The sequence below is a fragment of the Taudactylus pleione genome, unplaced genomic scaffold, assembly GCF_031769625.1.
Source record: "Taudactylus pleione unplaced genomic scaffold, aTauple2 ptg000073l, whole genome shotgun sequence".
Classification (NCBI taxonomy): domain Eukaryota; kingdom Metazoa; phylum Chordata; class Amphibia; order Anura; family Myobatrachidae; genus Taudactylus; species Taudactylus pleione.
This window is the reverse complement of record NW_028284475.1, coordinates 3,073,639-3,145,727: the sequence shown is the minus strand read 5'-3', so window position 1 is coordinate 3,145,727 and position 72,089 is coordinate 3,073,639. Positions and strand designations below refer to the sequence as shown.

Sequence of the window (72,089 nt, the reverse complement as noted above, 5' to 3'; positions counted from 1 at the left end):
TTTTCATGTGCGGGGTATTGTGTATGTTTTTTTTTCTTGTGGGGGGTATTGTGTATGTTTTATTTTCTTGGGAGGGGTATTGTGTATGGGTTTTTTTCTTGTGAGGGGTATTGTGTATGTTTTTTTTTCTTCTGGTGGGTATTGTGTATGTTTTTTTTCTTGTGGGGGGTATTGTGTTTTTTTTTCTTGTGGGGGGTTGTGTATGTCTTTTTTTGTGGGAGGTATTGTGTATGTTTTGTTTTTGTATTGCATATGTTTTTTTTGTTATGGGGTATTGTGTATTTTTTTTTCTTGTGGGGGGTATTGTGTATGTTTTGTTTTCTTGTGGGGGGTTGTGTATGTTTTGTTTTCTTGTGGGGGGTTGTGCATGTTTTTTTCTTGTGGGAGGTTTTTGTATTTTTTTTTTCTTGTGGGGGGTATTGTGTATGTTTAGTTTTTCTTGTGGGGGGTATTCTGTATGGTTTTTTTCTTGTGGGAGTAATGTGTATGTTTTATTTCTTGTGAGGGGTATTGTGTATGTTTTTTTTTCTTGTGAGGGGTATTGTGTATGTGTTTTTTTCTTGTGAGAGGTATTGTGTATGTTCTTTTTTCTTGTGAGGGGTATTGTGTATGTTTTTTTTTCTTGTGGGGGGTATTGTGTATGTTTTTTTTTCTTATGGGGGTATTGTGTATGTTTTTTTTCTGCTGGGGGGTATTGTGTATGTTTTTTTTCTTGTGGGGGGTATTGTATATGTTTTTTTTGTTGTTGGGGGTATTGTGTATGTTTTGTTTTTCTTGTGGGGGGTATTGTGTATTTTTTTCTTGTAGGGGGTATTGTGTATGTGGGGGGTATTGTGAATGTTTTTTTTCTTATGGGAGTAATGTGTATGTTTTTTTTCTTGTGGAGGTATTGTGTATGTTTTTTTATTGTGAGGGGTATTGTGTATGTTTTTGTTCTTCTGAGGGGTATTGTGTATGGATTTTTTTTCTTGTGGGGGGGTATTGTGTATGGATTTTTTTTCTTGTGGGGGGGTATTGTGTATGGATTTTTTTTCTTATGGGGGTATTGTGTTTGGTTTTTTTTCTTGTGGGGGGTATTGTGTATGTTTTTTTTCTTGTGGGGGGTATTGTGTATGTTTTGTTTTTCTAGTGGGGTTTTTGTTTTTTCTTGTGGGGGGTATTGTGTATGTTTAGTTTTTCTTGTGGGGGGTATTGTGTATGTTTTTTTTTTTCTTGTGGGAGTAATGTGTATGTATTTTTTCTTGTGAGGGGTATTGTGTATGTTTTTTTTTCTTGTGAGGGGTATTGTGTATGTGTTTTTTTCTTGTGAGAGGTATTGTGTATGTTCTTTTTTCTTGTGAGGGGTATTGTGTATGTTTTTTTTTCTTGTGGGGGGTATTGTGTATGTTTTTTTTTTCTTATGGGGGTATTGTGTATGTTTTTTTTCTGCTGGGGGGTATTGTGTATGTTTTTTTTCTTGTGGGGGGTATTGTATATGTTTTTTTTGTTGTTGGGGGTATTGTGTATGTTTTGTTTTTCTTGTGGGGGATATTGTGTATTTTTTTCTTGTAGGGGGTATTGTGTATGTGGGGGGTATTGTGAATGTTTTTTTTCTTATGGGAGTAATGTGTATGTTTTTTTTCTTGTGGAGGTATTGTGTATGTTTTTTTATTGTGAGGGGTATTGTGTATGTTTTTGTTCTTCTGAGGGGTATTGTGTATGGATTTTTTTTCTTGTGGGGGGGTATTGTGTATGGATTTTTTTTGTTGTGGGGGGGTATTGTGTATGGATTTTTTTTCTTATGGGGGTATTGTGTATGGTTTTTTTTCTTGTGGGGGGTATTGTGTATGTTTTTTTTCTTGTGGGGGGTATTGTGTATGATTTGTTTTTCTAGTGGGGGTTTTGTTTTTTCTTGTGGGGGGTATTGTGTATGTTTAGTTTTTCTTGTGGGGGGTATTGTGTATGTTTTTTTTTTTCTTGTGGGAGTAATGTGTATGTATTTTTTCTTGTGAGGGGTATTGTGTATGGCTTTTTTTCTGGTGGGGTGTATTGTATATGTTTTTTGTTGTTGTGGGGGTATTGTGTATGCTTTTTATCTTATAGGGGTATTGTGTATGGTTTTTTTTTATTGTGGGGGTATTGTGTATGTATTTTTTCTTGTGGGGGGTATTGTGTATGTATTTTTTCTTGTGGGGGGTATTGTGTATGTATTTTTTCTTGTGGGGGGTATTGTGTATGTATTTTTTCTTTTGGGGTATTGTGTATGTTTTTTTTTCTTATGGGGGTATTGTGTATGTATTTTTTCTCATGGGGTATTGTGTATATTTTTTTCTTGTGGGGGGTATTGTGTATGTTTTTTTTCTTGTGGGGGGTATTGTGTATTTTTTTTTCTTGTGGGGGGTATTTTGTATGTTTTTTTTTCTTGTGGGGGGTATTGCATATGTTTTTTTTTGTTATGGGGTATTGTGTATGTTTTTTTTTGTGGGGGGTTTTGTGTATGTTTTTTGTTTTCTTGTGGGGGGTTGGGCTTGTTTTTTTTCTTGTGGGATGTATTGTATATGTTTTGTTTTTCTTGTGGGGGGTATTGTGTATGTTTTGTTTTTCTTGTGGGGGGTATTGTGTATTTTTTTTTTGTGGGGGGTATTGTGTATGGTTTTTTTTTCTGGTGGGGGCATTGTGCATGTTTTTTTTCTTTTGGGGTATTTTGTATGTTTTTTTTCTTATGGGGTATTTTGTATGTTTTTTTTTCTTATGGGGCGTATTGTGTATGGTTTTTTTTCTGGTGGTTGGTATTGTGTATTTTTTTTTCTTTTGGGGTATTGTGTATGTTTTTTTTTCTTGTGGGGGGTATTGTGTATGTTTAGTTTTTCTTGTGGGAGTAATGTGTATGTTTTTTTAATCTTGTGGGAGTAATGTGTATGTATTTTTTCTTGTGAGGGGTATTGCATATGTTTTTTTTTCTTGTGGGGGGTATTGTGTATGTTTTTTTTCTTGTGGGGGGTATTGTGTATGTTTTTTTTGTAATTCAGCCCCGGCATTGCTACGTGTGCGTGCACCGTAGGCACGTGCGCATGAGAGAGGGGCGCGGCTCTTGTGAATCATAGGGTGTGGCCTCACAGGACCCTCCTCCCCCTGAATGCTGGGCGAGCAGAACACTGGGAGGTGGAGCTGCTTGGCCAGGCTTTCAAGCCACATCGGCCCATCAGGACTTCGGCCTTTTTGGCATCAGAAGTGTCAGGAGACCAGTCTGGACCAGACCATAATTAGATGACAAATGAATTTGTTACATTTGTATATTGGTCATTAAAAATTAAGACTTGTGCTTGACGGTTATATTTAGCTTATGACATTAAGAGAAAAGAATCATATCCATAAGTCTAAAGGTTATACAGTCACGGACGATATTTTACAACTAAGCCCATTTGCCACAATTTTTTGTTTATATGGTTTTATATTATATATATATTTTAGGGATGTGCAGGTTCGGATAGGTTAGAATTTTCCCGCCAAGTTCAGATTATTCCCGCCAAAAATCGGGTCTCAGAAAGAGGCAAAACGTCATCTTTCATGGACAAACATCATCATTCCTGGACTTTTGTTGTGACACGCCCACCGGCAGCTTTGCGAATCCAAACATCTGCGTGCAAAGACACAGCATCTGTTGCAGATCCTTCGCTTATCACAGTCCTGAGTAACCCTAGGGTCACCCAGATAGGCCGCGTGTAATGTCGCCCAGATGCCACTTTCACTGTGTACGGCATCACAGGCTGTGACATACCCAAAAATGGCTGTGACACACCTGCTTTTTATGGCGCCATTTCCCTTTACCTCCCATAAATGCTCCCTACCTGTCAATCACACTGCGAGTAACAAATTGCTGCGTGCGACGACGGCAGGGATGTGTAATCAGGGTAGGCAGAGCCTCCCCTGTCATACTCCTCAGATTTGATATAAAAATGATCAGAATAATACAAAGAAGATATTTATAACTTACAAACATCTTCTTTGTTTAGTAATCATTTTTATTGTTAACACTCACCAGCTTTGTGGAGCTCCTTGGGACTGCAGGGAGACAAGAGATGAGGCAGCAACAGCTCAGCCTTGCTTCTGTATAGTCAGACACTGCTGGCAGAGCTGGGGGCAGGGCCACACCACAGACAGTAAGCTACACAGAATGAGAGCTAATAGAGGCATGCCTCTGAGTATGGGGGGAGTGCCTTGAGCATGTGTCATGTGAGCAGGAAGTGCACTGCAGTGTTTAGATATCAGAGCTCAGTCAGCAGCAGCAAGAGAAGATACAGTGATGCAGGTAGTCATGTGAGCAGGAAGTGCACTGCAGTGTGTAGAGATCAGAGCTCAGCCAGCAGCAGCAAGAGAAGACACAGTGATGCAGGCAGGAGAATCAGTGGACACTGAAGCTTATGGGAGGGGAGAGTTACAGTGAGTAGGGGGTGAGACTGGCTCCCAGCACTCAGACCCATCTCCATGTCACTGGACGATGTACCTTGACACATGTGCGGATAGCCAATAATTGCTAAACTGTGAAAACATAAGAATTGTGACCATATATTTTGAGAACATAATGTACAAAAATAGTAAATTTTTTTCAGTAAATAACAATCCCTCTATAGTCACGGGTTCTATAACTGATTAGATGATACACAGGAAAAGCCATGCACAACAACAGGATGGACACACTGCACATTAAGGGAAAAGGAAGCGACCATCAGGAGTTTTGTGGAATGAGCCAGGCGTTATTAGTGGGAATAATGATATAGTGCTGAGACAAACAACTACAAGTAACTAATTGCACAACTTAACCACAGACCAGATGCAGACACATGGGAGACGCAGACAGGATCAGTTGATTAACGTAAATCAAACAGAATTCTGTATATAAATGATTTTGTTTAATGACGAAGCAATTCCGCAGATGTTCCGAGATTCATTTATGGTATTAGAAATTTTTTAGAACATTTAACACAAGAGACTATGTTCCTATATGTATATACTGTAAATACAAATATTGTATGAGTAATATTAGGACGCAGAAGCATTGGCGGCTGTTTTTCCGTTGGTGGTCACCGACAGGTGGAAAAAAAAAACACAGTGGCCCCCGACAGGGTAAAAAAAAACCACACACAATGGCCCCCGACAGGAAAGTAATAAAACATAATGGGTCCCGACAGGAAAAAAAAAACAACACAATGGGTCCTGACAGGGAAAAAAAAAGCACACACCACATCAAATATAACGAGTTTTATCACTTGTTAATAAATGAAGCCCATAGTGTGTTACAAAGCAGCGATCAGGCAGCTGCCAAACTACCAGCATAACTAACAAGTACAGGTATAAATAGGCACCAATACATTTGAAAAAAAAAAAATGTTTTTTTCTTTTTTTTTTTTTTTTTAGTGGAAATCTTCTAGAATTCATTCCATATCAGGGATCAGAGGATCCCTATATCTATTATTCCAGTCTGCATACAAACTGACGGACGACTGACAGATCACATCATCTAACTATTTATGTTCGTGTGAGGTGTGGCGCCAAGTCCTGCAAATAACATTATGTCAGGCTGTGACAGCTAGGGGTCGAGGGGCTCATTAACCAGCAGGGCGAGAGTTCAGTAATGATGAAAAGCGCAGTCATTTAATAAAAACATCACTTATATATTATATAATATCAGCTTACTAGTAACACCTTTATAATAAAGTCTAATACTAATAGAATTGATGTCAGGTGTAATAAGACTCCATATACTGTATAAGAACTATTTTTGTACTAGTGGCCCGGAGTCATGCATAGAAATATGCTGCACCTTTAAAATGTGTTGGTTGATGTCAGGGGCACTGAGAGGGGGGGGGAGCGGGTACTAATTACCCAGGCCCGGGCTTGCAGGAGGGGCTCGGCACCACTCCCACCCCCTCTTACATCACAGCAGCCCGGCACTGCTAAGAACAGCCACAGCAGTCTCCTATGCCTGTGGGGGGAGCGATCAAGCTGATCGCGCCCCCCCTCTGGTTATTCGCCAGACTGAGGGGGCTCCCTGTGCCCCCCTTGCCAGCTCGAAGCGGCGCTGCAAAACTTTTCTTTTTTAACCTAAAACCTTTTTACCAGGGCACGCACGGCTCTTGGCGGGCCTGGCTGATGTAGTGATTAGCATTACTGCCGCACAGACCTGAGGTCATGAGTTCAAGTCCTGACCAAGGCTCTGTATGCATGTGTTAAGTTCCCTGGTTGATCCGGTTTCCTCCCACACTCCAAAAAAACATACTGTTAGGTTAAAAATTGTAACCTAGTTTAATTGTAACCCAAGCGGCTGTGTAATTCTGTCCATCTCAGATGCAAATGCAGAAAGCGGTGTCAGACACCTCCTCACTGCATTTGCGATTCCAGCACTGCGACCGACGTAGCAGGCTGGGATCACCATGGCGACTGATGGTCACCATGGTTGCTCCAATGGTCAGGCTGCAGGAGCTGAAGCTTTCCGCAGCCTGACCGGGTGCATGGTCACTTAAAAGGCCAGGGATCTGCGTCCACCAACACGGACCCTGGCCTCGTTCCTCCCAGAAACCGTTTCTGGGAACTGTGACCAGACACCCCCCCGCTCCATCCCCCAAACGCCACAGCAATCATGCTGTGACTTGGGGGAGGTCTGCGAGCGTGATGTACAGAACGGGTACAGCGTAGGCTCAGACCCCTGAACATCGGAGATGTACATTAATCATTGAATTAAGGTACATCTCTGTATCAGGCCTTAGGTGACAGGGAATCCTGTGTAAACCTTGCGTGTATAAATGTGCATGTTACATATTGTGTGTCAGAATACAAGATTATGGGGTCTATTTACTAAGCTGTGTTAGGAGATTAAGTGAACGGAGGTAAGGTACCAGCCAATCAGCTCCTAACTGTCATCTCACAGGCTGTGTTTGAAAAATGACAGTTAGGAGCTGATTGGCTGGCACCTTATCACTTTTCACACTGTCTCCTAACACTGATTAGTAAATAGACCCCTTTATCTCCAAGCCTTTGGCATAATATAAGAGACAAGGAAAGAGTCAGGGGGAGGATAAATACATTTGGGACTTTATAGACCTATCTCACAGCCATAGAACACATATCCATATTGTGGAATGTAGCTGCAGGACTGTCTACTAAAGCTGGCCACACACTAGACCAACTTACATCCAACCAGCCAACTAGTTGATTATGGGGTCTATTTACTAAGCAGTGTTAGGAGGCAGAGTGAAAGTGATAAGGTGCCAACCAATCAGCTCCCAACTGTCATCTCACAGGCTGTGTTTGAAAAATGACAGTTAGGAACTGATTGGCTGGCACCTTATCACTTTTCACACTGTCTCCTAACACTGCTTAGTAACTAGACCCCTTAGGGTTATTGGGGACGTCCCGTAGCAGTTTCACCTAACAGAACGTAACCGGGTACAGTAGAAATTAGTAGTACTGTACTTTATCATGTGAGTATTTCGTAATTGCTAATCCCTCTGCTTACCCAAACTTCCAGCTAACTGTTTTTCTTCTCCAAACACAGGAAACCAAAATGTGGTTTTATCTTTTGCTTTCTGTAGCAGCGATAAAAACATTAGCCAGCAGTATCTGGTCACAGACAGCATGTCAGCCCTGGTATGGATGATCCTAGGCTGTAAGTACAGAGAATAGAAGCTAGTGTATGTACTGTATATATGTATTAATTTCATACATTTACAACTTTGGTAATGAGGGCCAAGTAATGTATATGTTGGATGTATACTTCATGTACGCTTAGCACAATGTCATGCTTCATATATATATATATATATATGCTCTGTATTGTTTTTATTTAATCTCAGGTGCAAATCTTGTATGGTTTTTAAATGTAATAAGAATTAGAAATTGTCCATGTGATAAGATAAGACATAGTGTGCGATGTAACTATCCTGGGACTCAGTAAATACCATATACGGTGCATGTTGTCTCTTACATGAGATCTTGCCTGGAGTTTTAGTGAGTTGCCATAAACTCACCATTACATTATTATATTTAGGGCATTGATGCAATGCTGCGTAACTGTATGTGAAAAGCGAAAAAGCAAATAGAATAATTTAGCATTGAATGACCACACTTGTAATGTCTGGCTCTGTATAAATCTTTTCCTGTGCAAATCATTGTAATGTAAGAACTAACAGACAAATGTTAATGGTAGTGATAAAGCATATAGTAATTAAAATGTTTTTTAAAAAGTTTACAGATGGCCTACAAGTCCCAGCAAGCCTACCCCGGCCTGAAAGCACATGTAAAACTACAAGTGCCAACATGCCTGAACAAAAAGGGCCTGCTGGTGCCTGTAGTCCACCTGTAAAGAAAATATTAAAATAAAGACAGGACACAGGCACCGAATGTTGTAGTACTTTATTTAAAAAAACACTCCCCCGCACAGCCCTCATTTTCCAATTTAATACTCAAAAAAACATTGGATCAGGTCCATGTAGTTTCTGTCTATCACACTCCCCTCAATTCTGGTGGCTGCTGACTCTCCAAGATGGTTGTTGTTCAATCAGTCACAATGAATCTATCATAATGGGTAAGAAAATATTGCCGTCTAGTGAAGTTTATTATAAATGAAATAATCCATCAGTGCTCAAAATAATCCCAAAAAGTTCAAGAAAACCAAATACCTGAAAATATATGAAAAATAAGGCATATTTTTGGGATCTCTGCGCTCCAAATGTTTCCTACAATCATGTATCAAAGCTCCGTAGAAAAAATTGTATGCAGAAAAAATTAAAAATAAACAATAAAATATAATCGCCGGAAAGTTTTTTTTTTTTTTTTTAAATGATCAAATTATGTCAAGAAGAACTATTTAACTTATTTGGTATAATATTATTAACAAATCAGCCTATTTGTTAATAAAATTATACTGATTTGGGATTAAATAGCTACAATTTAATGATAAACTACCATCAAAGCTCCTTTAAAAGCGTCGGTAAATGTAATGCATATCTGAGCACTCCTAATTGTTTGTATCTGTGTTTTTAATTTTTTAAAAATCAGCAAATTGGGGAAATTTTTGGAAATAATATTAGTCAGTTTAGTGCTTGAGAGACAACATTGCAATATGTGGGTTCACTCCAAACAGAGTTCAATTCACTCACCAGATTACTGCGTACCAGAGTTAAGGAATTTCTTTGCGTATCTGTTGCCAAATAATGATATAGCTTTTGATCTGGTGTCAGCAATTGGCTTGTTGACATTGATCACGCCGACATTCCCCATGCTGACATTGTGAACATGACATTCTGCAGATGTCGACATGTTCAATGTTGACATTTTAACAATGTCAACATAATAATGTCAGCATTTTGACAACATCCCGTCCCTTTTTATGTAGTTTTGGATGGAATAATGCATATCACTTTCACAATTTAAAATCTTCCAGTATAAAGTACTATATGTATAATTGTATATTTATTATTTACATGAATATATAGATTATTTATTTTAACTCTTTAAAAATTCTCTTATATTTTCATGCAACAGCAACTCTGCAAGTGCTTGGTAAGTATATTTCAGAAATGAATACGCTGCTAAATAAACCAACAGTCGGGATTCTGGTGCTTAGAATGCCAGCACCAGGATCCAGGCACTGGCATCCCGACGGTAAGTAGTCTGGTTAGCTGGAGGGTTAGGTTTAGGATGCAGGAAGGGTGAGGTTAGGTTTACAAAATGATTATATGTATGTACATATAATATTCAGGCGCACATAAAAAATAACTATGTACTTAATGATGTCTAAAAAAGATAGCAGCTCCTAATGTGGTAATCTGTACTATACACCTAAATATACTAAAAAATTAAAATCTGGGTCTATAGTCAGTATAGAATGAATAAAAACTGATACATCAGCAAAGTAATTAATAACTCTGACCAGCCAAATAAAGAGCGCTAAATTATAATAAAAATCAATATAATACATAATTGGATAAAAATAAACATAAAAATAACACATCGATAACACACACATAAACATACACAAAGCTGGTGATTAATAATGAGAGTGCTCTAACTAAGCAAATAGGGTACACCTCTGCAGTATTTGTATCTCAAAAATTGCCCTAAGAAAAAGAACAGTTCCACCATATGGTTTTAGTTATCCGGGTAGGTCATGTGTTTCAAACATCAAAGTCCCTGTAATTTAAATCTCACCCTGAAAGGTATAGATACGTTTGTCTCTGACGAAACCGCCAATATCCACAGCGGAGAAACGCGTAAGGTTTTCCCTTACATACCTACCAGCTGGTTTCTTCCACACTTTGCCAACAACATATGTTCTAGCAATCTCCGGGGATTCATGTGTGAGACCTGTCACATCAGCCTAATTGAGGTCAATGCGGATTTGCATGTGATGATTGGAGAGTCCCGTCTGTTTCTACTTACAGAGCAGGATTTTTTGTGCAACAGCCGGCCGGCAGTAAGACACAATCATTACAATTGATTCATGGGAACCAGTCCCTAACACATGTGTATGGACACTACATTATCCTATTGGGACTAAGGTTCATGCCAATGAATATATGCTGAAAAACCTCAGAATCACTTGCTACAGGTGACTGAGGTTAATTGGTACTTTGTTATTAAGTACCAACTCCAAAGACAAACGTATTTATACCTTTAAGGGTGAGGTTAGGTTTAGGCAGCGAGGAGGGAGGGTTAGGGTTAGGCACTAAGGAGAGAGGGGGAGGGGGAGGGGGAGGTTAGGGTTAAGCAGCTGGGAGGGTTAGGGTTAGGCAGCGAGGAGGGAGGGTTAGGTACTAAGGAGAAAGGGTTAGGTTTTGGGTATGGGGAGGTTAGGTTTTGGGTGTGGGGAGGGGAGGTTAGGTTTAGGGTGTGGGGAGGGGAGGTTAGATTTAGGCAGCAAGGAGGGAGGATTAGGGTTAGGCACTAAGGAGAGAGGGTTAGGTTTAGGGTGCGGGGAGGGGGAGGTTAGGTGTAGGGTGTGGGGAAGGGGAGGTTAGGTTTAGGCAGCTGGGATGGTTATGGTTAGGCAGCAAGGAGTTAGGGTTAGGCACTAAAGAGAGAGGGTTAGGTTTAGGGTGCGGGAAGGGAGAGGTTAGGTGTAGGGTGTGGGGATGGGGAGGTTAGGTTAGGCAGCCGGAAGGGTTAGGGTTAGGCAGCGAGGAGGGAGGGTTATGGTTAAGCAGCGAGGAAGGAGGGTTATGGTTAGGCAGCGAGGAGGGAGGGTTATGGTTAGGCAGCGAGGAGGGAGGGTTATGGTTAGGCAGCGAGAGGGAGGGTTAGGCAGCGAGGAGGGAGGATTAGGGTTAGGCACTAAGGAGAGAGGGTTAGGTTTAGGGTGTGGGGAGGTTAGGTTTAGGCAGCGAGTAGGGAGGGTTAGGATACTGACCGACAAGTGTCGGTATGTCCTAACCCTGTTGGGATGCTGGCATCGGGATTCTGACCTCCGGGATCCTGAGTGCCAGCTCCCCATACCCGACCGCTGGTGAGAGGGACATGAGCTTTGCAGGCAGAGTTTAATCATTATACTGGGACAACAAGTAAAGCTGGTGGGAGGAGCCTAATGTGGCTTTTGGGTCCTTCAGATAGACCACTCGTTCTTCATTTATTTTTTTAATTAGGAGCGCACTGACTAACCTGTCAGTTTACATGTGACGTTTGTGTTCAAAAATTGGGGAGATATACAGTAGGTTATTTTAATGGAATTAAACACAATATACAATGTTTGCAGTCAATGAATAACGTATGGATTTAACTGTATGTAAAATATTGTCAATGTTTTCTGTGTTTTCTTTTCCAGCAATAGACCCAAAAACTCCAGGTAAGCACCAAAAAGTTACTCAGTCCATAGTACTCACCCCCACAGCCCCGGCCATTCATTCAGATGTTGGTCCCATTCAGCGCCTGCGCTTTTCCTGCTGCTCGCTGTGCGGAGGCTGGGTCCCACTTGGGTCAACCATAACTCTGATTTATTGCCTCTACGTTCTATAAAGTACATGGCTCTGTCTATTCTCTAAGTCATGTATTGAAGGGGTGACAATGTTTTACATCAAAGTGCAGCCCCAGGACATATATCCCAAACTTTCATAAACATTTACAAACAGATGAAACTTTGGGCCTGATTCAGAGCGGACGCTCTGAACGAGCGCCCGCTCTGAATCAGGGCGTTTTGGGGTTTTTTTGGAGCGTCCTCCTGGAGCGTCCTCCCGCTTGTTACCACCCACAGCTTATGCGAGCGTCCATGATGATGGTCGCGATGGTCAAGACCATCGCGACCATCGGGCTTGCGACGAGACCCTGCGGTAGGGTCTCGGTGACCGCAAGCCCTGGAGTGATTTTGGCAAAACCAAAACATGATAGAGCCTAAACCAAAACCAAAAACACGGGTGTCCATGCACTTCTCTTATTATTTAAGTTTACCCCTGCTCCCCTACAAATACTTCTGGTTATTTTATTATTAAAAGAGTAATATGCACTTTTAAGTCTGAGTTGTGTTGTTTTGTAGGTGATGCAGACGTACCAGTGGTGACCTTCACACCCGACTGGAGAAAAATGTTTTACAATGAGACATTGACCATAGGATGTACCGGAATACCTAACGTACAAGGAAACCAGACTTATATCTGGTACAGGAACAATAATAAACTAGATACAAGTCAGCAAAACTTCACCATCTCCTCTATTCAACTGTACGACCGGGCAACCTACCAGTGCCAGACCGGGAGGAGTGAGAAGAGTGAAGCTGTGAGGCCGCATGTTATTACAGGTACATTACTCCACTCACACACAAATAAGTCATCGGCTTCTGCTAACTGATCCTTAATGTACTGTATAAGCAAAAAAAGATCCACGCTGGTCACAGACAGGGATTGGAATATTCTGAAGGTGCTGTAGGAGGAAATAGCATTACACAGCTCATAGACTTCCCACCACTCACTTTCCCTGATACACAGACCTCTGCTTGTCGGTTCCCCTATGGTAACACATTAGCAGTGCATACTGTTACTGTATCAGTCCTGGCCAGGCATCATGTATATATTTGTCATGTACAATACAACAAGATTGCAGTTTGTATAAATCCTGACTGCATCTGCGTCTCTGCATCTATTTTACTGCCGTACAGTATATAGAGAACAGGGGCAAACGCTGGATTTCTAATGGGGGGTTTCCAAATGTTTTATTCTTAGAGTAAGTGTGGCCAGTCTATGACGAGGACATATTTAGCACTTAACTAGTGTCATACAAAGTGTATTATGTGTCATAATTTCAGCATATACAGGATGAGTGATCACAGTAATTGATTATATGTGGCAGGAGGGCCATCCTGCCTGAGCTGAATGGTTTTATTTCAGATGTGGGCACCATTCCAGAGCATGGGAGCAAGTCGGGGGGTGCAGCAGGAGAACCTAGCCCTGCCCTGGACATACAGTATATGCATTGTCTGCTTATGCACTGGATAGTGTATTATTATACAGTATTAATAATTAACCCTATTGATGGTCTATAGATCAATGCACCCCTAACAGTGCATGTTTTCCAGATATCCTAGTTTATTGCACAGGGATATTTATCACTGGCTGATCTGTGAAAAGATCCACAGTTGGTGCTGATAATTTCATTTGTGATACTGAGAAGAACATGCAGCACTAGTAACATTCTATTATATTAATATTTCTATTGTGGTCATGGTGTGGGCTGGGGAGGGGGGTTTCCAGACAACCAGAAACCCCCCCTGCGTTTGCCTATGGAGAACACAGTGGCTTTTGCCTGTGACAAAACAAAATCTAAAACTGAAGGTACCTATTAATGACAATCCGCATTTTTAATGCTGATGTGATACAGTCTCATTTCTATTTTTAATGATTTTGTTCCTTCTGTACCCCCCCCCCAGATCTTACCATCTTGCGTGTGTCTCGCTACGTCTTTGAAGGAGACATCCTGACTCTGAGCTGTGACAGTCGCCCTGATGTGAATACGACCAATGCTCTGGTTACATTTAAAAAAAACTCCAAATACTTGAAGGTCAAGAGCACAGAAAGTAACGTATTTATTGGGAAAGTAGACAGCAGTGTGGCTGGAATATATATGTGCTCAAAGAAAGCCATTTTCAATAAAGAGGAGAAAACTAGCGACGATGAAGAAAGGATCACAGTCACAGGTGCCAGAACCTTTAATCGCTTGTTTAAGGTTTTAATTCCTGTATTGACCTGGTGGTACAGACAGAGGGCCTGATTCAGCAATGCTGAACGCAGATTCCTGATTATTGGGAAACCGTTCTGAGAAAGTGCAGAGCGGATCCTGCGTGATCACACGTAGAACCTTCTATGTCTCTGCCTGATTGACAGGCAGAGGGATTTAAAGGGCGGTGGAGGGGTGTGGACAGCCGGCATTCTAGAAAAGGGGGGCACGTTGGCCCTGTTGTCCGGGAGAGGTAGGGCCAGGGACTGCACCTACTGAAGCACTTTCCTGGCCTTGTAAGCCAGCTGAATCAGGCCCTGTGTTTGAAAAATGACAGGAGCTGATTGGTTGGTACATTATCTCTCCCCAATATCTGTGCAAGGCTTAGTACAGTATATCTACCCCTTTGTCAGTTATCAGCGTGCATGGACTCATAAAATCAATCCTTCTCACGTTCTAAACATCTTTTTTTATAGTGCATTAATATATAACAATATTGAGATTGAACGAGTTTCCCCGTTCGTAGCTAAAACAGGCGACACGCGTTTTGCAATTTGGCTTTATCAAGGTCACACCAAATTGTCACAGTCTCAGCTTTAGTCATGACAGATCGCTAATCTTATTATCCTGCCTAAATGTAAATTTTTTTTCTATACAAACACTAATGTGTTTTCTTTCTTCCAGAATTATTTTCTGTTCCAGAAATAAAAATACATCCGTATCCAATATCGGTGGGTGCAGAAATGACTTTGACGTGTGTCACAACTCTTCATCCTCTCAGGGCAGGCACGGAACTGTACTTTGCCTTCTACAAAAATGGATGGCATGTTCAAGGCCTCAGTTTGTCTAATAAGTACAGAGTTCAGTTGGCTAACACCAAGGATTCTGGGGATTATACCTGTGAAGTGAGAACTGCCACAAACAGTGTTTGGAAGATGAGCCAAATTTTCACTATTCAGGTACAAAGTGAGTATGAAATACTCCACGCGTTTCACCACACATTGACATACTGTACATATGACACAGCAATCAAACATATATTGCATATAACAATACATGACCCCAAGCTAGGATTCATTTCTCCTAGAGAGACCTTGTCACTTTTGTCAGCACAAATTGAGATGGGGCACTGTATACATTAGGAGATACTAAAAACCTATTCTCTTAGTGGTTCTTTATCCTGGGGCTTATTTAAAAAGAAGCAGTATGGTTATCATCCGGTAACAGTGCAGGCTGATACTAGTATGTGTTTACAATGGTATGCTGGCACTCACGTTACTAAGAAGGTTAGCTTAGCACCCCACCTGTACCATAGGATCCCATCAGTGCCGGATGAAACCCTGTAAAGTCTCCTAGGCAGTGGAAATCGCTGCGGCTCCCCTCGCAAATGATCTCCTAATAAGTTTTCAATGTTACCAATCCACTTTATTACACAAAAACAAACATTAACAATTATTAATGTTATTAAACAAATTGTTGTTAATGGGTACATTTTGCTCTATAGAGTAATGTAAAGTTTTCATTTCTTTGAGTTGATTCCTGTTTCTATATTTTGGATGCAATTTAAGAAAGCTGGATTGTAGATTCCTTTCAAGATCAAATCAATATTATTTTGATCCGTTGTCACGAGGCCCATAGGCCAGTTCCTAATCTGCCTATTTGGTAATCCGGCACTGGATCCCATATGCTAGCTTCTGCTCACACAAATATACCTATCAACATTTTCTTGTTCATTGAAGTGGGAAAACTGACCCCCTTTCCATAGAAGATGTCTCTTATCTCTCCCCGGTGCATCAGTCCACATCATGTTCTTGCTTGCATCCATATTACAGCAATGTTCTGGCCTTTGACCCTTTATCACCACTTAATACCAGGCTCCAGACCCCTATACTCCCACCATGTAGTAGCCTGTGCCGTTTCATGAAAAATATTTAAAACACTGTTCCCCCTAACTTACTGCTAATTTTTCCCTGTTTGCCTGTTCACTGAATGCCCTCTCTTACTTTAACATTTGGTTGCTCTTTGCAGGGGTGCACCCAAGGCTCTAACATAGGGCACTTTGAATACCAATATCTCACGGAAGTTGTGGGATGAGGTCACTCGACTCCTGGATTTAAAAGTGCTGTATGTTACAGTGTTATCTGTCCACATGCACTGGCTCATCCAGCTGGAAAATAGCACTGGGAACATGACTTGCAATGGGTCATCCTGTGTGCGGACCTAGTTCCTCCTGGGGTCCTGCCTACGGGAGTATGTTTCTCTCTAGAGGCTTCCGTAGTCTTAAGAACCTGAATGGTGAATGATGTGCCAACACAGGTCACTCATAGACAGCTACAATAGATGTGTATAATAGACAATTGCCCCAGGGACAACAGGCTGGAGACAAAGGCAAGGTCTAAACAAACACATCAGACAAACACACATCCAGCACAGGAAACATAACTGACCCAGCAAAGAGTGCTGGGAACTGGCAGACTAAATAGGCAGGTGTCAGGTGTTGCCCATCCTGGCAATGATTGAATAATTAATCACCTGACATCTGGACACAGAACAAAGTCAGAAGAGCGGCCCCTTTGGCAGGATCCAGAACTGCAGCTCACAAATTAGGAGGCCTGGTGACTCCTAGTGGTGGAAACATATGGGGAACATGGCAAAACAGAACAGAGTTTCAAGAGTGTGGTCAGTTACAGCAATCTGACCCTATTTCCTCCAGTTTTCCATATTCATCTCATCATCCTTGTGGGTGGACATATGCAAATTATTGATCCATGTGCCTGAAAATCAGCAGGTTTTTAACAAAAATTGTTTAGTGTGTACCGGCAATATCGAGAGCTTCCACTAGGAGAAAGTTGAACCTTTTGTGGGATGGATAGAAAAACCGTATCTATAATGGGTGCAGGGTGTGCAGGGAACACGGGCCCCTGGGTCCAGGGGGGCCCCGCACCGCACACCCTGCACCCATAATATTACTTACCTCTCCGGAGTCCCACGTCGGCGCGGGGGTTCCGCGCTGTAAAACAACTGGAAAATAACCGCCGTGGCCATTTTCCCGGTGACCTGTGCATACAGTATAGACTCTATAAGTCAATAACTCCGGCGCTGGCCGCGCACATCTCAGTGCTCTGCCGTGCGGAGAGGAGGGGACCGTGTCGGAGACTGCACACGGGCCCCCTCCTCTCTAGAAACGCCCCTGCATTCTGGTGTGTAGCTAGCTTAAGATGCATGACTCCAAAACAAATTTTTAGCTGAAAGACAGCAGTAACAACTACACAAAGACCAATCATGTTTTCCTTTTTTTTTTCACAGATGTCGTTAGACCTGTGGTGACTTTTAAGCCAAACTGGAACAAGATTTTGAGAACTGGCAGTCTAACTATAACATGCAATGACAATTCTCTCATACAAGGAAGCCAAACGTATTCCTGGTATAAGGATAATAATAAGCTTAATATAAATCGCCAAACAATTACCATTTATGGTGCCGATGACAATGACATTGGGAATTACCAGTGCCAAACCAGCTCTGGGGAAAAAAGTGACGCCGTTCATTTGGATGTTTACTTTGGTAAGTGAAGCTGCTCAGCTCCATAGATTTATCAGCTTTACTCCCAAATCATGTTATTGACTCACTATTTACTGTATGATTCAATGATTGACTCCTTGGGGACCGGTGGTCAGAGCATAAGAAAGGGGGTCGGGCTGGACAGAGTGAGTGAGTGGGATGGGACGGAGACTGACTAAGGTCGATGGCATATGCCAGGTCTAATAAACTATTATGTAATGTTTTTAAAGATTATCCCCAACCCATTATTTAAGAGTATTAATCCTAACTCTTCTATGAGCCTAACCATAGCCAAATTATTCTTCTGAACCTACCCCAGATTTGAACACATTAGTTTACATCTAGACTTGTATAAATCCAATGATAATTTTTACCAGTATAAATAAACCCTTATGATGCCTTTATGATCTATAGTTAGAAGTATCCATCATGAAGACGTTATGGAGGCTCAATAACTTTCTGGATTCTGCTGCCGGTATTGTGACCGTCAGGATAATGACTACATTCTACTACTTTTCACCCTTTTTTCTCAACCTTATTTTTATTAATATATTATTAAAAGCTACATTTCAAACAAACCACATCATTACGTAACCAATATAAGGAGAGCCCTTAGCAAGCATTAACCAGTAAGCATGCTGCCGCGGCCGTATGGTAAAGTGCCTGCAAATTTGTTTGACTCAGGTACAGCCCACTGAGAGCAGATGACTGGTTTCGGCAAGATTTTTTTTTTTTTCTTTAATTAAGTTAGATTATTTCTTTAATTATAAATGTCTTTCTGACAGCTTTGCTTCCATATCAATTGTCTGTTTCAGTATGGCTCATCCTGCAAGTTCCTCATTCCATCCATGAAGGGGACAACGTGGTAATGAATTGTCTCAGCTGGTCTTCCGGCATCGTCAAAAACATAACATTCTACAAAGATGACAAGTTGATCAACGTCTACTTTTCTTCCTCTTCCCATTTTGAATACAATCTTGGAATTGTATCTAAAAACGCAACTGGAAAGTATAAATGTACAAAGTTTATAAACACTGGGGCAGCATCTAAAATATATGTTGCTGAAGATTATATTTCTGTAGCAGGTAAACCTAGGTTTATTTTATTTATCTTTTTGGTACATATTTTTTGTATTGGACAAGTGATGTTAAATGAAAAAAAAAATGCAGAAATGTATTTCAATTACAGAGAACATATAATGACATGGGGCAGTGGTCAGATAATCATCAGATGTGGGTCCAAATATTACAGCCAGGTTAATGAGAAACCTTCAACCTTACTTCTAAAACCCTTTATAAGGAGAATGCTCTGGTGCATGACAACCTGGAACATTGTTCAGGAAAAAAACTTTACAAACTGTTACTGTGATTGATTAAAGGGTGTAGTAATAATAATTAATAAATTGTAATGCACTTACCTTCTTTAGTAACCTAGCGGTTCCCACCATTGAAGTCAATGATGGGAACCGCTTATTGGCTGAGAGAGGTGGAGGCTCACCTCTCTCAGCCAATGAACACTCAGCCAATGCATTTCTATGTGAAATGCTGTGGTTGAGCTGTCATTCGGGAAGTACTATCCTTAGAGGACGGTACTTATGTCCATGGCTCCGGGGTTCTGACTGTCGTCATCCTGGTGGGCACCAAATGCGTGGAGCCAATCCACATTGTGAGGGGCAGAGCTGGTGATGTCATCAATTGGGCTCTTCAGTGACTCCTAATATTATTGTGATTTACATTAGGATGCATATTGCTCCCATATGTCACATCATCAGCCGGGGTCATAATATGCAATCACCAAGGCCCATCGTTATTGTTGAAGGGGTGTCAGTGGGTTGCTATTCTTAATTTTAAGTTTAACAACACTTTATATTGTACTTATGTTGTGTTCTTCTGTCCTAGATCTTTTCTCCACTCCAGAAATCAAATCAAATCCACAATTAAAAGTTGAGGGAGCTGACGTGACCCTTACCTGCCTCACAACAGTTAGTCCACTCAGACGGGCTACAGAACTGCATTTTGCTTTCCATAGAGATGGGCAGAAAGTGCAGGAATTCAGTGCGTCTGATACATACAGAATTCCGTCAGCGCAGCTGGTGCATTCTGGGAATTATTCCTGTGAGGTGAAAACTTTATCCAATCTTTTGCAGAAGAAGAGCAAAGTGTTGTCTATTAAAGTACAAGGTGAGTTTAGTCCATGTTTCATGAAAGATTTTGAGGTAGATGTACTAAGCCTTGGAGAGAGATAAAGTACCAACCAATCAGCTCCTAACTGCCATTTTTCAAAAACAGCTTAGTACATCTACCCCTGTATCACTTATCAGGGGAATTTGAGTACTGCAGAAATGATGGGAACGTCTGCACCTTGTAGCCTCCAACATGGCACATTTTTCACCCCACAGTGGTGCGCAGGAAAATGTGCAATGTTCAGGGGTACTGACAGCCGCACCGGGCCCGGGTGGAAGGGGACATGCCAGAACCATGGGAGGCGTGGTCACGACCCCTTAGGATAAAGAAAAAAAAATGTTTTCAGCACACTGGGGAGGGGGACGCTTTGAGCCCCTCAGCACGGCGCAAAGCCAAGGGTGAGCGCGATCTGTGTGATTGTTCCCCCCACAGGCATAGGAGACTGCTCGGTGCCCATGGTAATGTTCGGGTAGCGTTACTCTCAGTGTTGTGCTCAGCTGAACATCGCAACCACCTGCCATTGGTGCTGCTATTTCCTGTATAAATGTTGACCAAAACATGATTGTTCAACTTATATTTTACAATAAACTCAATGACGTTGATGTTATTTTAGTATATTACCTTAATAACTGTACAAAGATCGCAATGTATCTTACTGAAATGTTTTTTTTATGTATAACTATGTGTGTACAGGTGTCAGTGGTGCGGCACAGTGAGTGTACAGACTAGCAGATGCCCTGAGACGGCTATCAGCCCAGTACTTCACCAGTGCATACCTCCCAACATTGACGAAGCTGGAAGAGGGACATAACGCGTGCTGATGGAAAGGGGGTGGGGCCTACCACTGATGGGTATGGCTTAGAGCTGGAGGGCGGAGCCTCACTTCGCAACCACGTTTCATCACTCTGGGGGCATGCCCAGCAGTCCCGGAGATGCTGGGCTGCCGCCAGATACTTAGGGCCTGATTCAGAGACGGACACTTTTTTTTTTTATGTGCCGCCTCCTGGCCGCTCGCATAGCTGTGGGTGACCACCCACAGCTATTGCGAGCGGCCAGGATGATGGTCCCTTTTGGTAGGGTCTCGTGGCGGCAAGCCCCAGAGAGCTTCTGTCTCTAATAGAGCCGGAAGCTCTCCCACTGACATCATTGGTGATGTCTGTGGGGCCGGCCACAAACGGCAGGCGTTCGCATCTGTTTGTGAAGCCGCCCCCCCGCCACGCCTACAAAACGGGGCGAGCTGTCAATCAACAGCCGCGCCTTTTGTAGTGAGCCACGGAGCGAGAGAATTTCTCTCTCGCTCCGGGGCTTGCGCACGCTGCGCATGCGCAGAGCACACCATCGGCCCGCTCTCGAGCGCTCAAGCGCTTGCGAGCGGGTCTGAATCAGGCCCTTAGCCCGCTCAGTAAAGATGCTGTGCGCATACACATGGCATCTACTCATAGCAGGGCAGCGGTGTGCGCTCTCCTCAACTCACCCCCACACCATGGAACGGCGGGACAGTCCCAGAAAAACTGGGCCTTCCTGCCCAAAGCAAGACAGTTGGGAGGTATGCCAGTGGGGTGCAATGTGATTGTACAGCCATACTCACAGCTATGCATACATACTAGCACTTGTTGCTTGGAGCGAAGCTTGAGCTGAGTATACAGGTCACCAGCCACTGACTGTATCTTTGTAGTGGTGCAGGATGCCAGTGGTACCAGGCTCTCTAGGCGTGGAAGCTGATCTCTAGCAGTGTGGAATGGCGCTAGCCGCAGGTCTCTCTGTAGCTAAGTTGAAGATGTCCGTCTTCCACTCTGGCTCTCTAACCCGGTGACAAGATTGTGCAGCACATGGCCAGTAATAGGGTCGGCAGCCATCTTGGTTAGGGATTTGAGACCTCCCTATAGGAAACTACGTAAGGAGTATGCACAGTAGTGATCTCCAACTCCATCACTTTAACCTAAATGAAGTTAATTCTTTGGTCATGTGTGGGACAAGTTAAACTCCTGATGATGTCCTACAATGAAACGCATTAGATAATGACCTGATGTGGGTTCTCTTCTGTAAGCGTGTGGAAGGCCGCTCTTCCTGACTGAACTGTGTCTACTACGGGGAAAGCATCCACATTGTAAAGGTTTATTGCTCTTACATATTCCATTTAAAATATATTGACTTCTGGTATGTCTGCAGTTTAAATATTTGGATCCTAATAAAGAGTCGAAAGCCCTGCGCCATGGAAGTGCCCCCTGTCTTTGGGGTCTATGTACTAAGCCTTGGATGGAGATAAAGTAGATTGAGATAAAGTACCAACCAACCAACTCCTAACTGTCATTTTTCAAACACAGCCTGTGACAGGATCGGTATGAAATACCGCCGGACCTATGTCGGTTCAAATCCCGACGCCGGGAGACCTGCAGCAGTGAAGATCCCGACAGCTCCAAAGGTAAGTATTTACTAACGCTCCTTTAGGGTGCCTAACCCTAACCTCCCTCCCTAGTGCCTAACCCTAACTCCCCTCTAAGGGCCTAAACCTAACCCCCCCCTTTCTCCGCAGACTAAACCTGTGCCTAACCTTAACCTCTCCCCCAGGGGTGCCTGAGCCTAAACCTAAACCTCTGGGGGGGGTGGCTAGCCCTAAGTCCCCCCCGGGAGCCCTAAAACCTAACCCTCCCCCCCCACGGCTGTCCGCGGGGTTACCTTCGTTCGGTATGCCGGGTGTCGGGCTCCCAGCATAGGTCTCTGTATGACAGGCGTCGGGATTTCGATGCCTGTCATTAGTACCTTGCTGGGCGTTGACAGTCGGGCAAGCCGGCGGTCGGCATTTCGACTGTCGGCTTCCTGACTGCATCCCCCTGTGACATGGCAAATAGGAGCTGATTGGTTGGTAATTTATCTCCTTTCACTTTATCTCCGTCCAAGGCTTAGTAAATAGACCTCTTTGTTCTATTTTAGAGAACCTAAGTAATACTGTAGTTGAACTTACTACTAACTGCTTGGTTCCTACACTTTGTCATGCCTCTATGCCTTTATGTTCTGACTGCCTTTGCTTAATATAGCCATTGGGCTGTTAGGAACCTTCCTAGTCTTACTGGAACTTATAAGAGCACTTCCTACAAGCACAGATACATTCCGTCATGTGCTAAGTAAATGTGGGAGTTTGTAGCATCTCTTGCATAACAAGACCAGTAAAAGGAGGAGACAGACAGGCAGCCCGGGGCACAGCTAGACGAGGAGCGCAGTACGCAGATTTAGAAGGCTTGTACAGCGGGGCTGAGGTTACCCTACATGTTTTCACAGTATAAATATCATTTTATTATTAAGAGACCAATTTATTTTCTACCATTTTGCGCAAAACAGACGATTAAGGAGTAGGTGACACTAGGGAGTATATTTCTAAGTCAGGACGAATGTGTGTGGCAGCGCTCAGTAGCTGCTGGTTTGTACGGTTATGTATTTATTCTCTGCGATTGTCCCTGCTTATAGTATTTACAGCAAACATTTTTAATTATCAGGAGTATTTACTATTCTTACAGTCACTATTCAGATCTGAAGGCTATACTCAGAGACTCCTAATTGTCCAAATTCCACCCAGCGTTGCTGTCTTCGTGCCTATAATTCTACGTAAAACATGTGATACTTAGGGGTATATTTACTAAAGTGCGGGTTTTTAGAAAGAGTTGTTGCCCATAGCAACCAATCATATTCAAAGGTGCTCGATAAATGATAATTAGAATCTGATTGGTTGCGCGATTTATTTTTCGCAGCGCTTTACAGACAATTTTTACCCATTCAGATCAGTCCCTCGCTCGGTGGAGCTTACAATCTATTGTCCAAATTCAGAGATGTACGCAAACCCCATGGTTTATGTACATCTCCAATGTTTCGAGATCTGCGTATGCGCGGAAGCCGCACTGCACATGTGCAGAGCTGGGGCTGCGATGTCGCTCACAGTGCCCCAAACAAGCAGCGCGATTGACATACTGCTGGCATTATGGGTTCGTGACATGATGCGTCCCAGAAAACGGGGGTGGTGTTGGTCCTGTTTTCTGGGCGTACCAAAGCCAGTGGCTGCATCCTCGGATGCAGCTTCACTGGACTCGGCTGCATCCGAGATGAGTTACTCAGATGTCTGTAGGTCACGCAGTTGATCTGACGCTGCTTTTTAGGACGCAGCCAGTGGATCAGAGAAGCCGGCAGTGGGCGTTTTATTACTTAAGATGCCTTCTGTGGCTTTTGCATAGTGCAGCACAGCTGCTGCGAACAAAGTCGAACCCAAGACGTCAGTGCTGTGAGGCGGTAATGCTAACCATTACACCAACTGTTCATTATTTTTGCAAACATTTTGACCACCAAATATATAATTCACCAAAGAGAAATACCTGAAATGCTATTAAATCCTATGATCCATAGTAATGATGCACCGTTGTTCATCAATTCGCTATAATATCTCTTAAGCGCTCACAACTTCACCAAGAAATTATTTGTATGTTGTATGTGTATACCTATATACCATTTGTGTGCTTGGATGTTAAACTCTATTCAAAAATGTTTAAAAATAAAATAATCCGTTTTAATTTTAATTTAAGTTTATTTGCCTCTTTAGGTATGGCAGTCGTGTCCTTTACACCAAATGCTGGAAGAATAATCACCACTGAATCTATAACTCTTACATGCACCGTACATTCCAAAATCAAAGAAAACCAGGTATATTACTGGTACAAGGACAATAACAAGATTAATGCAACTCAGAAGACATTCGTTATTAATGTTGCTACTGTGGAAGACAGTGGATATTACCAGTGCCAGTCCAGTAATTCTCATATAAGTGACCACATCAGACTGGACGTCTCCAACAGTAAGTCCATAAAACTGTCTATTCCATAGATTCTATGGTTATTATTAAACAGAGATGAGCAAAACAGTGGTGAAATATCATGTGAAACGCTTTTCTCAGTGGTACAGGTTTCTTCAAAGAGGTACAAAATTTGACACAACCTTCGAAATTTCCTTTTCCATTTTATGGAATTCTAAGGCGTATTGCATCTGTAAAGTAGACCTCGATGGCGGTGGCCCAATAATTTTGCGGTGTGGATTGGTCATGGTAGTGTTGGGTAATTTTAATGCCAAATTCTACCAGTGAAACATGCAAAATTTCATGATCAATTGCAAATTTTAAATTTAGGTGTTTTTTTTTTTTTAACTTTAGTTTTTTTAATTAATTTCAGGTGATCTAATTGTGCAAGGTCCTCCTGTTATTTATGAAGGGGACACACTGACTTTAAAATGTCACCATCGGGACGGCTTACTTTTCAAAAATGTTCAATTTTTCAAAGATGGCAATCTACTAAAAATACTGGAGAGTGAGTCTGACCTACAGATGGGAAAAGCATACAGAAATACGACAGCGATATATGGATGTACAAAACAAAATAAGATTTCTTTGTTTTTATTCTTTGCGGATACATATGTTTCTGTAACAGGTAACGTCTTGTTTGTATTTATTTTTATGATAACTACTTCTTTTGATTGTGGGAAAGTGTATATGATCATTGCCATGAATCCCGCACACATTTCTTCTGATGTCCTGTATGAAAGATCTCACCCTATGATTTACAGTAAATAGATAAAAAATTGATGCTTTTTGAATATGTTTAAAGCAGGATTATGACAATTTGTGTATAATCCAAGTAGCCTTAATGTAACTATACTAATATAATAAGAACATTGTGTCTGTCTGTTTGTTCCAAGTTGGCACAAACACTACTGAACCAATGTCCATGAAAACTACGTTGATCCGTCAATGTAAAGCTGAGCAAAACCAAAAACACATTTATTGGCATCACCAATGCTTGGTTTAGGCTTAGGAGGAAAAGGAATTTAATAATGTTGACTAAGATGCAACATAAAGTTGATGTAGTTAAGATGATCATGATGATGATGATTGAGAAGGGAATTAAAGAGTAGGAGGAGGATCAGGAGCACAAGGATGATGATGAAGAGGGTCATGATGAGGAGGCATGAAATGCTACTGCCCAAAGGGAAGCACAGAGGGTGCCCCAACATCACCCATTTTCATCCTGCAGGGTGTCATATAATTTGGACAAAAACTTCACAGAGTGGTAACATTAGATCCAAGAAGACATACTAGGGCAGGAGTTCCCAACCACAGTCTTCAAGGTACACTAACAGTCCAGGGTTTAAGGATAGTCATACTTGAGCACAGGTATCTTAGTTAGTGCCTCAGTTATTTTGATTTAACCATCTGTGCTCAAGAATGGATATCACTGAAACCTGGACTGTTAGTGTGCCTTGAGGACTGAGGTTGGGAAACACTGTACTATGGGGTTGAGATCCCAGATGGATCTCCTGTTGGTGACGCTGGGCAGAACTTTGACCCAGGCAGCCTGTTCTGGGCCTTCCACTGGATGTATTTGGATGAAATAACATAATAAAACGTAATAACTTGAAGATTTAAACCCAGGCAATGCCGGGTACTTCAGCTAGTAATTTTATAAATGGAACCTTTCCTGTCATCCTCGTCACCTTACAGTGCTGTAGCAGGACATATACTGTATGTGCCATGGGCAAGTGGACCTGCCACCCACTCCTGGTGCATGTGGCATCATGATGGTATAGCACAAGTGCAAGGAACAGGAAGAGCAGTGCCAGACCAATTGCCAGGTACCCTGCTAGATGAAAAAGGGTGATGTTGGGGCACCTTTCCCTTGGGCAGTGGCACTTCATGCATAAGGAGCCTATGCATGGAACTACACTTCCCTCCTTATCATGACCCTCTACATCATCATTCTCATGTTACTGATCCTCCTCTAACGCTTGCCTTTAATTCCCATCATCATCATCATCCTCAGCTTAATATTAACCACATCAACTTTATGTTGTATCTGAATAAACATTACCATATTCCTCTTCCTTCTGATCATCACAATTCTCCTCCTCTTCTTCCCCTGATCACCATCATTTTTATTTTGCCCATCATAATTGTCTTCTTTTCCATTGTTCTCATCATATTTATTAAACAAATTTTGTTGGAAATCCCCATAAAATGTATGTTTTTGGGGGATACCCACACAATTTAAACATCCCCTGTCCCTCCCTACTAAAGGATGTGAGCTCTTGACAATAGCATCAACTATTGGTGGTGAATCCTGCTCCATCACCCAACGCGTTTCGTCTTAAAGACTTCATCAGCGACTAGATAACAATGGTGACAATGTATCTTATTAATATAAAATGTATCTCAAGAAGTACCTTATTGACCCCAAACATATCCTGCGGGTGTAATGGGCTGAATCAGCATTATCTCCCTTATGGAGTTGCCGCCGGCGTTAACGTTCATTACACCCGCAACAACATATTTTTGACTAATTTTGTAAGAGGAAAATTCCTACAGTATATATGAAACACTTTGTTTCTCTAGAGCAAACTTAATATTAAACTATAATTTAGCAAATTACAGCATTCCCAGGGCTTTCATAGATTCTGAGTAAATAAACGTGAAAAATACTGAAATGCTATACTGATTTTGTCTTCATATTTCTTGTAGAGCTCTTTACATACCTCCAGATAAAAGTGAGCACGTCTCCAGTGATAGAAGGCGAACAGTTTACCCTCTCATGTGAAGCAGCTCTAAGTCCGTCCTTATCTCTTCTCCGTGGAAACACAGAACTGCAATTTGCTTTCTACAAAAATGGACAGAATGTGCAGGGATTCCGTGCATCTAATAAATATCTCATTAATTCGGCTCAGAAGAAAGATTCTGGGAACTACACCTGTGAAGTTAAAAGCTCAACCAACAGCGTGACAAAGATGAGCCAAGCAATAGATATCGACGTACAAGGTGACATGGGGAGAATGTTTGCAGGGGCACTATTTTATTAGTCTGTAGCAAAAATAGAAACTATTATTGTTCTCCTGAGTGATGATTTGGTCAGGAATGTGAGAATTCTTCTCTTTTGCACATTATCGACCATTTTACAGATGGGAATGGATAACGTCCATGACAAGTTTTAAGCATTCACCACATCTACAGTATATTTAAACATCTAGGTCCTTTGTTGGTGCAAAGAGTAATGATATACTGTAACCCATAGCAACCACTTTTGTAGAAAACATAGCTGTAACTAGGCATTTTAGCACCCTGGGCCAATACCGCCATAACTTGGACCAATCACAGCCGAGGAGGGGCGGGGCTGGGGAGGCAGCGCTGAGGTTTACAGTCCCTGGTCTCCCTGGCAACCATTAGGATTAGAATGTTGAAGGGGGGAGTCTCCCCCTTGGCATTCCAACCATTACTGTTGCCCCTGCACTCCCCTTAAACTGGCCCTGCCAGCACCAGCAAGACACCGTTGGGTTTGTAGGGACTGTTGCTGGTCACTGATGAAAGTCTCTGTATTATATGGTAGGCACTGATGCTCTCTATATTATATGGTGGTAACTAATGCTCATTTATGTATGGTGGTCACTGTAATATGTGGCAATCACTGAAGCTTTCTGTATTATATGGTGGTCACTGATGTTCACTGTATTGTATGGCAGTCATTGATGCTCTCACTAGTATGTGGCAATCACTGATGCTTTCTGTATTATGTGGCAATCACTGATGCTTTCTGTATTATGTGGTGGTCACTGGTGCCCTCTGTAATATATGGTGGGCACTGATGCTCTCTGTATAATAGGGTGGTCACTGATGCTCTCTGTATTATATGACAGTTACTGATCCTCTCTGTATTATGTGGCAATTACTGATGCTCACTGTAAAAATGGTGGTCAGTGATGCTTCATGTATTATATGGTGGTCACTGATGCCCTTTATATTATATAGTTATTACTGATAATCTCTTTATGATATGGTGATCACTTATGCTTTCTGCATTATATGGTGGCCACTGATGCTCTGCATTACAGTATATGGTGGTCACTGCAATGCTCTGTGATGGGTGAGGTAGTGTAGTACAGACACTAATACTTTTGAGCTTTGAGACAATGGAGCCTGTATGCTGGCACCACAATGTAATGGGGCTAAATATGGGTTTTGCCTACCCCCCCCCGTGTACATGTTAGTCTTTATAATGTTGAAATCAAGAAAGCCAAGGGTTAATACTATGTATAAGGAGTAAGTGTCAAGCAGAGTATTTGTCCCGAGTACATAAAGCCTAGCTTCACCATTGCTTAACCCCCAAGGCCAGATTGATGTTTGTGGGGACGCAAGGGCAACTTATTTGTGTGGGCCCCTGGCAATAAAATTTACAACAAGTTATACTGGCGATGTTGATAAAAATGATAATATGTAAATACTCCTAGCACCAGAAATGTGTTAAGCACACTGTGGGCCTCATTCAGAGTTGGGAATAGAGAGATATCTCTCTCAACTGATCATCTTGGTGAAACCATGCTGCACTGCAGGGGGGGCAGATTTATACTGTGCAGAGAGATTTAGATTTGGGAGGAGTGTTTCCAATCTGACATCTAAATTGTAGAGTAATAATAAAGCTGTGCAGTACTTGTGGGCTACATGCAAAAGCAGCCAGTATTTACCCTACATGTAAAAAAAAAATTATGTATTTACACCCCTTACATTGCAATATGGTTTGTTCAGGTTCACAGTTGAGAGAGATATCTCACTCTATTCCCAAGTCTGAATCAGGCCCCGTGTCCCCAATTCACATTATACCGCACCGAAACCCCATTTCACATTATGCTACAGTGCCCCCAATGCTGATGATGCAGCTGTATGTTTGGGTCCCCCATGTGTGTGGGCCCTTGGGGCCTAGTTATTTTTACATGTTTTGTTTGTATGCTTTTGTTCCGTGTCTAAGGGCCTATTTACTAAGCCTTGGTTGGAGAGTTAAAGTCCCAACTAACCAGCTCCTAAGTGCCATGCTACTGGCTGTGTTTGAAAAATGATGGTTAGGAGCTGATTGGTTGGTACTTTATCTCTGTTCCCTTTATCTCCATCCAAGGCTTAGTAAACAGACCCCATAGAGAGAGATTGCAATTAAAGGTATGAGAAGTCTCTTTGTATTACTATCTGTAAAGCTGGTTATTGTGATGTGAGTAAAATGTCCTCCTGCCTTAGGGGGTCATTGGATCACTCAGAGGCAAATGTGCTCCAACTGCATAAATGTAAACGTCGATGAACTACAGGATATGGAGACAAACGTAGTCACTAACACAGGACTATACCACAGCAATGATGATAACATTTGTTTTCCCCCTTCTAGACTTGTTTTCTACTCCAAAATTATCTGTGATCTTAAATCCGGTTACAGTAGGGGAAGCCATAGTTATAACGTGTGACACGACACTTAATCCGAGCAGACAGACTACAGAACTTCAGTATACTTTCTATAAAGGTGGACAATTTCGGCAGAAACTCAGGCTGTCGTCTAAGTATAGAGTTAACTCTGTTCGGCAAGATGACTCGGGGGATTATCTCTGTGAGGTCACAGCTTCTCCTACCAACATAATTAAGCGGAGCAACACCACATATGTTCTCGTACAAGGTAAGAAGAATATATATATATATATATATATATATATATATATTAGTTCTAGTTAGAGGGGGAATTCAGCTCTCAGCAGAGATATGCGCAGATCTTGTATTGGGTTTGCCAAAACCACTCTCAAGTGTTTTGGTTCAGATTTGGCTTTGGATTTAAAAAATAAAAATAAAAAACAGCTAAAAACATGTTACTTGGACCTGTTTATGTTCCTATACTATTATTAACATTCAGTCAATTTTGACCCTCTCACAGTACCTGAAATCACTAGGGAGGGACTTAAATGCGATCCAAAATACACGCGATCCGTTTGTTAAAACCAAGTTCTGAATTGTGAGAAGTCCAGGATCAGGATTCGGTTCTACTAGGAACCCCAAAGTGATTCTGAACTGTGACCCGGTTCGACACGGAACCCCTAATACTGGTTACACACAGGACGATCTGTTCAGCGAACGATATCACTGAATGATCTCCTTTGAATTCCCAGTGTCCTGGATGAACGATATTAATCGTCCACACACCAAAGATATCACCAACGAAGAGCAACCAACGATTGCAAACCCCTATGGAAAATGAATGATATCGCCCAGATTGGCCTGCACACGTGCCCGATGGACGATATCGTTATCGTCCAGCGGGAGAGCGCATCATTGGTCGTTCATTGCATACACACGGAATGATATAAACTATATGTCTTGAACAATATTGTTATCATTCATATCGTTGAAAGATATCGTTTCGTATGTATGCACCTTAAGTTCGAGTGTTTTCGGTTTTCTCAAAAATGTCGAGTAATACCTCCTACACACTCGTGGAGCTCGCTTCCATAATAGGCAGTAATATGTGCAGGCCAACATCGCAGGTATGTGTGGTGCCACATCGCCGAGAATTGGATTCCCGCTTTGCTGGACTTCTCACACTTGTTTTTTGTCCAATGACCACATTATGTTCTTTTTCTATCCCATATTACTTTAATTATCCACCTGAAAATGTGCCCTTGTTCCTTGTGTATTTGTAGTATTTTCACAAACTTCTTCCATTATTGTATTTCTCCAACTATTACTTATATCAGCTAAATGAGAACAGGGCCAGAGGTGTAATTAACACATTTTACAGTGGTTTTACCCTAAAATTACTTTGTAAAAAAACATCTCCCCCCCCCATCTAGTAGAACTATATGTTCCAAACGGGTTGGGTATGAAATGCCGATGACTAAATCCCAATGCCGCACATTTAAAAACATATGTTATTTTTTTCTAACAGAGCGAGTGTCTAACGTAAGGATAACGGCAGACCAAGAGGATCAGGAGATACTGGCCGGGAATAATGTGACTTTCACTTGCACCCTGCACTATGGCACCTCCCCTTCATTTACATGGCTGCATAATTCCAAGGTGGTGGATGTGAATTGTGCTCTGTACCAGTTCAGGCATAATGGGAAAGTTCTATACATAGAGTCTCTACAACAGCAACATTCTGGTAGCTATGAGTGTCAGGTCAGCAACAAATTCTCATCCGCCAAGAGCAACACCCTGAGGATCAGCGTCATAGGTAAGAATCCGCAGTATTCCGTTAGCCCAACTTCCACCTGACTGATGATAAGTCGGGGGTTTATGTACTAAGCCTTACGAGCAGGGCCCTCTACCCTCTTGTGCTTCTCCCTACTTTAGTTTCATCTACTTCTAAAGCTGCATACACACACAACGATTTTTGAATGATTATCGTTTAACGATAATCGTTTGAAAAAAATCGTTCACTTTCTGAGTCAAACGATGAACGATAATCGTTCAAGCGCGTTCACATTTGTAGTTTGTAGTTCAGTCAGACTTGTCAACTCAACGATTTTCATTAAGGGAATATGCAAAAATCGTTTGTAGTTCAAAAAAAATCGTTCATTACACTTTAAAAAATCTGACAGATAATCTGACAGAAAATCGTTCAGAAAATCGTTGGTAACAAATCGTTGTGTGTGTGTGTATGCAGCTTTACTCACCACTAAGGCACCTAACACTTGGCTGCTTATGCTCTGTTGCTTATCTGGGTGTTATGGTCACTAATGTAGCAATATATATTATCCATGTCCTGTATTGTATTGTTCTGTAAGTCACTTGTCTACAATTTGTTTACGTACTTTGTAAGGCGCTGCGGAACACTTGTGGCGCCATATAAATAAATAATAATAATAATAATAATAATAATAATAAGCCTTGGAGAGAGATGAAATGGACGGAGATAATGGACCAACCAATCAACTACTAACTGGCCGTGTTTGAAAAATGGCAGTTAGGAGCTGATTGGTTGGTACTTAATCTCTGTCCACTTTATCTCTCTCCCCATTTCCATAATCACAATGCTTTCTTTACCTACCATTCTGTATTTCCCACTTTAAATGAAGTATTGACATTGAGAATCCTGACTATGAAGCCGCGACACATTTTACGATCTGTTCCCAGTTTGGTTTAATCTCTTCTTATGTTATTGTGGTCAGTTCATCTTTGCTACAGTGCTCCTGGTAACGGGCAATATACAGCACTGACCTGGTAACATGCAATATACTGCACTGACCTGGTAACATGCAATATACCGCACTGACCTGGTAACATGCAATATACTGCACTGACCTGGTAACATGCAATATACCGCACTGACCTGGTAACATGCAGTATACCGCACTGACCTGGTAACATGCAATATACCGCACTGACCTGGTAACATGCAATATACCGCACTGACCTGGTAACCTGCAATATACTGCACTGACCTGGTAACCTGCAATATACTGCACTGACCTGGTAACCTGCAATATACCGCACTGACCTGGTAACCTGCAATATACCGCACTGACCTGGTAACATGCAATATACCGCACTGCCCTGGTAACATGCAATATACCGCACTGACCTGGTAACATGCAATATACTGCACTGACCTGGTAACGTGTAATATACCGCACTGATCTGGTAACATGCAATATACAGCACTGACCTGGTAACCTGCAATATACCGCACTGACCTGGTAACCTGCAATATACCGCACTGACCTGGTAACCTGCAATATACCGCACTGACCTAGTAACATGCAATATACCGCACTGACCTAGTAACATGCAATATACCGCACTGACCTGGTAACATGCAATATGCTGCACTGACCTGATAACCTGCAATATGCTGCACTGACCTGATAACCTGCAATATACCGCACTGACCTGGTAACATGCAATATACTGCACTGACCTGGTAACGTGTAATATACCGCACTGATCTGGTAACATGCAATATACAGCACTGACCTGGTAACCTGCCATATACTGCACTGACCTGGTAACCTACCATATACTGCACTGACCTGGTAACCTGCCATATACTGCACTGACCTGGTAACATGCAATACACTGCACTGACCTGGTAACCTGCAATATACCGCACTGACCTGGTAACCTGCAATATACCGCACTGACCTGGTAACCTGCAATATACTGCACTGACCTGGTAACCTGCAATATACTGCACTGACCTGGTAACCTGCAATATACCGCACTGACCTGGTAACATGCAATATACCGCACTGACCTGGTAACCTGCAATATACTGCACTGATCTGGTAACCTGCAATATACCGCACTGACCTGGTAACATGCAGTATACCGCACTGACCTGGTAACATGCGATATACCGCACTGATCTGGTAACGTGCAATATACTGCACTGATCTGGTAACGTGCAATGTACAGCACTGACCTGGTAACCTGCAATATACCGCACTGACCTGGTAACCTGCAATATACTGCACTGACCTGGTAACCTGCAATATACCGCACTGACCTGGTAACATGCAATATACCGCACTGACCTGGTAACCTGCAATATACTGCACTGATCTGGTAACCTGCAATATACCGCACTGACCTGGTAACATGCAGTACACCGCACTGATCTGGTAACGTGCAATATACTGCACTGATCTGGTAACATGCAATATACAGCACTGACCTGGTAACCTGCAATATACCGCACTGACCTGGTAACCTGCAATATACCGCACTGACCTGGTAACCTGCAATATACCGCACTGACCTGGTAACATGCAATATACCGCACTGACCTGGTAACCTGCAATATACTGCACTGATCTGGTAACCTGCAATATACCGCACTGACCTGGTAACATGCAGTATACCGCACTGACCTGGTAACATGCGATATACCGCACTGATCTGGTAACGTGCAATATACTGCACTGATCTGGTAACCTGCAATATACCGCACTGACCTGGTAACCTGCAATATACCGCACTGACCTGGTAACCTGCAATATACCGCACTGACCTGGTAACCTGCCATATACCGCACTGACCTGGTAACCTGCAATATACCGCACTGACCTGGTAACCTGCCATATACTGCACTGACCTGGTAACATGCAATATACCGCACTGACCTGGTAACATGCAATATACTGCACTGACCTAGTAAACCTGCAATATACCGCACTGACCTGGTAACCTGCAATATACCGCACTGACCTGGTAACCTGCAATATACCGCACTGACCTGGTAACCTGCAATATACCGCACTGACCTGGTAACGTGCAATATACCGCACTGACCTGGTAACCTGCAATATACCGCACTGACCTGGTAACATGCAATATACCGCACTGACCTGGTAACATGCAATATACCGCACTGACCTGGTAACATGCAATATACTGCACTGACCTGGTAACGTGTAATATACCGCACTGACCTGGTAACATGCGATATACCGCACTGACCTGGTAACGTGCAATATACCGCACTGACCTGGTAACCTGCCATATACCGCACTGACCTGGTAACCTGCCATATACCGCACTGACCTGGTAACCTGCCATATACTGCACTGACCTGGTAACCTGCCATATACTGCACTGACCTGGTAACATGCAATACACTGCACTGACCTGGTAACATGCAATACACTGCACTGACCTGGTAACCTGCAATATACTGCACTGACCTGGAAAGTTACTGTCATGCAGTCTCCACAGTTACAGAGCCAATCAAATTACAAGAGATGACTGTAGTCCTGGCTTGAAGTAATCATTGGGGACCATTTTAGGATCTGATTCAGAGATTTACATAAAACTCTGATGTTTAATGATCTGCACATTTGCAGGAGCCGCACTGAACATTTGCAGAGCTGGTCCTGTGATGTTGGTCGCAGTGCCCCAAAAGCCACAGCAGAGTGGCATGCAGCTGGCGTTTGGGGGAGGTAACAGGAGCGTTCCAGAAATTGGGGACTCAGAGAATGTTCCTAACAGGTAGCGGGGAAAAAAACAGGGAAGCAGGGCTGGATTGGGACCAAAAAGCAGCCTTGGCACAGAAAGGAAGCCTGCCTGCGTTCTTGTGTGTACCCAAAGTTAATAAAAAAGTTTTGGCCACAAATTAACAACTTAAGTGGCACCATCAGTGATAGGGCTGCTGGCTGTAGTTTCCTTTGGAGTTACTGAAGGCCCAAAAGACTGGTTGCGACTGAGTTTGGCCCTTGAAGTGCTCCCATCGCTTGACCATTTGTTTTAAATAAAATGAGGTGTGTGTGACTAAGTTAGGCCGTTCCACCAGTAAGAAAAGCTCTGGTAACAAAGACAAGCCCACTGACATGCCAACAGGCCCAAACAACCCTTCTTGCCAGTTCAGGTCTGATTGGAAGGTACCAGCAGGGTGCCACGTCGGGCCATCCGTCCACAAAACATTTAGCATTTATTTGAGAAATAGAACATGGATTGAATGCAGAACAACTCCTCTTCTCTTACAGAGCCTATTGCTGGTGTCAGAATTACTACGGAAAGGAAGACCCTCTCTCTGGTGCCCGGAGACAGCGTTACGTTTACTTGCGCAGTGTCACAAGGCATTGCCACGTCTTTCCTGTGGATTCACAATCAGGAGCAAGTGGACACAGACCCAGGAAGGTACCACGTTAAGGACAATGGAAAGGTGCTATATATAAAGTCTACGCAAGCACTCCATGGAGGAACATACCAATGTAAGGCAATCAAAAATGTCTCATTAAAAAGGAACATGGTTCTATTGAGCGATATTCTGACCATCAGCATCTCAGGTGCGTCCATTTCTGGTAGAAGAATCATATATTTTAATGAATTGTGAGGCCAACTCCTTGTGGCCAGTGACCAGAGTGAGTCACCATATTAGTTGACATGTACTATTCCGGAATTACCATGGTAGGGTAGACAGTCTGTATTTCGGGTCTCTGAGTCTGATTCAGAGGGGTGTTGCTAACTGCACGCGATTCCGATATTCATGCAGTTGGCTATTGTTGGAAGTACTGCGCATGTATCCAAGTCACACAGCGAATGCATCCTAGTGGTTATCATCGGTAGGCGCAGGACATTTTTGGACAAGAGAGGCGTGGATTCAGTGGGCGATCCCGAGAGGTAAGGACAGGGACTGCGTCGACGGACGCTGTTACCTGGCCTCGCAAACCGCCTAGCCTGAGTAAGCTGAGGCTTATTCAGCTGGCCGTCCACTATCGTGACCATCGGCCACCGATGGTCACGATAGTGATCCCAGCCTGCAACCTCGGTCGCGGTGCTGGGATCACAGATGCAACAGGGGGTGTCGTACAGGGGGTGTCATACACCTCCTGCTGCATTTGCATATTAGCAAGGACGGAATTGCAAAGCCTCCTGCGTGCTGCCTGCGTGCTGCCTGCGTGCTGCCTGTGTGCTGCCTGCGTGCTGCCTGCGTGCTGCCTGCGAGCTGCCTGCATGCTGCCTGCGTGCTGCCTTTGCAATTCCGTCCAATGCTGAATGACCCCCACTCTCCCCCCCTCAAAAAAAAATCAATGATTAAAATGTTACACTTTCATCTTAATCATGTTGAAATAATTATTTACTATGTCTCAGCCCTCGGTGTCTTTATTACGTTATGTTATATCAGAATAAATACTCAGCATGTACTGTATATCTGCTGATGATACTCTGCCTCTATATTCATTTTTGTAAAACTCCTGTTAAATCTATTTAAATAACAGTCCATTAAGTAATTATAGGATGAACGTGAACAGTACAAATTGTCACATCAATAACCTCTGATTGCTTTAAACAACATTTTTTGCCCACTTGTTACCGCAGCTAAATTGAAGACCCAGTTGGTACAGGTTACATAATCTGACCCTTCAGTCTCTCTGTGTCTCCTCACACTATGTGATCAGGGATGCAGCAGGTGACACCACTAGTATAGCTGCTCCTGTCTGTTCCATTATACCAGGGGAGTCACATGCTCTTCTGATGCTGCCTAATGGAATCAGGACCTGTATGTACAGTGTCGCTGTTTTATAATTACAATAGTCCCAGTTCCTGGAGGTCATAGGGGCTGATTTAGTGGTGGACGCTAAAGGCACAGTCTCTGCATCCTTTTACGCAGCGGCTGTGCGAAATTACGTAAAAGCTGCAGAAGGCGTCTTATGTAAAGTGATGCCCACTGCCGGCTTATCTGAAGGTGCAGCATCGGATTAACTGCGTGACGATCAGTCATGTGAGTGACTCTCAGGTTACTGGTGATGTCTGGTGAAATCACGCTGCGGGGGCCTACAAAGCTGCCGGCACTGGCGCAACCACCGGCTCCGCAGCACCTCAGAATACTGGGCCATCGCTCCCCCGTTTTCCAGAATGCACTCCGTCACCGACCCCCAAACATAAGGCAGCGTGTCATTCATTCTGCAGCTTTATGGGCACGGCAAGCACCAAGCAGGAGCAGCTCGGGTCGTAATTGCCCGAAGTTTCCAGTTCATGCTCGCTTCCTACTACTGTCTCATACTAATCTATCTAACCACAAATCTCTTATCTCCTTCCAATCCACCCACCCACGCTGCCCCATTGCTACCTGTAACTCCCTACTTTGCCCCCTCTACTCCACCATTGCCCACCTCCCTCTATGCCCTGGAATTTGCCACCCACGTCACAAGCAAAATGATACCAATCTGCAGTGTTATCTCCTCTGTTCAGCCATCCCCTTCCCACTGTTACCCTCCACCACCTGACTTCATTCCCTTCCTGCCTTCTCTCCCACCGCTGGGAATTAAGTCTACATCCTCCTTCCCTGGTCTCCCCCGGCTACTTGATACCTCAACCCTATATCCTACTACCCTCCTTTACTTTCTCTCTCCAGTTGTTTCCGCAACAATCTTTTTTCTTAACCTGTCCCTTTGGCTGTGTCTTTGTTCCTGTGGCTCTGTCCCCACTTGCTACAAACACACCTTAGTCTAACCCATCCTTAACCATGACTCTCACTCTCTCCCTCGATCATGCTTTCTTCTGTCGCTCAAGTCTGCTGCCTTGGTGTTGTCCTTGCCTTTGATCTGCGCACTTTCAGGCCATCTCTCAATCCGACCATTCCAGCTCTGGAACATCTAGTAATATTCTATTGGTTAGGCATTAGGGGGGGTTCAGGTTGCTGAAGGGAAGGGTTAAGGTTAGGCACTAGGTGGAAGGTTATGCTGGCCATACACGGTAAGATTTTTTTGTCCAACCATCCAACTAGTTGGTTGGTTGGAATGAAAATCTGGAAACGTATGGGAGTAAATGATGATCAGGAATTTGCTCCAAAATGCCACAAAATAGATTAAAATGGACGTCAGACAAGGTTGGTAAATGTTTGCTCTAAACAATTTGTTCAAACAACAGTTTTTGTCCATTTTCCTGCATTTGGGAGCAAATTGCTGATTGTCATTTGCTTTCATACCTTACCAGATTTTCATTCCAACCAACCAACCAACGTGTATGGCCAGCATTAGGCTACAGGAGGGGAGGGTTAGGGTTAGGCCTTAGGGGGAGGGTTAGGCTACAGGAGGGGAGGGTTAGGGTTAGGCACTAGCAGGAGGGTAAGGCATTTGAAGGCGGGTTAGGTTTAGGCACTAGGGAGAGGTTTAGGCATTTGAAGGAGGGTTAGTGTTAGGCCCTAGGGGGAGGGTTAGGATTAGGCACTAGGGGGAGGGATAGGCATTTGAAGGAGGGTTAGGGTTAGGCACCGGGGGGAGGGTTAGGGTTAGGCACTAGGGGGAGGGTTTGGCATTTGAAGGAGGGTTAGGGTTAGGCCCTAGGGGGAGGGTTAGGGTTAGGCTACAGAAGGGGAGGGTTAGGGTTAGGCTGTGGGATAAGAGGGTTAGGATTAGGCTAAAGGAGGGGAGGGTTAGGGATAGGCTGTGAGAGCAGAGGTTTAGGGTTAGGCTATGGGTGTGGAGGTTAGGTTTTGGCGCTAGGGGGAGGGTTAGGACTAGGCTATGGTAGGGGAGCAGAGGGTTGAAATAAGGCACTAGGGAAAGGGTTCGGATTAGGCTGTGGGAGGGGAGATTAGGCACTATGGGGAGAACCTAGGCTCCTGGAGGCGAGCAGAGGGTCAGGATTAGGCTGCTGGAGGGAAGGTTAGGGTTTGGCACTAGGGGGAGGGTTAGGGTTTGGCACTAGGGGGAGGGTTAGGGTTAGGCACTAGGGGGAGGGTTAGGGTTTGGCACTAGGGGAAGGGTTAGGGTTAGGCACTTGTAGCCTAATTCTGTGCCAATTGTTGTGGTTTTACAAGAATACACAAAAGGTATGTTTTATTGAATAACTTTAAAAGAGCTGTTGACTGTTTCATATGACTATTTTGTCTGCGTATACGTATGTGTATGGCCTGAATGAGAATAAATATACTACTGGCGGTGCCTTGCTAGAGGTAAACCAGACGTTTCCGTGGCATGGTGGTGTTACACAATACCAGACAGTTGGGCACTGTTATTTTAATACTGCATCAAAAATAAGAGAATCCCAAGAAAGAAAGTAAAGTAGACTAAATTCCATCACGAAACGTCTGTAAATAAATGCACTGTTATAAGTGGTGCTAATTCATCTACATCGCTCTCTTTCAGATAAAAGTCATTCATACTTGGTATCAACAATTTTATTGTCAGCAATACTGGTTATTATCCTCATCTCTATTATCGTCTACAAGTACCGGAGCAAATTGGTTAAAAGCTTCATGAACGGCCATCCAGAACAAATCAGAGGTAAGTGGAAAAAACACTTTGTAACATTACAGAAAATTTAAAATGGATTCACTTCAAGAGACAGTACTGATTATATTTTATTTGGTTATGTTTTGGAAACAATAGATATATGAGGATGGTTCAGTAAATGAGGTAACACGAGCTCTCAGTGCGTAAAGTTATTAATCTCGTACATATAAATAATAGTATGGCCTTGGTACAGATTATTTTTCCATATAGTCCCCATACTTGTCTAAGCATTTGTTCTAACGGTACACCAAGGCACCTATTCCGGCATAGAAGATATCAGTGACAAGCGCCTGAAGCCAGGACATGGCGGCTTGCTGAGCTTCACCGCCGGTTGCTAATCGCCTTCCATCTAGGTGCTTGTTCAATGGTCTAAAGAAATCACTCGGTGCCAGGTCAGGGCTGTAGGGAGACTGGTCCAGTACCTCCCAATGGTAGCACTATAATAATATCCAGCGTGTGGTTGGCGGAGTGTGGCCTGGCGTTATCGTGCAGCAATACGACGCCTGTTCACAGCAACCCAGGTCATTTTCCATTAATTGCCCTCCGCGACCAGCTCAATGTGTCACAATAGCGGTCACAGTATCTCCCTTGTGAGGACATGAACAAGCAGCACGCCCTTGTGGTTCCAAATCACAGTCGCCATGACCTTCTTTGCTGATGGAGTTGTTTTGTATATCATTGAAGGGGGGGGTCGGGAGGCTTGCCTGCCTTTCCGGGGGGCCGGGAGCCGCACCCGATTTTCAGGTCTGTCCTCCTCAAACAGTGCGGCACAAATTGATATCTGTGGTGGACGTGCTTGGCCGGCCGGATCGCTGATCATATTGTCAATGTCTATCCTGTCGTTATCAAAGGCCGTGCACCAAACCCACGGTGCACGGCCTCTGTGACATGACACTATCACCGTACACCTCGGCAAGTTGGCGCTAAATTTCAGCTGCTGATCTGCCCTTTACACGCACGTGTGACCCCGCCAGTCCTGCCATCTTACAGCTGATGTGGGGACAGTGTGACTGATATGAGGCGCAGTCTAATAGCCATGAGGGGAAGCAGCGGTCTGCCTGCTCTGTCCTAGCGGGAGCTTAGAATGAGATAGAGAACACGTGAGAGGTCTTGTTACCTTACTTACTGAGCCACCCTCGTACAAATTTGCAGAATGGAAACATGGCTCTTTGCTTTATCCATACCTGAAATGTTTCCAACTTCAAGTCTTTGGGCCTGATTATAGGTGGAGGCAGTGCCGATGTTTGAGTAAATGAGCCATTTTTTTGTATTGCGCATATGAGTCGCACAGCGATGACTTAGAGATGGCTGTCGCAGTGAGGATTTGGATGCAGAGTGATTGACAGGTAGTTACCGATTGTGGGAGGTAATGGGGGTGTGGTGAGATCAAACGAAGGCGAGTCGTGACTGTTGCATGGTGTTGTCCCAGCCTGCGACTGCAAATTCACACGCAGTGGTTAAGGTTAAAGCTCCGGCGGGTTACTTCCGACCGACTTTCTGAGTGATCATACAGTTTCTCAGATGTCCGATGTTACATTTGTGTACACAAGTCGCAGACTTGTGATGCTGCTAGTGGGCGTCGCATTACAAATTCCAGCGGCTGCAAAATTGACATATTAGGGGTTAATGTTATGCTACTTACCTCCAGGCGACGGGATTCTGATGCCGCTGTCTGGCCGCCAGGATCCGGTACCCAACACAGCTGTGATAGTTGCACCTGTTCTGTGTTACAGATGATCAAATATTTGTTAGATTACTTAATTGGTATAAAATCACTTCATATCTCATAACGTACTTGGCCAGATCTGTGGACAAGTTCACCTGACACTGTACCCGATTCGCAGATTCACGATTATTGTGCGCAGGACCCATCCTGCGAGTGTGCAGAATGGGTCCTTCATAGTCGCACACAGACCATTATATGCCTCTGCCTCATTGACAGGTTGAGGCATTTAAGAGGCGGTGCGGGGGCGGCCGGCTTTTTCCGGAAACAGGGGAGTATCTGCCCCATTTTCCGGGAGTGGCCAGCCATGGACGCAGTGTCCTGTGATCGCAAGCCAGCCATCCTGAGTAAGCTGATGCTAACTTAGTTGGCCGGTGGTCCCAGCCTGCGACCTCCATCACTGTTGCGATCCTCGCTGAACCACCCTCACTGTCAGATGTGGAACACTTGGGATTTGGGATGAATGAATGCATACACATAGGGGCATATTCAATTGGGTGTGGGCTGGGGTATATATTTTTTTTGTGAGCCGGGAGCTTTTATTTAATGCACCTCCGCAGCAAGCGTGATTTTTCCTAAAATCCTTATTTTTATGAAAAATCATTGGGACTTGCTCTGGCACCCCGGCATCACCCCCCTAAGGAGTAATTAAGCAATTGGAAGTTTCCAATTAGCTTAATTAGTCCTTAATTATTTACCTTCTGCAGCGCTGTCTTCTGCATCCATCGTCGGGAGCCGGCTCTTCTGCAGCAGGGTGAGTATGTCAGGGTGTGTGGTGCTTGTAAGTGTGTATGACTGTGTGTGTGACCCCCTGTGTATATGTGGCTCCCCCGGAATGGGCGCTGGGAGAACTGCATTTCCCAGCAGCCCTTGCCCCTCCCACCAGCCCCTTCTCCAGTAAGAAGATAGAGATGAGATCACCGGAGACCCCCGGGCAGGTAAGTGAAGAACACTTTTATTTTTTTTACACGGCGCGGGTTTTTCAGTGCTAAAAACCCTGCAAACACAATTTTTTTAACTGGATACCACGGGAATCGGGAGCGCGCATACCTGCGGTATTCCAAAATTTGGCGTGAGTGGCGCAAGGTTTTTTACCTCAGTAAACCCCACGCCCAATTGAATATGCCCCATAGTGTATAAGTAGATGATTTAGGGCCTGATTCAGATCCGAACGCAATGCCGATATTTATGTAGTTTGAGAAATTGTTATCCATTGCGTATGAGTAAAAGCCGTACTGCGCACGTGCAGCGGTTTTGCGATCATGCACACAAAGATGATCACTTGCATTGTGAGTGACAGATAGTCAGCGCGTGGGGTGGTTAGAGAAACACGGGCGTGTCTGACCAGTTCAACACTGTTTTCTGGGCGTGCATAAATCAGCCACTGTATCTTTGCTAGCAGCAGGAGACCCCTTTGTGTGTCTGGTGACCGCTGTGTGTCTGGTGACCACTGTGTATGTGGCAGCAGGAGAGCCCTCTGTGTGTCTGGTGACCGCTGTGTGTGTAGCAGCAGGAGAGTCCTCTGTGTGTCTGGTGACCGCTGTGTGAGCGGCAGCAGGAGAGCCCTCTGTATGTCTGGTGACCGCTGTGTGTGTGGCAGCAGGAGAGCTCCCTGTGTGTCTGGTGACCGCTGTGTGTGTGGCAGCAGGAGAGCCCTCTGTATGTCTGGTGACCGCTGTGTGTGTGGCAGCAGGAGAGCCCTCTGTATGTCTGGTGACCGGCTGTGTGTGCGGCAGCAGGAGAGCTCCCTGTGTGTCTGGTGACCGCTGTGTATGTGGCAGCAGGAGAGCCCTCTGTGTGTCTGGTGACCGCTGTGTGTGTGGCAGCAGGAGAGCCCTCTGTGTGTCTGGTGACCGCTGTGTGTGTGGCAGCAGGAGAGCCCCCTGTGTGTCTGGTGACCGCTGTGTGTGTGGCAGCAGGAGAGCCCTGTGTGTGTCTGGAGACCGGCTGTGTGTGTGGCAGCAGGAGAGCCCTCTGTGTGTCTGGTGACCGCTGTGTGTGCGGTAGCAGGTGAGCCCTCTGTGTGTCTGGTGACCGCTGTGTGTGTGGCAGCAGGAGAGCCCTCTGTGTGTCTGGTGACCGCTGTGTGTGTAGCAGCAGGAGAGTCCTCTGTGTGTCTGGTGACCGCTGTGTGAGCGGCAGCAGGAGAGCCCTCTGTATGTGTGGTGACCGCTGTGTGTGCGACAGCAGGAGAGCCCTCTGTGTGTCTGGTGACCGCTGTGTGTGCTGCAGCAGGAGAGCCCTCTGTGTGTGTGGCAGCAGGAGAGCCCTCTGTGTGACTGGTGATCGCTGTGTGTGCAGCAGCAGGAGAGCCCTCTGTGCGTCTGGTGACCGCTGTGTGTGTGACAGCAGGAGAGCCCTCTGTATGTGTGGTGACCACTGTGTGTGCGACAGCAGGAGAGCCCTCTGTGTGTCTGGTGACCGCTGTGTGTCTGGTGACCGCTGTGTATGCGGCAGCAGGAGAGCCCCCTGTGTGTCTGGTGACCGCTGTGTATGTGGCAGCAGGAGAGCCCTCTGTGTGTCTGGAGACTGGCTGTGTGTGTGGCAGCAGGAGAGCCCTCTGTGTGTCTGGTGACCGCTGTATGTGTTGCAGTAGGAGAGCCCTCTGTGTGTCTGGTGACCGCTGTGTATGTGGCAGCAGGAGAGCCCTCTGTGTGACTGGTGACCGCTGTGTGTGCGGCAGCAGGAGAGCCCCCTGTGTGTCTGGAGACCGGCTGTGTGTATGGCAGCAGGAGAGCTCTCTGTGTGTCTGGAGACCGCTGTGTGTGTGGCAGCAGGAGAGCCCTCTGTGTGTCTGGTGACCGCTGTCTGTGTGGCAGCAGGAGAGCCCTCTGTGTGTCTGGTGACCGCTGTGTGTGTGACAGCAGGAGAGCCCTCTGTGTGACTGGTGATCGCTGTGTGTGCGGCAGCAGGAGAGCCCTCTGTGCGTCTGGTGACCGCTGTGTGTGTGACAGCAGGAGAGCCCTCTGTGTGTGTGGTGACCGCTGTGTGTGCGACAGCAGGAGAGCCCTCTGTGTGTCTGGTGACCGCTGTGTGTGTGACAGCAGGAGAGCCCTCTGTGTGTCTGGTGACCGCTGTGTATGCGGCAGCAGGAGAGCCCCCTGTGTGTCTGGTGACCGCTGTGTATGTGGCAGCAGGAGAGCCCTCTGTGTGTCTGGAGACCGGCTGTGTGTGTGGCAGCAGGAGAGCCCTCTGTGTGTCTGGTGACCGCTGTGTGTGTTGCAGTAGGAGAGCCCTCTGTGTGTCTGGTGACCGCTGTGTATGTGGCAGCAGGAGAGCTCTCTGTGTGTCTGGTGACTGCTGTGTGTGCGGCAGCAGGAGAGTCCTCTGTGTGTCTGGTGACCGGCTGTGTGTGTGGCAGCAGGAGAGCCCTCTGTGTGTCTGGTGACCGCTGTGTGTGTGGCAGCAGGAGAGCCCTCTGTGTGTCTGGTGACCGCTGTGTATGTGGCAGCAGGAGAGCCCTCTGTGTGACTGGTGACCACTGTGTGTGCGGCGGCAGGAGAGCCCCCTGTGTGTCTGATGACCTGCTGTGTGTGGCAGCAGGAGAGCCCTCTGTGTGTCTGGTGACTGCTGTGTGTGTGGCAGCAGGAGAGTCCTCTGTGTGTCTGGTGACCGCTGTGTGAGCGGCAGCAGGAGAGCCCTCTGTGTGTCTGGTGACCGCTGTGTGTGTGTCTGGTGACCGCTGTGTGAGCGGCAGCAGGAGAGCCCTCTGTGTGTCTGGTGACCGGCTGTGTGTGTGGCAGCAGGAGAGCCCTCTGTGTGTCTGGTGATCGCTGTGTGTGTGGCAGCAGGAGAGCCCTCTGTGTCTGGTGACCGCTGTGTATGTGGCAGCAGGAGAGCCCTCTGTGTGTCTGATGACCTGCTGTGTGTGGCAGCAGGAGAGCCCTCTGTGTGTCTGGTGACTGCTGTGTGTGTGGCAGCAGGAGAGTCCTCTGTGTGTCTGGTGACCGCTGTGTGAGCGGCAGCAGGAGAGCCCTCTGTGTGTCTGGTGACCGCTGTGTGTGTGTCTGGTGACTGCTGTGTGAGCGGCAGCAGGAGAGCCCTCTGTGTGTCTGGTGACCGGCTGTGTGTGTGGCAGCAGGAGAGCCCTCTGTGTGTCTGGTGATCGCTGTGTGTGTGGCAGCAGGAGAGCCCTCTGTGTCTGGTGACCGCTGTGTATGTGGCAGCAGGAGAGCCCTCTGTGTGTCTGGTGACTGCTGTGTGTGTGGCAGCAGGAGAGTCCTCTGTGTGTCTGGTGACCGCTGTGTGAGCGGCAGCAGGAGAGCCCTCTGTGTGTCTGGTGACCGCTGTGTGTGTGTCTGGTGACCGCTGTGTGAGCGGCAGCAGGAGAGCCCTCTGTGTGTCTGGTGACCGCTGTGTGTGTGGCAGCAGGAGAGCCCTCTGTGTGTCTGGTGACCGCTGTGTCTGTGGCAGCAGGAGAGCCCTCTGTGTGTCTGGTGACCGCTGTGTGTGTTGCAGCAGGAGAGCCCTCTGTGTGTCTGGTGACCGCTGTGTGTGTTGCAGCAGGAGAGACCTCTGTGTGACTGGTGACCGCTGTGTGTGTGGCAGCAGGAGAGCCCTCTGTGTGTCTGGTGACCGCTGTGTGTGGCAGCAGGAGAGACCTCTGTGTGTCTGGTGACCGCTGTGTGTGTGGCAGCAGGAGAGCCCTCTGTGTGTCTGGTGACCGCTGTGTGTGTGGCAGCAGGAGAGCCCTCTGTGTGTCTGGTGACCGCTGTGTATGTGGCAGCAGGAGAGCCCTCTGTGTGTCTGGTGACCGCTGTGTGTGTGGCAGCAGGAGAGCCCTCTGTGTGTCTGGTGACCGCTGTGTGTGTGGCAGCAGGAGAGCCCTCTGTGTGTCTGGTGACCGCTGTGTATGTGGCAGCAGGAGAGCCCTCTGTGTGTCTGGTGACCGCTGTGTGTGTGGCAGCAGGAGAGCCCTCTGTGTGTCTGGTGACCGCTGTGTGTGTGGCAGCAGGAGAGCCCTCTGTGTGTCTGGTGACCGCTGTGTGTGGCAGCAGGAGAGACCTCTGTGTGACTGGTGACCGCTGTGTGTGTGGCAGCAGGAGAGCCCTCTGTGTGTCTGGTGACCGCTGTGTATGTGGCAGCAGGAGAGCCCTCTGTGTGTCTGGTGACCGCTGTGTGTGTGGCAGCAGGAGAGCCCTCTGTGTGTCTGGTGACCGCTGTGTGTGGCAGCAGGAGAGACCTCTGTGTGACTGGTGACCGCTGTGTGTGGCAGCAGGAGAGACCTCTGTGTGACTGGTGACCGCTGTGTGTGTGGCAGCAGGAGAGCCCTCTGTGTGTCTGGTGACCGCTGTGTGTGGCAGCAGGAGAGCCCTCTGTGTGTCTGGTGACCGCTGTGTGTGGCAGCAGGAGAGACCTCTGTGTGTCTGGTGACCGCTGTGTGTGTGGCAGCAGGAGAGCCCTCTGTGTGTCTGGTGACCGCTGTGTGTGTGGCAGCAGGAGAGCCCTCTGTGTGTCTGGTGACCGCTGTGTATGTGGCAGCAGGAGAGTCCTCTGTGTGTCTGGTGACCGCTGTGTGTGTGGCAGCAGGAGATCCCTCTGTGTGACTGGTGACCGCTGTGTATGTGGCAGCAGGAGAGTCCTCTGTGTGTCTGGTGACCGCTGTGTGTGTGGCAGCAGGAGAGCCCTCTGTGTGTCTGGTGACCGCTGTGTGTGGCAGCAGGAGAGCCCTCTGTGTGTCTGGAGACCGCTGTGTGTGTGGTAGCAGGAGAGTCCTCTGTGTGTCTGGTGACCGCTGTGTCTGCAGCATCTTTGTCTTACTCAGAAGGCTGATGGCCATCTGATCTGTGTTCCATGTTTCCGATGTTTCTGGTTTTATGGGTGAGCGGCAGATGTAAGATGCTGTCAGCGGGTCTCTCAGCACTGGGCAGCGAATGAGTCATTGGCATATTGGATAACCAGATCTGTGTGCATTTCACCATTATATATTCTAGTGTCTCAACTCAGCAATAATAACGTTACCAAGAGTGTCATTATTTACCTATTTAATTCCCAGTGTTGGTCCATCGTGATGAGGACAGCCTTCTCGGTATGGACAGTCTGGACAGCTTTGAGAGGTCGGTATCACTACTGTATAAGAACAATATATTAAATTTTGCCTAACGTCGGGTTCTAGTTCTGTCCAGCAACAATCAAAAATATTTTAATTTTATGTCAGGGGCGGATTGGGATGGGAAACCAGCCAAGTCTGTGCCCATGACCTCAGATCCTGACCTTGCCACTCACAAAAAAAGGGGGCGACAGGCCACTGTTTTCAGGAACGCAGGCACCCGCACCACCCCGCCCTGCATGTGATTTTGTAGGACTCGTTGTACACATGCACAGAATCCTGATAATCTGATGAATCACACCCTATGTTTGCTGGATGTAACACAATAGCCTTAAATAACTATTATATGATGTGACCTAATATTCAGTATAATATTGGCCTCTGATTGCACCTTCCATGACCTGATATATCCCTGACTGCCCCATCCATAGCTGTCTCATCACGTTCTTCCTGCATACAGTATATCCCTGATTTACCCCCTCCATAGCTCTCTCTCACAAACAGTTTCTTCTAACACTGGGCCCTCACATACCCTCTCATAGCTCCCTCACTGCCCCCCCAATGGCACTAACTGTCCACCTCACAGCACTCCCCTCCCCTCCACTGTCCACCTCACAGTACTACTCTCCCCTCCACTGTCCACCTCACAGCACTACTCTCCCCTCCACTGTCCACCTCACAGCACTCCCCTCCCCTCCACTGTCCACCTCACAGTACTCCCCTCCCCTCCACTGTCCACCTCACAGCACTCCCCTCCCCTTCACTGTCCACCTCACAGCACTCCCCTCCCCTTCACTGTCCACCTCACAGCACTCCCCTCCCCTCCACCTCACAGCACTACTCTCCCCTCCACTGTCCACCTCACAGCACTCCCCTCCCCTCCACTGTCCACCTCACAGTACTCCCCTCCCCTCCCCTGTCCACCTCACAGCACTCCCTTCCCCTCCACTGTCCACCTCACAGCACTCCCCTCCCCTGTCCACCTCACAGCACTCCCCTCCCCTCCACTGTCCACCTCACAGTACTACTCTCCCCTCCACTGTCCACCTCACAGTACTACTCTCCCCTCCACTGTCCACCTCACAGCACTACTCTCCCCTCCACTGTCCACCTCACAGCACTACTCTCCCCTCCACTGTCCACCTCACAGCACTACTCTCCCATCCACTGTCCAACCTCACAGCACTCCCCTCCCCTCCACTGTCCACCTCACAGTACTACTCTCCCCTCCACTGTCCACCTCACAGTACTACTCTCCCCTCCCCTGTCCACCTCACAGCACTACTCTCCCCTGTCCACCTCACAGCACTACTCTCCCCTCCCCTTCACTGTCCACCTCACAGCACTACTCTCCCCTCCACTGTCCACCTCACAGCACTACTCTCCCATCCGCTGTCCAACCTCACAGTACTCCCCTCCCCTCCACTGTCCACCTCACAGCACTCCCCTCCCCTTCTCTGTCCACCTCACAGTACTACTCTCCCCTCCACTGTCCACCTCACAGTACTACTCTCCCCTCCACTGTCCACCTCACAAGTCAGGGCCGACTCCAGGGGTAGCCGCGCCCTGTGCTGGAGTCCTCTAAAGCATAGAAAATGGGGGTGTGGCCTAATTACCATAGTCCACGCTCTCTAAGCGACGTTATTTGGGGGTGTGCCCGCATGGCACGCCTCCCGTGTAACGTCAGGCTGGGGGTGAGCCCAGCACTCCGTCACTAGCTGGGCTACACCGGGGTCCGGCACTGCCGCGGAGATGCCCAACCTCTTGACCAGACCACCCGTGGGATACTTCGGCCCATAGGTGGAAAATCGGGATGTTGGGAGGAGTGCGCCCTCTATGTGGTGGCGCCCGTATTCAACCGCACTAGTTGAAGACCCAAAGAGCTGGCTCTGTCCCAAGCATTACCCTCCCCGTCAGCAAGCCGCCAGGCCACGTGCAATTCTGCTAGTGCCAGGCGTCTTTTAGCCAAAAATACGTCTACTGTGCTTATTAATTTAATATGCGACACTTGTACATCTGTGTGCGACTGATACCATAAACGGAATTTACCGGGGAATAAAGCCGCGACCGCTGCATTGTGGCACTTCGCACGCCGATTTAGAGACTCAGTCGCACACAGATATACAAGTGTCACATATCACATTAATCAGCAAAGTGGCCTGGTGCGTCCTGGGCGAATAACATTGCAACTTAGACTCATTTTCAGCACAAAGATGCTCAGTCTGTATTACAGGAAATTAGATTGGAGGTTATATCATCATCTTTGTGGCTCCAGCATTATCCTATGCTCGGTGATATTTGCTGTTTATGCTAAACAAAGTCATTTATGTTGCTTTTTGTTTTTGTCTTTCAGATTCTCCAATTCCCACCACTAAAGATGGAGAAACTGTAACCTAATGTTTTCGGAAATTAAAGTGACGATACAGATCCTGAAAGCTGGCAACATGAGGATTATTAATGACTTGGGCAATGATCTATAAGCTTGTGTAGTGGTGCATTTTGTTTGTGCGTATTATGTCCTTTCGGTCTGATTCGGAGTTGTATGCGAATGCTGCTGGAGCTGTGAATATTACAATTATGCTAATGCAACAGCGGCTCGGACTTGTACTGAGACGCCCACCGGAGCCATCGCAGCTGTCCACCTCTGCGCCCACAGCATAGGACGCAGATCGTGCAATCATCAACTTCCTGAGCGAGTCTGCGGTGACTCAGAATGGCCAGAGCCCTGTAACATACATATGGGATCGCAGACGCTGGACGTGACATGCCCCGAAATGGTCAAGACATGCCTGCGTTTATTGCCGACACTTCCCATTACTTCCCCTAAATGGACTTTGACTGCCAATCACAATGCATATAGACTCGCAGCGTGTGACTTACGCAATGTACCATGACAGATGTGTAGTGGTAAAAAAAATCGCTCCATGTACGAGACCGTCAGCAGAACTGTGAATCAGGCCCGATGCTCTGAATAATTGAAAGGATTTTGGATATTATACGCAACAACTAAAAATTCAAAAACTTGTTCCCAAATTATTACTTACCTGTGAGCTATGAGATTATGTCCCCGAAAGTCTTACCAGCACCTGGCGCTACTGTGCTCACTCCATTAATATGTACTGTATGTCCTCATACACCATCGTTGCAGTTGCGCCAAGCAGCCCACCATGAATCTCAGCTGCGCCAAGCGTCCTATTCATTTAAATTGTGCATCTTATTCTCACTAATAAAACAACTGCGACATATGTACTTTGCGTTGATCAATTTAAGGTGTGACATTTGTACATCTGAATCTGTGTATGCCGTCATACGATGCAGCGGCCAGATTACCTGGATTTCTGACCGCTCCGGTGATAGATCGAGGCCACACGTCATGCTCCTGGCGCCAGATTCTCACAGGTTATGTATTCCATATAAAGGGCCTGCAGCCAGGACTCAGCGCCAATTCACTCTTCTGCAGTGCCCTGTGTCCATCTCTAAAGGGCTGTGGTGCTGTCACTGTGGCCCTCACTTAGGGGCTCTGGTGCTGTCACTGTGGCCATCCACCTTAGTCAATTCCTTTACAGTGATGGTGCCCTGACTCCAACATCGCATGACTCCATATTTGTCAGCCATAAGTGAAAAAAAAAATTAGAATATTGTATTTGTACTGTTCTGCACCCCAGTACGCTGTAGTACCCCAGAGCACATGCATAAAAGTGGTCTGACGCTACGCAGTGTGAGCCAGCTGAAAAAATAAACTGTGTGGTATTTGTTAGTAGTGTGCATGTACTTTTTACTATCTAATATAAGGGTAGGTGGGAGGGCCCAAGGACAATGCCATATTGCTTTTCTGCAATGTGTCAATGTTTCCTAGATGTGCTGTAAACCGCTGTGCGTTTGTGCTGCTGCTCTGTCACTTAGTAACCAGCCAGCTCGCTGCGGCCTTTGGCCAATATTGGTGAAAACAGTGCTGTGAGCTGGTCAAAACTGACTGGATTTTAATGTTATTGACGTTAATACTCTAAAATAAAAAAAATAAAAAAGGCCCAAATTGTGATTTTAGCTTTTTAATCCAAACCCAGTCACAGCAGTTGGGCAAATCCAACACCAGATAACAAATCAGAGCCAAATCCAGCAATAAATGGCCCAGCGCACATCTGTAGCTTAAAGCTAGTTATTGTGTAGGTAAAGTGGCAGCGCAGCGTTTGTAGCACGCAGGGTGGTGTTTTGCTGCGTCTGTGGAGAAAAGTTGCTACTCTACCCAGCGTGATGCGGCTCAGCCACTTTGGGTATCTGGCGCAGTATGGCGTATTGAGGCCAAGTGTAAGACGATAGAGTTGGTAGGAACAAGAAACCCTATAATATCTTCTGCACTGTCATTCAGGGGCAGATGTACTAATCTCTGGAAAGTGATAAACTATCAACCAATCAGCTCCTAACTGTCGTCATTTTTATTTATTTATTTTTTTTCAAACAGCCTGTAATATGACAAACTGGAGAGCGATAAACTGCCAGCCACTCAGCTCCTAACTATCACTTTCCAGAGCTCAGTACATCTGCCCCTAAGTGCAGAAGGGGTGAGTCCTCTTGCTCATGGTCAGAGTAACAATGGGTTGGATTGGACTGCAGACCCAGGCCTCCACATACATATAGGCCCATTATCATGGCAGCATAATGATGACCAGCTGGCCATAAGTCAAATATTAAAACTGCATTTCTATTTTCTTCACAACATGATACAATTTATGTCTTTTCTGTATTTAGGGCCTGATCTAGACGTGTACTCTTTTTAGCATGGCTGCTGTGATTGTTTGCTGCATCCTATCGCTCTACATGACCATCGTGCATATGGGAGACTATCAGGTTACTCAGGATGGCAGACGTTTTTATGCAGGCCCCAGCTTCAGTACACCCAGAAAATGGGGCCGAGAGGCCAGACGACACCTCCACTCCACTCCACCCCCAAATGGCTGCAGCATCCAGGCGCTACGAGCGATCTCATGGCAGGAGAGCTGCATATGCGTAATACAAATCCCACACTTGTGCAGATCACAGCTGTACACATGCCATCGGGTTTGCATTCATACGTTGAACCAGGCCCTTAGTGATAGATCGGGAATGACATTATAGGAGTTGTACACACCCACACAGTACTGGCCACACCCACACAGTACTGGCCACACCTCCTCCACTTTTCACAATGGGGCAGATGTACAGTATGAAGCTCTGAAAAGTGATAAAGTGCAGAGTGATAAATGACCAACTAATCAGCTCCTAAATGTCATGTTACAGGCTGTGTTTGTAAAATGACAGTTGGGAGCCGATTGGCTGGTCATTTACCACTCTTCACAGCTTCATACATCTGTCCCAATAGGCGTTGAATCATCCTCAGTCCCAGGCGTCCCCTGGTTATTGAGGACATTGAGAAAACCTGAACCACTGGCGCGAATCCTGAAAGCACTCAGTTGGCTTGTAGTTAGATCTGGTGTTAGTGGTGTATGCCTTAGATCTGGTGTTAGTGGTGTATGCCTTAGATCTGGTGTTAGTGGTGTATGCCTTAGATCTGGTGTTAGTGGTGTATGCCTTAGATCTGGTGTTAGTGGTGTATGCCTTAGATCTGGTGTTAGTGGTGTATGCCTTAGATCTGGTGTTAGTGGTGTATGCCTTAGATCTGGTGTTAGTGGTGTATGTCTTAGATCTGGTGTTAGTGGTGTATGCCTTAGATCTGGTGTTAGTGGTGTATGTCTTAGATCTGGTGTTAGTGGTGTATGCCTTAGATCTGGTGTTAGTGGTGTATGCCTTAGATCTGGTGTTAGTGGTGTATGCCTTAGATCTGGTGTTAGTGGTGTATGTCTTAGATCTGGTGTTAGTGGTGTATGCCTTAGATCTGGTGTTAGTGGTGTATGTCTTAGATCTGGTGTTAGTGGTGTATGCCTTAGATCTGGTGTTAGTGGTGTATGTCTTAGATCTGGTGTTAGTGGTGTATGCCTTAGATCTGGTGTTAGTGGTGTATGCCTTAGATCTGGTGTTAGTGGTGTATGCCTTAGATCTGGTGTTAGTGGTGTATGTCTTAGATCTGGTGTTAGTGGTGTATGCCTTAGTTCCTATCCCCATCTGGTCTTTCCATATAGATCCCTGAATTTTGCACCAAGTTAATTGACACTGAAAAAAAAAAAAGTCTCCCTCCAGCTTAGAGTGTAAGCTCAGCAGACTAATGTTCTGCTCTAGGAACACAAAAGAGTTGAAAAAGTGGTTCTTAATGAAGTGCACAAAACAAAAAGGCCAATATAAATATAAAAAACTTTTATTGATCATTAGATAAACATCAAGCAGCAAAATAATTGAAAAATTCCACCTAATTATAAAGAAACAATACAACAAAAAGTGTAGAGACATATACTGATGTGAATGTAAGATAAGTCGGTGAGTCTCCCTAGGTCTCCAATCAAAAATGATATATGTATACTTATGTTATGATAATTCAAATAAGAGATTTTACAGTATATTCTACTGTCATCTATAAAGTGAAACATTTCTGGAATTTTCTGCTAGAAAAAGAATAGTATTAGAATGAGCCTGTGTATTATGCCCTTAGCCCAAGTAGAAATATATAATAACCACAAGGCAACAACATATTATAGGAATTCTATTGCTGGAAACAATCTGCAACAGTGTCCTGTGAGCAGTGATTGTTATTACATAGCTGCTCCTACCCTCGGCATTGTTGGTGTGACTCCGGCTTTGGATTGCACGTTAGGCATCTTTTTCCTCTATATATGGATCATTGCTGCATAATATTATTACAGTCACCACTATTATACAAGTCATGAGCTGGCACAGTCTCTGCTGCTAGTGATGGGGCAGCTCCTGGGTAACATTCCTAGACAGGCCACCTGCCCATTCCGTCACTGTTGTGCCTGTTGCAGAGTTAATAACAGTAAGAAATGGCAGTTAGAGCCTGGGGGTACTACCCCCCCTTAATCCAGCTCTAAGGGGGTTCCCTGACCAGAGCCACTTCCTTGGCCCCCGCATCTTAGCCCTCCTCACCCGTGGCAGGGGCAGATGACGTGGAAGCAGGATGAAGGGACAGGGAGGCGGCCCTAGCTGCTAATGCTGCAGGGGGGATATTGTGTAAGTAGACGCTTCCTGCCATCTTATGTGATCCGCTTCTGCATCTGAGGACGCAGCCATCGGATCACTTGTGTGAAAATCAGCCATCTGAGTAACCCTGATTCACGCTGCCGGGGCCAGCGAAGCTGCATTGGAAGACACAGACGTTCCCATTTTCAAGGACGATGGTCATCACCGCTCCTTCCCCATCCCCAGGTTGACATGCTGCAGGTTTGTGGGGGAACAGATGACAACACTGCAACCCACATTCCCTCCAGTTCCTAGGTCCTTGTTGGGTGGGTGCATCCTTCCCCCCAAACTTTCATTAAGCAGCAACAACAAAAAAGTGCAGGTAGGACCTGTGTGGCTGCTGCTGTTTAATGGAGGTGTGGCTGGAGGAGGCACATCCTATGCAGCCGTGCTGACAAGAGGCGGAGGGCCTCCCTGTCTTAAGTGCCCTGGGCCCCCCCGAAGACTTAATCCAGCCTGGATGGCAGCCGCCTCCCAAAGCATGGCTCAGTGTCCTGCTGGTCGAATGTGTCACTCTAGGTCAGAGGTTCCCAAACGCGGTCCTCAAGGCTCCCCAACAGTGCAGGTGTCAGAGATATCCATGGTTAATTACAGGTGGTTAAATGAGATTGACTGAGGTACTAATTAAGTCACCTGTACTCAACCATGGATATCTCCAAAACCTGAGCTGTTGGGGAACCTCGAGGACCACGTTTGGGAACCTCTGCTCTAGGGCCTAGTTCTAATCCTCTTTTAGGGGGTACATTCATTTAAAAAGAGATTGCTACAAATCCCCCCCCCCCCCCCCCAAAAAAAAAAAAACCCAGATAACTGCAAATACTAAGCATCCCCAGGATTTACGTACAGTGACCACAGCAGCTATCAGAGGTATCTTCTCCGGTCCTCGGATTTCATTTACATACATTGGTGCTATATGAGGTGCTATTTGGGCTAAATGCCCAAATGTACCAAGCTCCGGTGTGTGTGAACCATTCCGGTAACACCATACTGAGATGCGTTGGCTGTTGTGGCCTAAGGGCTTCATTATGCATCATTTTCTGGGAGGGGGAGTCAGTAGATTCTCTCCCTCCCCCCCTACAGACAGTTTGATGACAGCACATGTGCATAGAACATATGGGGTTTGAACCCAGAAGTAAAGTGATGACTGTAGCAATCGCTTTACTTCTCAGACATTCAGGCCATCTCTACTTTCCTCCTGCTGTATTAAACCGCACAATACACTCAAAACAAATAACACCACAATCTAAAGATAAGTCTCCTATAGACATATCAGTAGGTGACATGCTGAATAATAACATTAATAGGTGATAATGAATGGCTAGTTACAGCATGGAGAGGGTAATGGAGTCTCACTGTAAATATATATATATATATATATATATATATATAGTAGAAATCACATCCAAACACAGAAAAGGATATTTCCTATGAGCCCTGCTATGTACAGAGACTGTTGGTATAATGAAAGCAGACCCAGGGGCTGTGAGTGCCGATGAGACACCTCCGTGTCAGGGCAGTGGGATCGCTGCTCCTGCCTACTCACAGGTGAGTCTGCAGCTTCTACTCACCACTGGTTAAGCAGGTAATTCTTCTGGTGTCTGCTGGTGGTATGCAGATAAGGTGGTAAAGTCCATATGATTCCCAATCAGGAGCCAACCCTTAGCAGTAAGAGCACAATGTTACTACAGCACTAGGAGCATCTCATTTACCAGCTCTAGCAGGGCAGTCAGGCTGCGTTACCTGTCTGAGCTCCTATCCCAGGCTGTGCTAGTGGTCTGCAGCAAGCTCAGAGGATGTGCCTGTGGGTGGTCTCCTTACACAAGGATCTGGTGCAGAGATGATACATGTCCTGTGATGCTCTGTAATCCTCAGTCAGTTCCACCACAAGCAGCAGCTTTATCAGGAGACAGAATAAATAGTCACCCACTACATTGCTCTCAGGTGTATCAGACTAATTGTGCATGATTGCACACAACACCTTCTGCTAGTGAGAATCTCATTGGAGTAAGTGAATTAGCATCAGTCCATGTATAAAAAAAAGTTGGACATGTATATGTGCACGTGTTTCTTTCAAGAGCATGTATGTGACGTGTACTAGTTTGTTCTAGAACATAAAAATGGAACAGTTCTAACTCAACTAGATGCATACTAAGCCGTCTTATAAGGCTGAATTAATGAACCCATAAAGTAGTACAGGTCCTTAAAGGAACACATAGGCCCACAGACCAACAATGCAATTCAGACCAAAGGTTTTCAAATAAATTCAAGGTCAATGGTCTCATTGCATATACATGTGTACAACTGGACTGGACTATTCATTCTGTTTCTGTAGCCATGAAAGTATTTCTGTCTCCTGATAAAGCTGCTGCTTGTGGTGGAACTGACTGAGGATTACAGAGCATAACAGGACATGTATCATCTCTGCACCAGATCCTTGTGTCCTCCATCATCAGCCTTGTGTAAGGAGACCACCCACAGGCACAGCCTCTGACCTTGCTGCAGACCACTAGCACAGCCTGGGATAGGAGCTCAGACAGGTAATGCAGCCTGACTGCCCTGCTAGAGCTGGTAAATGAGATGCTCCCAGTGCTGTAGTAACATTGTGCTCTTACTGCTAAGGGTTGGCTCCTGATTGGGAATCATATGGACTTTACCACCTTATCTGCATACCACCAGCAGACACCAGAAGAATTACCTGCTTAACCAGTGGTGAGTTGAAGCTGCAGACTCACCTGTGAGTAGGCAGGAGCAGCGATCCCACTGCCCTGACCCTGAGGTGTCTCATCTGCACTCACAGCCCCTGGGTCTGCTTTCATTATACCAACAGTCTCTGTACATAGCAGGGCTGATAGGAAATATCCTTTCTGTGTTTGGATGTGATTTGTACTATATATATATATATATATATATATATATATATATATATATATGTGAGACTCCATTACCCTCTCCACGGTGAGACTCCATTACCCTCTCCACGGTGTTACTAGCCATTCATTATCATCTATTAAGGTTATTATTCAACATGTGTCACATCCTGATATGTCTATAGGAGACTTATCTTTAGATTGTGGTGATAACTATATTATATATACATTTATTTTAACACATTCCTGGGAGTATTATTGTTGTTTTATGAGTGTATCGTACTGTTTAATACACATTTATATGTGTTATTTTAAATAAATTAAATATACCATCTTCATTATTCTATTGATATTTCGGCTGATGTGTGCAGAGCCACCCACTACTATATAAATTTTTGTCTGGATGATGAGATACATAAACCTGGAGCACGCTCCCACGGACAGAATAAATCCATGTAGCCAGGTGCCTCATTGGGTTGATCATGGGCAAAGTCCCCAGTCTGACTTCTTCTCAGTGCCTTGAATGGTGCATATGGCTGATTAATTACAGTAAAAAGTGCTGAGATCTAAGTAAGAGCTGTATAGCTCAGTGCACTAATACCCTGCTGCTCTAATGGTGATGTTGGTGGTGACCATGGTTCTAGTCCCCGTGTAGGTATCCATTTAGTATTATGGATTTTGCACTAATCTAAGTGATAAAAGTGGGAAATATCTGCCTGCCTGATTGAAGCCTGTGTGGCTTAGTGGGTTAGACGCTGATCTCACTACTGGCAATGTTGGCGGAACCCCCGGTTCAAATCTCCTGAAGGCCTTCCCTTTAGCAGAGGGTTTCCCAAACTCTGCTATTACGGTCCAGATGGTTAAATCAAATTGACTGATGTAATATTTCAGTCACATGCGCTCATGCATGGCTATCCTTAAAACCTGGACTCTAATGGCAGAGTTTCCGAAACTCTGCTTTAGCCCCTTGTATGTCTGCATGCTGAATGTGGATGAATGTGGCATGTGTATGAATGTAGTATGTGGCTGGATGATGAATGGCTCATGTAGCTAGGTGCCTCTATGGGCACGTCGGTGGAGGATGCTCCCAGCAGCTCTGATGTGTATAAAACACAATCAGAGCTTGCAAGGAGCATCCCCCACCAGGAGCTCTGAGACAGGGCATCCGCTAGCATTGCCAGTAGGGAGGTCAGCGATAGGAAGCCCGGGCTCGGTTTTTTAAACTCTTTTTTTGGAGTACTAAAAAAAGTAACAAACTGCCCGTACAAGTTCACCATGGGATTAGAACCCCTGACTCCAGCACCATAGAGGACCTGCCAACCAACTGAGCCATCTCAGGTCTTATAGAGTGGAGAAGATTTTTCTCAATGTTATCAATCACCTCAGTGCAATGGGCAATATACAACAAAACAAGATCACCATGGGATTAGAACCCCTGACTCCAGCAGCATAGAGCACCGGCCAACCAACTGAGCCATCTCAGGTCTTATAGAGTGGAGAAGATTTTTCTCAATGTTATCAATCACCTCAGTGCAATGGGCAATATACAACAAAACAAGATCACCATGGGATTAGAACCCCAGACTACAGCACCAGAGAGGACTTGCCGACAGCAGACTGAGCCATCTCAGGTCTTGATTGATTGAGAAGATTTTTCTCAATGTTATAAATCACCCCAGTGCAATGGGCAATAAACAACTTGAACATGGGATTAGAACCCTAGACTCCATCACCATAGCAGACTTGCCAACAAGCAAATTGAGCCATCTCAGCTTTTATAGTGACGGTAAGATTTTTACCAATGTTATCAATCACCCAAGTGCAATGGGCAATATACAACAAAATAAGTTCCCTGTGGGATTTGAACCCACAACTCAAACAACATAGAGTACTTGCCAGCCTGCAGACTGCACTATCTCAGGTTACATATCAAAGAGATAATTTGACTCAATGTCATCAATGAATCCAGTGCAAAAGCTAATATATAGGAAAACAAGATCACCATGGGATTTGAACCCCTGTTTCCAGCAACATAGAGGACCTGCTAACATACTGACTGAGCCAAACCAGGTTTCTTAGTTTGTTGAAGATTTTTCTCAATGTCATCAATAAACCCATTGCAATGGCCAATATATAGCAAAATACAATCACCTTGGTGTTAGAACACCAGACAGCATCACCATAGAGAACATGACAAGATACAGACTGAGCCACCTCAGGTTACACAGCCTTGAGAAGATTTTTCTCAATGTCATCAATTAACCCAGTGCAAAGGCCAATATAAAGCAAAACAAGATCACCATGGGATTTGAACTCCAGTCTCCAAAAACACAACGGACCTGCCAATATGCAGACGGAGCGATCTCAGGGTTTAAAGTAGCTGAAAGATTTTCATCCATGCCATCAATTAACCCAGTGCAAAGGCCAATATACAGCAAAACAAGCTCACTGTGCTATAAGCAGTGATAAGAAATTATAATTATTGGGACCAATTCTAAGCTTACGCTGGCTCAGTGGGCTAATGACCTGCTACATAGTTGATGACAGGGTCCCCAGTGTAAATCAGCAAGCAGGCCTCCTTGTATGTGGCTCCAGCCTTGTATATGCCATAGATAAATGTCTCTCCATCTGCACAGAGCATGGGTTGGAGACGCCGGAGGGTGGGGGCTGGGTCAGATGGCCAATGACCTGTGTAGCTGCTTTGGTAGAGGTCATGGTGTGGCTCCCCTGGCAGGGTCTCTGTTACTACCTTGGATAATGGGCCTGTCTGGTTGATGGAAGAAAGTTGCCCTGTTACCTTATGCTGTGAGAGATGTCAGTGAGCTAGTACAGGTGTCTGATATATGGTATGAGGCACAAGGTGAGCTTCAATGGTGACTGATGACACTGAGTAATATCTCAGCCCAGAGGTAATGTGTGACATAGCTCAGTCAGCGTATAACCAAGTACACTGCCGGCTTTGGTGCTTGCTGTTCTGGATCATACACTCAGATGGGCTTGAAGTGTAGACATCCGGCTCCTCTGTTAGATGCCCTGATCATAATATGACAGCAGTGTGGCTATGATAATCCAATAACAGGCTACAGGCCCATGATAGCACAATGATATTGTAGCTGGTTACATTACTGGCCATGATGTGCAATGTCCTCACTCATACCTCCAGCTTGGGGCTGCTTCCAGCCTTCAATGTGTGCTATCCACTAGTTTGCACCCACAGTAGTGCAATGAGCTATTCATCTCTTTTTGGAGCACATTGCACTTTAAATGTCATTAATCAGCCTTGTACACTATTTAAGGTACTGAAAGGAAGCCACACTGGGGATCTTGCCCATGAAGCACCTGGCTATATGGAATTACTCTGTCAGTGGGAGCCTGCTCCTGGTTTATGTAAGCAGGGAGACTACTCATTATCCAGCAACGTGATAAAATAAAGCCCATCAGAGGATATGATCCAGGGATCCCACAATCACTACCACAAGGGCTGGCGATTAGCCCACATATCTACTGCAGCTTCGGCATGGGGTAGGGCTTTTCCTCAGTGTCATTAATAAGACTGGGGCAACATTCACCATACTAAGAGGCATATTTATCAATTATCCAGAATTGGTCCCAATGATTACAATTTCTTATCACTGATTACAGCACAGTGAGCTTGTTTTGCTGTATATTGCCCTTTGCACTGGGTTAAATGGTGACATGGATACAAATCTAATGATTGTAATCCCTGAGATGGCTCAGTCTGCATATTGGTAGGTACTTAATGTTGCTGGAGACAGATTCAAATCCCATGATGGTCTTGTTTTGCTATATATTGGCCTTTGCATTAATTGAGGACATGGAGTAAAATCATCTCACTGAAATGTAACCTGAGATAGCTCAGTCTGCAGGCTGGCAGGTACTCTACAGTGTGTTGTTAGAGTTGTGGCTTCAAATCCCACAGTAAACTAATTTTGCTGTATATTGCCCATTGCACTGAGGTGATTGATAACATTGATAAAAATCTTTTTCATCACTATAGGACCTGAGATGGCTCAGTTGGTTGGCAGCTTCTCTATGGTGCTGGAGTCCAGGGTTCTGATCCTATGTTCATCTTCTTTTGTTGTATATTGGTCATTGCACTGAGGTGATTGATTACATTGAGAAAAATCTTCTCGCTATAAGGTCTGAGATGGCTCAGTTGGTTGGCAGGTCCTCTATAGTGCTGGAGTCAGGGGTTCTAATCCCATGTTCATCTTGTTTTGTTGTATATTGCCTATTGCACTGAGGTGATTGATAACATTAAGAAAAATCTTTTCATCACTATAAGACCTGAGGTGGCTCAGTTGGTTGGCAGATCCTACATGGTGCTAGAGTCAGGGGTTCTAATCCCATGGTAAACTTGTACGGAGCAGTTTGATACTTTTTATGGTACTCAAAAAAAGTTTAAAAAACCGAGCCCGGGCTTCCTATCGCTGACCTCCCTACTGGCAATGCTAGCGGACGCCCTGTCTCAGAGCTCCTGGTGGGGGATGCTCCTTGCAAGCTCTGATTGTGTTTTTTACACATCAGAGCTGCTGGGAGCATCCTCCACCGACGTGCCCATAGAGGCACCTAGCTACATGAGCCATTCATCAGCCAGCCACATACTACATTCATACACATGCCGCATTCATCCACATACAGCATGCAGACATACAGGGGGCTAAAGCAGAGTTTCGGAAACTCTGCCATTAGAGTCCAGGTATTAAGGATAGCCATGCATGAGCGCATGTGACTGAAATATTACATCAGTCAATTTGATTTAACCATCTGGACCGTAATAGCAGAGTTTGGGAAACTCTCTGCTAAAGAGAAGGCCTTCAGGAGATTTGAACCGGGGGTTCCGCCAATATTGCCAGTAGTGAGATCAGCGTCTAACCCACTTAGCCACACAGACTTCGGTCAAACAGGTAGATATTTCCCACTTTTATCACTTAGATTAGTGCAAAATCCATAATACTAAATAGAAATCTACACAGGGACTAGAACCAGGGTCACCACTAACATCACCATTAGTGCAGCAGGGTATTAGTGCACTGAGCTATACGGCTCTTACTTAGAGCAAAGCTCTTTTTAATGCCATTAATCAGCCATGTGCACCATTCAAGTCACTAAGAGGTAAACAAACTGGGGACTTTGCCAATGGTCAACCCAATGAGGCACCGGGCTGCATGGGTTTATTCTGTCAGTGGGAGCCTGTTCCAGGTTTATGTAAGCAGGGAGACTATCATCCAGCAAGGTGCTAAAATAAAGGCCATGAAGGGAAGCAAACCACCAACCCCTCCATCACTGCCACGACAGGAGCATGCCTTTAGCCCACTAAGCCACATCAGCTTCAGCATGTAACAGGGCTTTTCCTCAGTGTCATTAATAAGACTGGTGCAATATTCACCATGCTAAGGGACATATTTATCATAGCAGCTCAGAAGAATGACCTTGATGTTACCAATGCACCTTGTGCAACATCCCAGCAGGTAGTAAAAGAACCAATGTCAGTGACTGCTGTACACTGACCCCTACCAATATACCAGCAGGCCACTGACCCCCCCCCCCCCCCACCACCAACATACCAGCAGGCCCCCTGGCTACTAGCTGCCCAGCACTCCTCTGGCTGAGATTTGTCTCAGTGTCATCTATCAGCCTGGTGCAAAATCCGACATAAAGGCGCAGCAGCTGCCTTGGGATGCATCCAGGAATAATACAATTAGTTATGTACAGAGATGATCCGTACACACACACTGTGTCAGCTCACGCAGGGACTCTTCTTACTGTCATCCACTAGCCAGGTACAAGCTGTAATAAATATATACTGAAGGCAAGCATTACACAGAGGCGGAACATGTGGCTACTCGTCCACTGAGCTAGCACATACTGTTGGCGATCAGGAAGACTTTATCAGTGTCATCACCCAGCCTGTTACAGTATGCCAGGCACTAAACGTTGCCAGGGGATGTAACGCAAGGCCTCCGCCCTCACTGACCGGAGGGTACCTGGGGACTGGCTTGCTGTACCAGCTCATGCTTTAATTAAGTGTGGATACCAATGTGCAACTTCCAAAAATTATCCAATGTACCAAAGAAGGAAGCCCCCTACCACTGTCAGCAGATGATCTGGCTATGCACCAGTTTGTATGTACACTGGCTCATGCAGAGTTGGGCAGAAGTCCTGGTTAGAAGGGGAAAATGTGCTTTTCAGTACTGTGCAGGCGCAAAAAGCAGGATGTACTGTGGGTCAATATTTGCTAGAAAAGATAATGATTTGTATAGGCCCAGCATGCCTCTGTAGCTCCAGGCCTCAACATAGATATAGGCCCATCTTCATGACAGTGTAATGATGACCAGCCACCCACATGATCAGCCATAAATCATAGATATTGCAATTTGTTTTTGTTTTTTTACCTACTTAGGCCTGTGTTCCAATAGCCGCAATCATTTTGCGGCCGTCGGCTAACAATGTACTTTTTGCCTACATCGCGTGATTTTGGCAAATTCACTTTTCATGTGCGCCTTTGCTTTTCGCCCTATTCAATTCCAAAGGACGCGAAAACTGGACCTGGCGAAACGCAAGCAGGCAAAAAGTGCTGTCAGATTTGGGGAAATTAGCTTGACACCCCCCATAAGATGCACTGACATTGGGGTTTAATATAGATGCCCCGGAATAGCCCTTCTGAAGGTATTTGGGGTAATTAATTGCTCTCAATAGCTGCTAATTAGCGTCTTTGCACAAGTGGTGAAGAATAGCATTTAGCAGGTTTTTTTGGGGTGAAAATAAGTAGTCCCAGCAAATTTGGGGTACATGAAAATAGGTGCTAGCATTGTGAAAAATCCCAAAAGTGAAATTTAAAAATCTGTGAAAAAACACACCATCAGTAAGCAGCTGTAATTTAAAAAAAAAAAAAACACCCTCATACTTGCAGACGCCCCCAAAGCTTATTTCACTGGTTTTTAAGTTTGTACCCCAACTTTTTTTTTTACCCCCTTTTTAAACATAATTTTTTGGGGTGTTCCATTTTTTTACGCAGTTATCCCAAGGGTGCAGAGTGGTTTCCCCACCTTTTTACCCCAAAACTGCAATTCTGCACTTTTTTCCACCTATTTATAGGCGAAACTTCTCCCCCTATTACATTGACCTTCCGCATATGCACAAAAAAGTTTCTGCAATACAGGGCGAAAAGTTCCACCTGGTGATATGACATCACCAGCAATACTTTAATGCGGATTCAGCATTATCACAGCTAATTGAATACAGCCTGAAGTGAGATATTGGGGCTGATAGTGTAGGTTTTGTACACACCCACATGGCACTGACCACACCTGTACATCACTGATCTCCGCTCCTCCAGTTTTAACAATAGGCCCAGAGGTTTTGCACGTCTAGGGAACTACCCCCTGCCATAGATGCTCACCAACTCCCTCATGTGCAGTCTACAGTAGCCCCAATAAAGTTTATGTTCGCACCATACTTTGCTTCTCCTGTCAGACCTCCCATGTACACCAATAGGACTTGAGTGAAATTAACTATTCCAAAATCTTACATGAAATGTTCCAACATTGATCAAATGGAGTTAGGAAAACAATCTATGCTTGCTGTGTAATCCCATTCCTTACTGAGGGCAGATCAGGTGCACAGATGCCTCTACATTTGGGCACCTGACCAACAACAGGGGGGAGGAGAGGGGTGGGGGGGGAAGAATAAATTTAGAGGCCCATGACTTGGTGAACAGTCATCTTCAACCAGCTTAGATCTACTTACTGAGGTTTACTTTGAACCTTCCAGTCATCATTTGGCTGAAGAGGGCATGTCTAGCTTCACTTTGCCCAAAACACAGAAAAGCTTTCAATACATAATCGTTCCGTATGTAATGACCATAGACACAATGTCCTCTCAGTCTCATGGTTCATTTTAGCCATAAATTATACAAAACCTATTAACTTCCCTTCTCCCAGTGTTTCCCCCCCCCACTCAAGTCTCCCTCATAGTTATCACCATTAAATGCCAGCTGCTCTGGTGCCACCCACTGGCTTCTCTCGTGTCACTGAGAAACTTGCTTTCCCACCAAACATTGGGGACAAGAACCAAACCACATCATGATGGGTATTGAGGCCCAGGACAACGGATTATAGGGGCTTGTATAATGTCCATCTAATATCACAGTAACATCATATTATTCCCAGGTCATACTGTCTAAATTATAACTAATTTACAGTACTTCTAACCCTCTTAGCACTGTGCCTTTGTCACCATTAGTTTCACCCTGTGTTTCAGAACCACTTCCACAAATTTCTCTCCATACCATTGTTACCTGGTCGCTCATGCTCTCACTTTGTGGGTAGATGTATCAAGTCTTGGAGCATTATACATCAGAGCAATCAATGAGCATCTAGCTGTCATTTATCTAGCAAAGTCTTTCATATGATAGTTAGGCCGGACATATCAAGCTGTCCCTGCAGCATAGCCGATACCTCTTGCAGACCTATCAGCACATCTGGGTGTAACGATGACCTGTTGACCACCCAGACATCAGCTGCATTTTATCAATTCCTGCATTGCAATTCCGAGTATATAGAAATAATTGAATATGTTAGTTGCGCGAGTTGCAGAAGGCTGCATTTGTCGAATGGCCTAGAGAGGATAAGGCCTTCCCTTTCTCTTTAAAGTAAGAGTGTGTGTCTGATGCAGGAGCTATCTTGTTCAATATTTTAGCTAAAAGCATGTTAAATGATGCAGTTATAAAGTATGTAGATATTAGTGTTTTATTTCTCTGCAGGTGTGACTAACTGCAGAGATATGTAGATTAAACTGCTATATACATTGTTCTAGCAATAAGAATTATAGGTTTAAAATGCATAAGTTTTAACATGTCCAGAACAGCTGACAGCAAGTCTCAGTTTTTATATAAACAAATGACCTAACTGAAGATAGCATTTAACTGCAACAATCAGAAATGAAGGTTAAATGAGCAATTATGTTAGAATTCTACATGGGAACAAAAAGATGACACTATTCTGTGTTAATATTATGGCTAAGGCACAGATGACCAATGAGGGCCTAGCACATACAAATATTAAATTACTAATTAGATTAACTGGCGGTATAGTATAAAACTCAGCGAAAGAGGGAAGGGAGCAGTCAGAACAGAGGAGAGATCACAGAGCAAGGAACTAGGGGTGCTGTTGCCATACATATGTATGAAATTGGCTGACTGCTATTCTACACTGGGTGTCACAAGTTTATTTTACAAGTATTCCCTACTGCTGTTGGTATAACTTATGTTTCTGCATTGGTAAAAGATGTATGATTAAGCTGTCTTTAAGTAAAAGCATTGTCATTTATTTTAGAACGTGAATTATTTCAGTATTCTTTATAACAAGTAAGGTTTGTAAGTAATCCAGAACACATTGCATTATCAATAGTGATTCTACTACAGTATAGATACACCAGTAGCTCCCAAAAAGAAATTGATTAGGTGCAAATAACAATCTTATTCTCTTGTACACAGCAGACATATTTATGAGGCAGCAACAGGGAAAAAAAAAAAAAAAAGGTTTAGTGCTATATTAAAAAGCAATAAATTATATAGAAGGAAATAATTGCAATTAAAAAACAGATACACTTCTCTTCCCTTGTGTGCAGGGATCATATACTGTACAACCATATCAGTTATGTCACTACGGTATAGGAGTCCTGTAACTGTACGGGAGAGGATTCATAGCTACAACAAATGTTTTTAAATAGTCACATTAACATTTAAATAATGAAATACTTTTTGGCACATAAGCACCTAACGTTTATTCTTAGGTGTGTGCAACATAAGCCAACCTTTGTCTCTGATTAGTAATTAGGGGTAGTTGTAATGTACAGATAAAGGAGTATATGTTTGCAAGCATAATTATTTTTATTGTCTTTAAAATCTGTTTGTTAAAAAGAAATATAATCACTTCCATATGGACATCTCATTTTTATGCACAAATAATATTTTATAACACTCACTATAAGCAGGTAAACAGTTATTGGGGAGGGGGGGCTCAGTGCCAAGTGATTTGGGACAACACAATAATGCAAACCAGATTCTTATACTTTATGGTCTCTTCCGTCACACGTCTCCCTAAAATCACATGCCCCCATCCCCTGTATATGGGTCATAATGTATGGCAAGCACACAATGGAGAAACCTCCTTCTCAGATGCCTAGATGAAGTCATAACTCTGACTCAGCTCACTCATCAAGAAGCAGCCAATGGGAGAGACCGTGAGATGGATCAGCCTCCTCTGCTCCGTGGCTTCCTGCTTCAGACTATCGCTTTTTAGGATTGACCTCAGCATAGATAACGGATGATGTGTCCTAGATGGGAATTACACCACAAATGTAAGATTAAACAAGCGCTGCTCTGTGCAGCATAGACATAATTGTTACATACGCCATGGCGAAGTCTAGATGTGCACAGTCTGTATTATATTACTATGTCCAGCCAATAGCTTTGTCTACTATTTTAATAGCAAAAACTTTTATATAGTAAAGCCATCATATTATTACTACTTGTTGTACACTAAATGTTAATGCATCTTGGGTCTTACGTCCAGCTTCCTATAATTCCTAAGACATCAGAATTCAGTGACGTTGACTTGGCCCTTGATCTGGTCTCCGAGACGTGCGCAGGGTCGACGCCAAATGCAGTTCGCCAATGTTCTAGATCTGCACATGCATCCCAGTTACACAGCACGTGCGTCTCAATGGTTAGTACAGATTTGGATGCAGTCTGGGAGTGGCCAAGCAGTTACAGGTGTTGTGGGCATGTCACTGACAGCAGCTGCATCCAAAGATGCTCAGCCACTCACACAGGAGGCCAAAGGTCAGATGGGAAAACTGCACTCTCCATCGGGCAAGTTTTGATGGTGCATCCAATGGTTTAAAGCCGCACCAAGACGCAAATGCACCATCGCAAGATGCAGAGAGTGGGGGTCTCGGGGTCAATAATAATATCAGCCATGGCTTCAGCATAAGACAACAGCCTCCTGTGGCCTAACCTTATCCCTCCCCCTGACCCTAATACTTGCCTACTCCATCTGTCAAGAACTCATACAGTTAGGATGTCGCTGTCTGTATTGCAACCATTAGCACTAACTGTCAGGGCTACAGCCCCTAGACAGTGCTCAGTCTTACCGACAACCTCACTCAATCCTGTCTTTACTCAAATAATCTAGTAGAAAACCTAAAGCAAAGAGAAAATAGAACTATTCAGCCCTGATATCTATGTCCCAGATCTGAAAACATTGGAGCCCATGTGTCTACAAAAATCCAATGAATACTCACATTACCGCTCCAAGCTGATGAACATGAAAGAAAAAGAGTACAATTATTAATATGTTAATGTGCCCAACATTGCATAAATAGACCAATAGGCAACATACAAGACAAGAAAGGCAAAATAAAATCATGACACTCAAGCAACATAAATAGCAAGAAATTATTGTATAGAGAAAAACAATGTTCTGTATGACAGCGCTCCCATCCCCTACACCAGGAGGAAGCTGGCATTGTGAGAGTTCCACAGACTGACTACTCATTCACTGAACTTGTGACTCCACTCAATGTACTTGGGGGGAGGTTAGGCACCCCTAAGGGAGGGTTAGGGGGTAGAATTAGGTTATAACATACTTATCTTTTGACGATCAGGATTTTCACACTTGCCAGGTTGCTGCTGTCACGATTTGAACCTACTACACCTCCCAAAACCCCTTCTCCGTTATACTGTAACAACCATTTCTTGTAAATATATTTGGGTTTGAGATCATAAACAAATGAATACTACCAACCTTTAGGTTTAAATTGAATCCTGCTGTAACATAGATCATCGTCCAGTGGGGGGCTTGTGTTACCTGCGGTGACGGAACAGTATTACATACAGCCACACAATTATAAAGGCTGAGCGAGAGACAAGTCACAACACTTCTTACACAACTGATTATTAAGTGAAAGCAAGAAAAAGAAATATATAGATCATGTATCAAACCTTGGGGAGAGAGTGAAATTTGTAAACACAGCCTGTATGTAACATGACTAGATATCATCCCATACAGGTTCCCATATATAATAAATATGATCCTCTGAATGATAAAAGGAACAAGATGAGGAAAACCCAAAAAAATGATTTTAGGGAAAGACAGGAAGCAGAATCTTCAGAGAAGATCTTAGAGAAGATATTAGGAATACATGAGGAAATGGGGGGGGTGGGGGGGGGGGTCTTGTGAATGATTTGATCTTGACCCCTTTCTTTTCTCAAAGGATCAGAGGAAAGATGTCAAAATATTTAATAGTACATATGTCCCATCTGACTTGGAAAAGCAAATTCTGTGTAAGGGTTTAAAATATGCACCCACATACTCTGCAAAATCTTTTGCTTTGTTTGTGGATTTGCAAAAATTCCTAAGGTGGTTTTTCCATAAAGAGAATAAAGAAAGGGATATGAATATCACTTTGAAATTTTTTTATTTATTTTTCTTCCCCTTCAGTGTAAATCCACATTTAATCCAGTGGGAAGCAGAGGGAGTCATGTGGAGACATATGGTAGAATTGTATTAGAAGATTTAAAGAAAGTGTAAAGGGAAAAAAGAATTTGGGGCACAAAGTCAAACACAACGAGAAAAAAAATATTAAAAAAAATGAAATACTAATGAGCCTATAGAGGGGGGGGGGAAAGAATATCTGTCATGATTACCATAAAATATGAAAGGAAAGCAAGGGATTTATTGTTGGATGGGAACACCTATGCAGCCCTTAAAAGAAATCTGATGGAGAACATTAAAAATTACTCTTTTGTAGACGAATACTTCTGTAAATGTAATGGAAAAAGAAGAATTCTTAAAGATCCAAAATTAGCCATAATTTACGGTTTACCATAAGAGCATAGAAGACCATCCCTTGAGACCCAATGTAGCAGGTGTAGGGTCTGTTACCTACAACAAATTATACTTTCACCTACAGCCTATTGCCTGTAAAAATAGAGCATACTTTAAAGATACAGTGGATATAATAAACTAAAGGAGGTGAAGTGGGAGGAAGTGGATATCTTGGTAACAGCTGACATAGGGTCCTTGTATACTATTATCCAGCATGATAGGGGGACACCAAGTCGCCAAACATGCACTGATTAAGGAATCTATAGGTGAAAATCTCCAATCCTTCATATTGGAGGGGATATCTTTCGTCCTGAAAATTTTTTTTATTTTTTGTGGATACACACTATGTATAGTGGTCTGGGATGGCAATGGGCACAAGGTTTGCCCCGAGTCTCGTGAATTTTTTCATGAATTTGTGGGTGGAGTCTCACGTGTGGTGCAAACATGGGGCGAACCTCGTTCTCTATTACCGCTATATAGATGAGTGTTTATATGGAGAGGTGGTAATGAAATGGCAAGAAAAACTTGCGGATAATTACTATGGTATTGTCCTAATTTTCTCAAGTGAATGTTCAGTACATTTTCTTGACTTAACAATTTACATCGAAGAGGCACAAAAGAAACTTCAGTAAACCAACCAACCATACTAATAAAGGAGTTGCTATCATCCGAACTGGCTGAGAGGGATACCAGGTAGCCAGTTCCGACGTATTAAAAGAAATTGTACAAAGGATGCTGTCTACAACGAACAAGTAGGTAATAAAAAAAATCAATTTCTGGATATGATAAAAAACAATCTCAAAAAAATATTGTAAGTATCAGAGATTGATAGAGAAATTACTGGCTGGGGAGAAAAAAAATATAATTTGAAAAAACACCAAAGGGGGATTTTTCATGCTCATTAGTGACTACTTAGAATGGTGTGAATTCTCCTATAATTATAAG

General features: G+C 44.6%; 1 protein-coding gene and 1 pseudogene across 2 annotated transcripts in view; one reads left to right on the top strand and one right to left on the bottom strand.

The window, feature by feature from the left end:
• The first annotated feature begins 11,750 nt into the window (after positions 1–11,750).
• Positions 11,751–51,458, top strand: LOC148532531 (Fc receptor-like protein 5). Its single transcript, XM_088467700.1, has 16 exons — positions 11,751–11,815; positions 12,500–12,760; positions 13,886–14,152; positions 14,857–15,138; positions 17,479–17,736; positions 18,549–18,818; positions 19,632–19,913; positions 24,499–24,750; positions 25,121–25,375; positions 27,460–27,753; positions 30,137–30,418; positions 31,679–31,966; positions 36,216–36,518; positions 40,323–40,460; positions 48,188–48,248; positions 50,595–51,458. Exons 1-16 carry the CDS (start codon positions 11,770–11,772, stop codon positions 50,614–50,616), a joined length of 3,561 nt encoding a protein of 1,186 aa, XP_088323826.1. The 5' UTR covers positions 11,751–11,769; the 3' UTR covers positions 50,617–51,458.
• A 16,392-nt stretch (positions 51,459–67,850) lies between these two features.
• LOC148532530 (platelet endothelial cell adhesion molecule-like) overlaps positions 67,851–72,089 on the bottom strand; it is an 81,602-nt pseudogene continuing 77,363 nt past the window's right edge. Inside the window, exons 12-14 of the transcript XR_015877705.1 lie at positions 70,062–70,124; positions 69,559–69,572; positions 67,851–68,589 (exon numbers count right to left, since the gene is read on the bottom strand). The product of XR_015877705.1 is annotated as a platelet endothelial cell adhesion molecule-like (transcript). The remainder of the gene's footprint in view (positions 68,590–69,558; positions 69,573–70,061; positions 70,125–72,089) is intronic.

What these genes read in the sequence shown, in the direction of transcription:
- LOC148532531 (XM_088467700.1), top strand. Translation starts at nt 11,770, where the DNA reads ATGTTTTCTGTGTTTTCTTTTCCAGCAATAGACCCAAAAACTCCAG. An exon ending in GAGGCCGCATGTTATTACAG is followed by an intron (nt 12,761 to 13,885) that starts GTACATTACTCC and finishes CCCCCCCCCCAG; the next exon opens with ATCTTACCATCTTGCGTGTG. An exon ending in TTTCACTATTCAGGTACAAA is followed by an intron (nt 15,139 to 17,478) that starts GTGAGTATGAAA and finishes TTTTTTTCACAG; the next exon opens with ATGTCGTTAGACCTGTGGTG.